General features: G+C 42.9%; 2 pseudogenes; both read right to left on the bottom strand.

Moving 5' to 3' along the window:
* Nucleotides 1–29,969: 29,969 nt before the first annotated feature.
* On the bottom strand, nucleotides 29,970–47,229 carry LOC119280306 (annotated as a pseudogene).
* A 3,443-nt stretch (nucleotides 47,230–50,672) lies between these two features.
* Nucleotides 50,673–57,529, bottom strand: LOC119278911 (annotated as a pseudogene).
* Between the last annotated feature and the right edge of the window lie 3,228 nt (nucleotides 57,530–60,757).

The raw sequence follows: 60,757 nt of genomic DNA on the forward strand, positions 1-60,757 counted from the left end.
CGTCGCCTCCTCTAAGGCGACTCAGGGGCAACCCTAGCGCCGCCACCGCGGTTCCCCCTCCTTCTTCCTCCTCTCCACCGCTGCCAGAGGGGCGCCCGGCGCTCGGCGCGCGTCCCCGATGATGGTGGCGGCGGGGATCTGGCGCCTCCTCCTCAGATGGAGGGCTGCGGGCCCCAGGGCAGCGGCCCTGGTCGGCGGCGTGCGGCGCGGCCTGGGCGGTGGGCAGCGCCGGTGGGTGCTGGTGGGTGGCCTCCCACGGCTGCGTGGGCAGCGTGGAGGTCACGGTCGTTGGCGCAGTGGCGGCCCCTCGCTGTCCACCAGGATTCCATGGTGAAGCTTCGGTGCCAGCCCGATCTGCTCCGATCCGTGCCGGCGCTGGTCTCTGGCGGCGGTGTCCATCGTCCCGTGGTGCCGGATGGCTGGATCTGGCGTGTGGGGGTGGTTCCGGGGGAAACCCTTGGCCGGCGCGGCGCCCCACCCCCCTCACCAAAGTCGACGTCTTTGACGCCGAGCCCCTCCTTGGAGGCTTTGGGGTGGACCCTCCCCCTCCCGCCTCCGCCCTGAGCTCCGGCGAAAGCCGTTTCTCCCCTGGTCTGGGCGTCGATGGCACCTCGGTGCCGTGTTCCTTCTTGAAGGCGGCGGTTGGGAGTTGCTCTCGGTGGTGGAGCGGTTGGTGTCTCGGCTCCAAAGCATGGCGGCCTGGTTGTCCTGCTCTTCTTCTTCGGTCTTCGTCATGGATGCGTGCCTTCGTCCGACAGCTCGCGTCCCTTGCTCCGTGCTGCCGCTGCCGGTTTGGTTCTCGTCGGGTTGGTCAACCGTTGCTCGTGGGTCAGCGTTGGCGGCTTCTCGTTTGGCAGCTCGGTCACCTTGAGCTGAGCTATGTGTAGCCACTCTGCTGGTCGCCGGTGCGGCACCCATCGAGCCTGGGTGAAAGGGTAGCGGCCCTTTGCGACGGTGGAGACAGCTCAAGTGTTGCCCAAGTCTGGCCATGGATGTAGCCGGCGCTCAATGCTTGCATGGCATGTCCCTCCTTCCAAGTACCTAGTTGGCTAGTTGGTGTAGGCGTAGTGATGGTCGTCGGCATCGATGCTCCATTGTTGCCATTGTGTTGTTCTGCCTAGCTCTATGTATCTTCTTTCCGCTTTGCATTGCTTTCTTCTTTTTGTAATGTGGTGCCCCTGTTATCCTGGCCGGTTGATGGCTTTGTTAATTCAAACTTCAAAGTCGGGCAAGGTTCGAGCTCTTCTCGGGCTCGGCCGGCGTCTTTTCTCTAAAAATAAAAAAATAAAAAAAATAAAAAATGCTTGCTCTGACTGGAACAATACTCACGGAGATATATAAAGGTCACAGCCAAAGACTTCTATCGGAGTCTGTTTTTGTGTCAAACAGACTATGATCAGCCGCCGCCACCACCCTGTCTAGTCTTGATGGTTGTGCAGTTGAAGATTGGTCAATGAAACACACAGGAACATCTGCTTCTCACCACCATCAGTCAGTGTCTCACTCACAGCCTATGAGTGACATACAACTCCTGAAGCTGAGTAATTAATAAATAGTGCTGGAAATGCCTAGCAGACACATGATTCACTCCAATTCCTTGAGCCCATATATACTGGGAGGGACTGCTCCTCCCACCCATATACTTGTATGCATGGATGTCCTGATGAGTGATGAACAAAAGAAAATTCAGAGGATACATACCATCGGCCTGTAGTTGACAACTGCAGATAAGTTTGTGCTGCTCACTTTGGTCGCAGCGAACAACATTATATATACTTATTTTTTTTCGCAGAACAATGCTCAGCCATATATGCTTTTGCCTTCCAGACACTGATTACAGCATTAGCCGAACACACCATCGCAGGGCTAGCTGGAGGTAAATATATACTGGGGCCAGCAAGTTCAAGATAACCATGAGTGTTTCAACAGGTTCTGTAAATGCTTGCTCCGAGTTTCGGACTGAAACCGTACCCAAGGAGAGATGTACTTGGTACACTATTTGGAACAGGAAATCAAGTGTCACAGAATTCCTGGCATATGAATGTTGTTTGTAAATGAAAGCACGACAACACATACTATATACTTTGTCCAAACATGGTTTCTGCTCTGTTCACAAATGATGTTGTTGAGTAAATAGGCAGTTTTTTGATTAAATTAATCCATGAATAAATCATGAGCATGACATGGACAGCTTTGATAACACACTGATTACGATTTAACAGAGCATATACTACGCACATAGTAAAACATCTACGCATATCGCTAGTACTGCTACAACAGAAAGAAACACGAGAGGGATAAGCGATGTATACCCTCCAATCGGCCACGCGGCGGTGGTGACGGTGGCGGCAGCCGCGGCATCCTCGGCGGCCTCTTGTCGGGCTCGGCCTTCTCAGCGGCGGCACGGTCGGCGTCGGTCGACATGGTGATGACGAAGGTGATGCGGACGTACATGAACAGAAGCGAGCAGTCGCGTAGTCGCTACCCAAAAACCTAATCGCCCCTCTCCCGTACAGGATCCGAAGAGGCGGGGTTTCGGAGGCCTGCTCTCCCGTCAACTGTGTACGCAGTGAACGGGATGGAGTCGTCGGCGGCAGCAGCAACAGAGGAACGACGTGGGCGTGGAGGCGTAGATGCGTTCTGTTTCGCGGCGGCTAGGGTTGGCAGCGCCCCACATATATATGTGCGGCCGCGGGTGGAGAGACGTGGGCTGAACCCACGTCCAAGTCGGTAGCCCATGATCCGACGTCTCAGATCGTGGCCCTACCTGTCAAAGACTCTCCGTTCCTGACCAGCAAAAAGAAGCGCATAGGAGTGAGCTCGGCTCGGCTCAATCCGGCGCGGCGCGTCGTGACGAGGCGTGGCGAGCGGAGGAGGAGGAGTGCACGAGGGCTTCTTTTCTTCTCAAGCTCCAATAGCATGAGGGAGAGAATCCCTTATAAACCACTCCAACTCTCCTTCCACTAGCATGGTGGGACTAAACTTCCCACCACCTTGTCATGCCACCTACATGGGCCCTTAGAGATAAATTCTGAAATTGTCATATGGGCTCTAGGCCCATCTCATATTTCAACAATCCCCCACCAGATCTCAGGGGCCCACTTTGTCCTTTGTTCCAAACGCTGTTTTGATATACCAGCATCTCAGTGGAGATCGATTAAGGTTGAGCTCCACCTAGACTAAGTAGTTACACTCCTTCACAACTGAACAATGGACTATGCCTTGAATTGTCAGTTTGGCATCAAGAAGTTTCACCACAAGTCTCACTGATACGAGGCTGCCGAAGGCCGACCCCTTGGGTGGAGCATATTAGTCACACTCCTGGCCTGTTCCTGAGCTTGCTAGAGATCACCCCAATCTCATAGACTGTGACCAGCAGTCGGGCTCATATAGGTGTGTTCCTCCAAAGATCGCTCTGTAGGATAGCATCTTGCTTATACATATAAGCCTTGGAACACATTAAGACAGTAGTCATCCTTCCATACAGTTTCCGAGAGTATTGCATCTCCAACGGAGTGGGTTAGTAAGGTTACTCTCCTTAGTTCACCACTGGCTTGTTTCCCCAGGTCCTACTTCACGGGATCTCCGATCACATAGGTTGGGTTACTACCATGGCAACTCATGTGGGTCTCATACCCATCTCCCTTGATGTGCTATCTATCACAACACGTGATAGCCCTTTAGTAAAGGGATCTGCTAGATTCTTAGCCGTTTGGATATAAACCAACGCTATCACTCCAGAGTTTCTCAATTTTCTGACAGCTTTCAATCTCATTCTTATGTGTTTGTTGGACTTCATGTTGTCCTTTGAACTCTTCACTTTGACAATAACTGTTTGATTGTCGCAGTTCATAAGGATGGCCGGAATCGGCTTCTCAACCACTGGCAAGTCCATCAACAGATCTCGAAGCCATTCTGCTTCGCCACCCGATGTGTCTAATGCTATTAGTTCTGCTTCCATTGTCGATCTTGGTAAGATCGTTTGCTTGCAAGACTTCCAGGAAACAGAACCACCTCCAAGAGTAAACATATACCCTGTTGTGGCCTTCATCTCATCAGCATCAGAGATCCAATTCGCATCGCTATACCCTTCAAGTACCGACGGGTATCCGGTATAGTGAAGTGCATAGTTCATAGTACCTTTCACATAGCGCATAACTCTCTCAATAGCATGCCAATGTACATCACCCGGATTGGAAACAAACCGGCTCAGTTTGCTCCCAGCCAATGCGATGTCAGGCCTCGTTGCACTTGCTAGGTACATGAGTGAACCAATAATTGGAGATTATCTCAGTTGATCCTTAGTTGTGCCTTCGAACTTTCGCACCAACACACTAGGATCATATGGTGTTTGAGATGGTTTGCAGTCTGAATATCCAAAGCGACTCAACACCTTCTCAACATAATGTGATTGCAGAAGTGTAATCCCACCCTCATCATCTCTCAATAGCTTGATGTTCAAGATAACATCAGCCACACCAAGGTCCTTCATCTCAAAGTTCTGAGATAGGAAAGACTTAACCTCCTCGATCAACTTGAGATTAGTTCCAAATATCAGTATGTCATCAACATACAAACACATTATAACTCCTTCGCCCCCACCATAGCGATAGTATACACATTTGTCGGTCTCATTAACAACAAAGCCAACAGATGTCAACATTTCGTTAAACTTTTCATGCCATTGCTTAGGCTCTTGTCTCAGGCCATATAAAGATTTCACCAACTTACACACCTTTCCTTCCTGACCATCTATCACAAAGCCATCAGGCTGTTGCATATATATTTCCTCCTTTAGCTCTCCGTTCAGGAAAGCCGTCTTAACATCCATCTGATGAATGAGAAGACCATGCGAGGCCACCAACGAGAGTAATACTCGAATGGTGGTCAGTCTGGCCACAGGTGAATAAGTGTCGAAGAAATCTTCTTCTTCTTTCTGGGCGTAGCCCTTGGCAACAAGCCTAGCTTTGTACTTTTCTATCGTACCATCGGGCCTAAGCTTCTTCTTGAACACCCACTTGCATCCCAATGATTTGCAACCATAAGGACGCTCAGTAAGCTCCCAAGTCATGTTATCCATGATGGTATCCATCTCGCTACGGACCGCATCTTCCAGTAGTCAGCTTCTGGAGATGCATACGCTTCTGAAATAGAAGTGGGACTATCCTCCACGAGGTATATGACGAAATCATCACCAATGGTCTTTAGAGTCCTTTTTCTCTTGCCCCTACCAAGGGTTTCCTAATTATCCTCCTCGGGATTTTCATCATGTATTTCTTTATAATATTCCATCGGAATGGCAGGTTCAGGAGTCTCCGCAAATTCCTATCTAGAAGTGCTTTGTACATCTCTCATGGGGAAAATGTCCTCAAAGAATGTAGCATCCTTAGACTCCATAATTGTACCGACCTTCATGTCATGTACCTCAGATTTCATAGCGTAGCCCAAATTAACACAGTCCACAGTCTTTGGTCCAAGCTTACGCTTTTTGGGGATCGGCACATTTACTTTCGCCAAGCAGCCCCAAGTTCGTAAGTACGAGAGTGTTGTCCTTCTCTTGGTCCACTTCTCATAAGGAGTGATCTCGTTATCCTTTGTTGGAACTTTATTCAGGACATGACATGATGTCATTATAGCCTCCCCCACCATGCCTTGGATAAACCGGACGTATCTAACATGGCGTTAACCAAATCAGTTAGAGTACGATTTTTCCGCTCGGCAAACCCGTTTGACTGGGGTGAGTAGGAAGGCGTCCTCTCGTGGATAATATCGTGTTCCGCACAGAAGGCATCAAAGTCTTTCGAGAAGTACTATCCACCACGATCTGACCGGACTCGTTTAATTTTCTTTTCGAGTTGATTCTCAACTTCTGCCTTATAGATTTTAAAGTAGTGTAGAGCCTCATCTTTGGTATTTAACAGATACACATAGCAATATCTAGTGGAATCATCTATAAAAGTCATGAAATATTTCTTACCACCTTCAGTCAACACACCATTCATCTCACAAAGATCAAAATGTATGAGTTCAAGTGGCGCTGAGTGTCTCTCCTCTGTTGCCTTGTGAGGCTTGTGAGGTTGCTTAGATTGCACACACACGAATGACACTTAGAACCTTTGGCTAAAGTGAAACTCGAGATTAAATTCGATTTTGCTAGCCGCGTCATAACACCGAAACTAATGTGACAAAGATGTGGATGCCAAACTTCAGATTCATTAACACTCAAATGAATATTGTTCACGACTTTATTACATAGATCTGCAAGAGAAAGGCGGAACATGCCTCCGCATTCATAACCCTTTCCAACAAATAGTCCATATTTCGTAATAACTAATTTATTAGACTCGAATACCAACTTAAACCCTTCTCTACATAGAAGGGAGCCACTAACGAGGTTCTTATTGATGGCGGGGACATGCTGCATGTTCTTCAGCTGCACGATCCTTCCCGAAGTAAACTTCAAATCGACAGTGCCGACACCAAAAACAGAAGTACTTGCGCCATTACCCATCAGTACAGACCCGTGACCTGTGGCCTGGTAAGAAGAAAACAATGAAATGTCAGCACACACATGAACACCTACACATGTGCTGACCCACCAATCGGTGGACGACCAAACTGAAAATACAACAAATAAATTACCGTACCCAGATGCACCACTCTCATTGTTGCTCACAATCATATTGACAGACTTGGAGTCCTGTCCTTGCTTCTTATACTTGTTTGGGCACTTGTTGGCCCAATGTTCAACCGAACCACAAGTAAAGCAGCCCTCATCCTTCTTGTTCTTCTTGAAGGTCTTCTTACCCTTCTTCTTAAAGTCGGCATTCTGTTGGACACCGTTCTTTCCCTTGGGCTTGTGGGAATTAGAGTTCTTCTGATGTACCATATTGGCCACAGAAGTTCCTTCGACCCCTTTTCCGTGCGAGTCCTTTGCCCTTGAATTCTGCTCAACACTCAGATGGCCAATGACATCCTCCACAGAGAATTCACGCCTCTGATGTTTCAGAGTGGTAGCAAAGTTCCTCCAGGAATTGGGGAGCTTAGCGATTATGCAGCCCGCTACAAACTTGCCCGGTAACTCGCACTTAAGAAGCTCAAGCTCCTTAACAATGCATATTATCTCATGAGCCTGCTCCAATACAGGATGGTTTTCAACCATCTTGTAATCGTGGAACTGCTCTATAATATACATCTCGCTCCCTGCATCGGCAGCCCCGAACTTAGATTCGAGTGCCTCCCACAAGTCCTTGGTAGACCGCATATGCAAATATGCGTCAACCAGCTTATCTTCAATCACGCTCAGAACATCCCCGAGGAACACGACAGTGGCCTCCTTGAACGCCTTCTCCTGTTCAAGAGCTATCGTTCCTGTGGGAGTCACACCGGCGACCCAGAACATGTTCATGGCCGTGAGCCATAAGGTGGTTTTAGTCTGCCAATGCTTAAAGTACGTCCCCGTAAACGGGGACGGTTTCAGTGCAGCAACAAAACCAGAATTCGAAAAACTCCTACACACATTAGGTTTTTGTATTGTTGAGTAAATAGGCAGTTTTTTGATTAAATTAATCCATGAATAAATCATGAGCATGACATGGACAGCATTGATTGAAAGATCTACGATTTAACAGAGCATGTACTACGCACATAGTAGAAAGATCTACGCATATCGCTAGTACTGCTACAACAGAAAGAAACACGAGAGGGATAAGCGATGTATACCCTCTAATCGGCCACGCGGCAGCGATGACGGTGGCAGCAGCCGCGGCATCCTCGGTGGCCTTCTTGTCGGCCTCGGCCTTCTCAGCGGCGGCACGGTCGGTGTCGGTCGACAGGTGATGACGAAGGTGATGCAGACATAGATGAACAGAAGCGAGCAGTCGCGTAGTCGCTACCAAAAAACCTAATCGCCCTTTGCTACGTCTTGAGCTAGCGTTGGTTTTCCCCGAAGAGGAGAGGGTGATGCAGCAAGTGTAGCGTAAGTATTTCCCTCAGTTTTTGAGAACCAAGGTATCAATCCAGTAGGAGGCTCCTCAAAAGTCCCACGCACCTACACAAACAAACTGAGAACTCGCAACCAACGTAATAAAGGGGTTGTCAATCCCTTCACGGCCACTTGCGAAAGTGAGATCTAATAAAGATAGTATGATAAGATAGATATATTTTTGGTATTTTATGATATAGATGCAAGAAAGTAAAGATGCAAATAAAAGTAGATTGAAAGCAAATATGATAAGAGATAGACCCGGGAGCCATAGGTTTCACTAGAGGCTTCTCTCGAGAGCATAAGTATTACGGTGGGTGAACAAATTACTGTCAAGCAATTGATAGAAAAGCGAATAATTATGACATTATCTAGGCATGATCGTGTATATAGGCATCACATCCAAAACAAGTAGACCGACTCCTTCCTGCATCTACTACTATTAATCCACACATCGACCGCTATCCAGCATGCATTTAGAGTATTAAGTTCATAAGAACGGAGTAACACATTAAGCAAGATGATATGATGTAGAGGGATAAACTCATGCAATATGATATAAACCCCATCTTGTTATCCTCGATGGCAACAATACAATATGTGTCTTGCAACCCTTTCTGTCACTGGGTAAGAACACCGCAAGATTGAACCCAAAGCTAAGCACTTCTCCCATGGCAAGAAAGATCAATCTAGTAGGCCAAACCAAACCGATAATTTGACGAGACTTGCAAAGATAACTCAATCTTACAAAAAAGAATTCAGAGAAGATTCAATTAATAAGCATAGATAAATCTGATCATAAACTCACAATTCATCAGATCTTGACAAACACACCGCAAAAAGAGATTACATCGAATAGATCTCCACAAAGAGAGAAGAAGCCATCTAGCTAATAACTATGGACCCGTAGGTCTGTGGTAAACTACTCACAACTCATAGGAGGGGCAAGGATGTTGATGTAGAGGCCCTCCATGGTCGATTCCCCCTCCGGCAGAGTGCCGGCGAAGGCTCCAAGATGGGACCTCATGGATAAAGAAGGTTACGGTGGTGGAAATTGTGTTTCGTGGTGCCCCTGGATGTTTTCGGGGTCTGTAGGTATATATAGGAGGAAGAAGTACGTCAGTGGACGCCCGAGGGGCCCACGAGACAGGGGGCGCGCCCTACAGGGGGGGGGCTCCTATCCTGTGGGTCCCTCGGAGCTTTCTTGACTTGCACCCCAAGCTCTCCAGATCAGATTTGTTCCAAAAATAACGCTCCCAAAGGTTTCATTCCGTTTGGACTCCGTTTGATATTCATTTTCTTCGAAATACTGAAATAGGCAAAAAAACAGCAATATGGGCTGGGCCTCCGATTAGTAGGTTAGTCCCAAAAAATGATATAAATATGTAGAATAAAGCCCATAAGCATCCAAAACAGGTAATATAATAGCATGGAACAATAAAAAATTATAGATACGTTGGAGACTTATCAAGCATCCCCAAGCTTAATTCCTGCTCGTCCTCGAGTAGGTAAATGATAAAAAGAGAATTTTTGATGTGGAATGCTACCTAGCATAATTCATAATGTAATTTTCTTTCATTGTGGCATGAATGTTCAGATCCAAGTAATACAAAATAAAAGTTCATATTGACATAAGAAATAGGAATACTTCAAGCATACTAAGCAAGTAATCATGTCTTCTCAAAATAGCATGGCCAAAAGAAAGTTATCCCTACAAAATCATATAGTCTGGCTAAGCTCTATCTTCATCACACAAAGTATTTAATCATGCACAACCCCGATGATGAGCCAAGTAATTGTTTCATACTTTAATAATCTCAAACTTTTTCAACTTTCACGCAATACATGAGCGTGAGCCATGGACATAGCACTATATGTGGAATAGAACGGTGGTCGTGGAGAAGACAAAAAGGAGAAGATAGTCTCACATCAACTAGGCGTATCAACGGGCTATGGAGATGCCCATTAATGGATATCAATGAGAGTGAGTAGGGATTGCCATGCAACGGATGCACTAGAGCTATAAATATATGAAAGCTCAACAAAAGAAAACTAGTGGGGTGCATCCAACTTGCTTGCTCACGAAGACCTAGGGTGTTTTGAGGAAGCCCATCATTGGAATATACAAGCCAAATTCTATAATGAAAAATTCCCACTAGGAAATGGAAGTGACAACATATGAGACTCTTTATCATGAAGATCATGGTTCTACTTTGAAGCACAAGTGTGGTAAAAGGATAGTAGCATTGTCCCTTCTCTCTTTTTCTCTCATTTTTTTATTTGGGCCTTTTTTTATGGCCTCTTTTTTTTCGTCCGGAGTCTCATCCCGACTTATGGGGGAATCATAGTCTCCATCATCCTTTCCTCACTCGGACAATGCTCTAATAATGATGATCATCACACTTTTATTTTTTTTACAGCTCAACAATTACAACTTGAAACTTAGAACAAAATATGACTCTATATGAATGCCTCCGGCGGTATACCGGGATATGCAATGAATCAAGAGTGACATGTATGAAAGAATTATGAATGGTGGCTTTGGCACAAATACAATGTCAACTACATGTTCATGCAAAAAGCAATATGACATAAGTAATGTGTGTCATATGAACGGAACGGTGGAAAGTTGCATGGCAATATATCTCGGAATGGCTATGGACATGCCATAATAGGTAGGCATGGTGGCTGTTTTGAGGAAGGAGTATGGTGGGTGTATGGTACGGGCGAAAGTTGCACGATACAAGAAAGGCTAGCAATAATGGATGGGGTGAAAGGAGTGCGTATAATCCATGGACTCAACATTAATCAAAAGAACTCATATACTTGTTGTAAAAATTTAGAAGTCATCAAAAACCAAAGAACTACACGCATGCTCCTAGGGGGATAGATTGGTAGGAAATGACCATCGCTCGTCCCCGACTGCCACTCATAAGGAAGACAATCAATAAATAAAATTGTGCTCCAACTTCATCACAAAGCGGTTCGCCATACGTGCATGCTACGAGAATCACAAAATTCAACACAAGCATTCTTTAAATCCATAATCACCCAACTAGCATGCCTTTAATATTACTACCTCCATATCTCAAAACAATTATCAAGCATCAAATTGATCATAGCATCCAATTCACTTTCTATGATAGTTTTTATTATACCCAACTAGGATGCTCATCATTCTAGGACCAACTTTGTGACAATAGCAAATACCATGATGTTCTAAGAGACTCTCAAAATAATATAAGTGAAGCATGAGAGACTAGCAATTTCTATAAAATTAATCCACCACCATGCTCTAAAAGATATAAGTGAAGCACTAGAACAAAAACTATCAAGCTCAAATATATAAGTGAAGCACATAGAGTATTCTAGCAAATTCTAATCAAATAGGCTTCTCCAAAAAGGTGTGTTACAGCAAGGATTATTGTGGTAAACTAACAAGCAAAGACCAATATAATACACGACGCTCCAAGCAAAACACATATCATGTAGCGAATAAAAATATAGCTCCAAGTAAAGTTACCAATGAACGAAGACGAAAGAGGGGATGCCTTCCCGGGGCATCCCCAAGCTTAGGCTTTTCGCTATTCTTGAATATCTTGGGGTGCCATAAGCATCCCCAAGCTTAGGCTCTTGCCACTCTTTATTCCATAGTCCATAAAAGCTTTACCCAAAACTTGAAAACTTCACAACACAAAACTCAACAGGAAATCTTATAAGCTCCGTTAGTGAAAGAAAACAAAACCACCACATAAGGTACTGCAATGAACTCATTATTTATTTATTTTGGTGTTAAACCTACTGTACTACAACTTCCTTATGGTTTATAAACTAATTTATTAGCCATAGATGCATTGAAATAAGCAAACAACACACGAAAAATAGAATCTGTCAAAAACAGAACAGTCTGTAGAAGTCTGTAACTAACGCAAACTTCCGGACCTCTAAACATCCTACCAAAATAGGACGGACTGGACAATTTGTTTATTGATCAGTATCAAAAAGAATCAACGCAAAAGCCCTTTCCTCTGATTTATTGATTTTTTTCTCGTGAGCGCAAAGTTTATGTTTTTCAGCAGAATCAAATCAACCATCATCATAGTTTATCCTATAGGTTCTACTTGGCACAAACACTAAACAAAAGATAAAAACACATCTAAACAGAAAGTATAAACAAAATTTAACACTAAACAGTAACAAAAACAAAGAACATAAAGAAGATTGGGTTGCCTCCCAACTAGCGCTATCATTTAACGCCCCTAGCTAGGCATAAAAACAAGGATAGATCTAACGAGTGCCATCTTTGGCACTTGATGAGGAGGATCTTGTTTCTATGGCATTCATTCTTCTATTCAAAGTAAGCACATGGCCATTAATGGAAGAAGTAAGATTAAGCACGTTACGGAAGTTTGCCTCCAAACTAGACTTCATCTCTTTAATAATTTCATTTTGATAAAAGCACAAGAGAGTAGTTGATTCAACCTTATCATTCAAAGGGTGCCCAAATATGGTTTTCATCTTTTCATAAGTATCTATAGCATCCCTTTCAAGAAAACTTCCTTCAAAAATAGAATCTAAAACTTGTTTAAAAGAAGCAGGCAAGCCCACATAAAAACTCTTTAAGTAATCTTCAATTTGATAATGTGGCACATAGCTAGCCCGAATTCTTAATAACCTATCCCAAGCATCTTTTAAAGACTCATCAAGTAAATAACGAAAAATTCCAGAGTCATCCTCATCAAAATTATTCAAGCTCTCATTGTAGACCCCGGTGGGTCTTATAGTGTCATTGTTTATGAGTTTAGAGAGGATAGATGGGTTGTCCAAGGCACTAGAGCTCGGGAGAAAATCCTTAGTTCTTTTTGACTCGGCCATGGCAATGGGAAGGCAAACAAAAAGGCGGAGAGGAGAACGGGAAAGAGAGGGCGAATAAAACGGCAAGGGTGAAGTGGGGGAGAGGAAAACGAGAGGCAAATGGCAAATAATGTAAATGCGAGGGAGATGGGTTTGTGATGATTATTTGGTATGTCTTGACTTGAGTGAAGGCCTCCCCGGCAACGGCGCCAGAAATCCTTCTTGCTACGTCTTGAGCTAGCGTTGGTTTTCCCCAAAGAGGAGAGGGTGATGCAGCAAGTGTAGCGTAAGTATTTCCCTCAGTTTTTGAGAACCAAGGTATCAATCCAGTAGGAGGCTCCTCAAAAGTCCCACGCACCTACACAAACAAACTGAGACCTCGCAACCAACGCAATAAAGGGGTTGTCAATCCATTCACGACCACTTGCGAAAGTGAGATCTAATAAATATAGTATGATAAGATAGATATATTTTTGGTATTTTATGATATAGATGCAAGAAAGTAAAGATGCAAATAAAAGTAGATTGAAAGCAAATATGATAAGAGATAGACCCAGGGGCCATAGGTTTCACTAGAGGCTTCTCTCGAGAGCATAAGTATTACGGTGGGTGAACAAATTACTGTCAAGCAATTGATAGAAAAGCAAATAATTATGACGTTATCTAGGCATGATCATGTATATAGGCATCACATCCAAAACAAGTAGACCGACTCCTTCCTGCATCTACTACTATTACTCCATACATCGACCGCTATCGAGCATGCATCTAGAGTATTAAGTTCATAAGAACGGAGTAACGCATTAAGCAAGATGATATGATGTAGAGGGATAAACTCATGCAATATGATATAAACCCCATCTTGTTATCCTCGATGGCAACAATACAATACGTGTCTTGCAACCCTTTCTGTCACTGGGTAAGAACACCGCAAGATTGAACCCAAAGCTAAGCACTTCTCCCATGGCAAGAAAGATCAATCTAGTAGGCTAAACCAAACCGATAATTCGAAGAGACTTGCAAAGATAACTCAATCATACATAAAAGAATTCAGAGAAGATTCAATGAATAACCATAGATAAATCTGATCATAAACTCACAATTCATCTGATCTTGACAAACACACCGCAAAAAGAGATTACATCGAATAGATCTCCACAAGAGAGGGGGAGAACATTGTATTGAGATCAAAAAAGATAGAAGAAGTCGTCTAGCTAATAACTATGGACCCGTAGGTCTGTGGTAAACTATTCACAACTCATAGGAGGGGCAAGGATGTTGATGTAGAGGCCCTCCGTGGTCGATTCCCCCTCCGGCAGTGTGTCGACGAAGGCTCGAAGATGGGATCTCGCGGATACAGAAGGTTACGGTGGTGGAAATTGTGTTTCGTGGTGCCCCTCGATGTTTTCGGGGTCCGTAGGTATATATAGGAGGAACAAGTACTTCGGTGGACGCCCGAGGGGCCCACGAGACAGGGGGCGCGCCCTACAGGGCGGGACGCCCTCCTATCTCGTGGGGCCCTCGGGGCTTTCTTGACTTGCACCCCAAGCTCTCCGGATCAAATTTGTTCCAAAAATAACGCTCCCGAAGGTTTCATTCCGTTTGGACTCCGTTTGATATTCCTTTTCTTCGAAATACTGAAATAGGCAAAAAAACGGCAATATGGGTTGGGCCTCCAGTTAGTAGGTTAGTCCCAAAAAATGATATAAATATGTAGAATAAAGCCCATAAGCATCCAAAACAGGTAATATAATAGCATGGAACAATCAAAAATTATAGATACGTTGGAGACGTATCAAGCATCCCCAAGCTTAATTCATGCTCTTCCTCGAGTAGGTAAATGATAAAAAGAGAATTTTTGATGTGGAATGCTACCTAGCATAATTCATAATGTAATTTCCTTTCATTGTGGTATGAATGTTCAGATCCAAGTAATACAAAATAAAAGTTCATATTGACATAAGAAATAGGAATACTTCAAGCATACTAAGCAAGTAATCATGTCTTCTCAAAATAGCATGGCCAAAAGAAAGTTATCCCTACAAAATCATATAGTCTGGCTAAGCTCTATCTTCATCACACAAAGTATTTAATCATGCACAACCCCGATGACAAGCCAAGCAATTGTTTCATACTTTAATAATCTCAAACTTTTTGAACTTTCACGCAATACAAGAGCGTGAGCCATGGACATAGCACTATATGTGGAATAGAACGGTGGTTGTGGAGAAGACAAAAAGGAGAAGATAGTCTCACATCAACTAGGCGTATCAACGGGCTATGGAGATGCCCATTAATAGATATCAATGTGAGTGAGTAGGGATTGCCATGCAACGAATGCACTAGAGCTATAAATATATGAAAGCTCAACAAAAGAAAACTAGTGGGGTGCATCCAACTTGCTTGCTCACGAAGACCTAGGGTGTTTTGAGGAAGCTCATCATTGGAATATACAAGCCAAGTTCTATAATGAAAAATTCCCACTAGTAAATGGAAGTGATAACATATGAGACTCTCTATCATGAAGATCATGGTGCTACTTTCAAGCACAAGTGTGGTAAAAGGATAGTAGCATTGTCCCTTCTCTCTTTTTCTCTCATTTGTTTTATTTGGGCCTTTTTTTATGGCTTCTTCTTTTTTCGTCCGGAGTCTCATCCCGACTTACGGGGGAATCATAGTCTCCATCATCCTTTCCTCACTGGGACAATGCTCTAATAATGATGATCATCACACTTTTATTATTTTTACAGCTCAACAATTACAACTCGAAACTTAGAACAAAATATGACTCTATATGAATGCCTCCGGCGGTATACCGGGATATGCAATGAATGAAGAGTGACATGTATGAAATAATTATGAACGGTGGCTTTGCCACAAATACAATGTCAGCTACATGTTCATGCAAAAATCAATATGACAAAAGTAATGTGTGTCATATGAACGGAACGGTGGAAAGTTGCATGGCAATATATCTCGGAATGGCTATGGACATGCCATAATAGGTAGGTATGGTGGCTGTTTTGAGGAAGGAGTATGGTGGGTGTATGGTACCGACGAAAGTTGCACGAGACAAGAAAGGCTAGCAATAATGGAGGGGTGAAAGGAGTGCGTATAATCCATGGACTCAATATTAAACAAAAGAACTCATATACTTGTTGTAAAAATTTAGAAGTTATCAAAAATTAAAGCACTACACACATGCTCCTAGGGGGATAGATTTTAGGAAAAGACCATCGCTTGTCCCCGACCGCCACTCATAAGGAAGACAATCAATAAATAAAATTGTGCTCCAACTTCATCACAGAGCGCTTCACCATACGTGCATGCTACGAGAATCACAAACTTCAACACAAGCATTCTTTAAATCCATAATCACCCAACTAGCATGCCTTTAATATTACTACCTCCATATCTCAAAACAATTATCAAGCATCAAATTGATCATAGCATCCAATTCACTTTCTATGATAGTTTTTATTATACCCAACTTGGATGCTCATCATTCTAGGACCAACTTTGTGACAATAGAAAATACCATGCTGTTCTAAGGGACTCTCAAAATAATATAAGTGAAGCATGAGAGACTAGCAATTTCTATAAAATTAATCCACCACCATGCTCTAAAAGATATAAGTGAAGCACTAGAGCAAAAACTATCAAGCTCAAAAGATATAAGTGAAGCACATAGAGTATTCTAGCAAATTCTAATCAAATAGGCTTCTCCAAAAAGGTGTGTTACAGCAAGGATTATTGTGGTAAACTAACAAGCAAAGACCAATATAATACACGACGCTCCAAGCAAAACACATATGATGTAGCGAATAAAAATATAGCTCCAAGTAAAGTTACCAATGAACGAAGACGAAAGAGGGGATGCCTTCCCGGGGAATCCCCAAGCTTAGGCTTTTGGCTATTATTGAATATCTTGGGGTTCCATAAGCATCCCCAACCTTAGGCTCTTGCCACTCTTTATTCCATAGTCCATAAAAGCTTTACCCAAAATTTGTAAACTTCACAACACAAAACTCAATAGGAAATCTTATAAGCTCCGTTAGTGAAAGAAAACAAAACCACCACATAAGGTACTGCAATGACCTCATTATTTATTTATTTTGGTGTTAAACCTAATGTATTCCAACTTCCTTATGGTTTATAAACTAATTTATTAGCCATAGATGCATTGAAATAAGCAAACAACACACGAAAAACAGAATCTGTCAAAAACAGAACAGTATGTAGAAATCTGTAACTAACGCAAACTTCTGGAACTCTAAAACTCGTACCAAAATAGGAAGTACTTTACAATTTGTTTATTCATCAGCAGCTAAAAGAATCTACGCAAAATCTCTTTTCTGTGATTTATTAAATTTTTTCTCATGAGCGCAAAGTTTCTGTTTTTCACCAGAATCAAATCAACCATCATCATAGTTTATCCTATAGGTTCTACTTGGCGCAAACACTAAACAAAATATAAAAACACATCTAAACAGAAAGTAGAAACAAAATTTAACACTAAACAGGAACAAAAACAAAGAACATAAGGAAGATTGGCTTGCCTCCCAACTAGCGCTATCGTTTAACGCCCCTAGCTAGGCTTAAAAACAAGGATAGATCTAACGAGTGCCATCTTTGGCACTTGATGAGGAGGATCTTCTTTCTATGGCATTCATTCTTCTATTCAAAGTAAGCACATGGCCATTAATGGCAGAAGTAAGATTAAGCACGTTACGGAAGTGTGCCTCCAAACTAGACTTCATCTCTTTAATAATTTCATTTTGATAAAAGCACAAGAGAGTAGTTGATTCAACCTTATCATTCAAAGGGTGCCCAAGTATGGTTTTCATCTTTTCATAAGTATCTATAACATCCCTTTCAAGAAAACTTCCTTCAAAAATAGATTCTAAAACTTGTTTAAAAGAAGCAGGCAAGCCCACATAAAAACTCTTTAAGTAATCTTCAATTTGATAATGTGGCACATAGCTAGCCCGAATTCTTAATAACCTATCCCAAGCATCTTTTAAAGACTCATCAAGTAAATAACGAAAAATTCCAGAGTCATCCTCATCAAAATTATTCAAGCTCTCATTGTAGACCCCGGTGGGTCTTATAGTGTCATTGTTTATGAGTTTAGAGAGGATAGATGGGTTGTCCAAGGCACTAGAGCTCGGGAGAAAACCCTTAGTTCTTTTTGACTCGGCCATGGCAATGGGAAGGCAAACAAAAAGGCGGAGAGGAGAACGGGAAAGAGAGGGCGAATAAAACGGCAAGGGTGAAGTGGGGGAGAGGAAAACGAGAGGCAAATGGCAAATAATGTAAATGCGAGGGAGATGGGTTTGTGATGATTATTTGGTATGTCTTGACTTGAGTGAAGGCCTCCCCGGCAACGGCGCCAGAAATCCTTCTTGCTACGTCTTGAGCTAGCGTTGGTTTTCCCCAAAGAGGAGAGGGTGATGCAGCAAGTGTAGCGTAAGTATTTCCCTCAGTTTTTGAGAACCAAGGTATCAATCCAGTAGAAGGCTCCTCAAAAGTCCCACGCACCTACACAAACAAACTGAGAACTCGCAACCAACGCAATAAAGGGGTTGTCAATCCCTTCACGGCCACTTGCGAAAGTGAGATCTAATAAATATAGTATGATAAGATAGATATATTTTTGGTATTTTATGATATAGATGCAAGAAAGTAAAGATGCAAATAAAAGTAGATTGAAAGCAAATATGATAAGAGATAGACCCAGGGGCCATAGGTTTCACTAGAGGCTTCTCTCGAGAGCATAAGTATTACGATGGGTGAACAAATTACTGTCAAGCAATTGATAGAAAAGCGAATAATTATGACGTTATCTAGGCATGATCATGTATATAGGCATCACATCCAAAACAAGTAGACCGACTCCTTCCTGCATGTACTAATATTAATCCACAATTCGACCGCTATCCAGCATGCATCTAGAGTATTAAGTTCATAAGAACGGAGTAATGCATTAAGCAAGATGATATGATGTAGAGGGATAAACTCATGCAATATGATATAAACCCCATCTTCTTATCCTCGATGGCAACAATACAATACGTGTCTTGCAACCCTTTCTGTCACTGGGTAAGAACACCGCAAGATTGAACCCAAAGCTAAGCACTTCTCCCATGGCAAGAAAGATCAATATAGTAGGCCAAACCAAACCGATAATTCGAAGAGACTTGCAAAGATAACTCGATCATACATAAAAGAATTCAGAGAAGATTCAATTAATAACCATAGATAAATCTGATCTTAAACTCACAATTCATCGGATCTTGACAAACACACCGCAAAAAGAGATAACATCGAATGGATCTCCACAAGAGAGGGGAGAACATTGTATTGAGATCCAAAAAGAGAGAAGAAGCCATCTAGCTAATAACTATGGACCCGTAGGTCTGTGGTAAACTACTCACAACTCATAGGAGGGGCAAGGATGTTGATGTAGAGGCCCTCCATGGTCGATTCCCCCTGCGGCAGAGTGCCGACGAAGGCTCCAAGATGGGACCTCATGGATACATAAGGTTACGGTGGTGGAAATTGTGTTTCGTGGTGCCCCTGGATGTTTTCGGGGTCCGTAGGTATATATAGGAGGAAGAAGTACATCGGTGGACGCCCGAGGGGCCCACGAGACAGGGGGCGCGCCCTACAGGGGGGGCGCGCCCTCCTATCTCGTGGGGCCCTCTGAGCATTCTTTACTTGCACCCCAAGCTCTCCGAATCAGATTTGTTCCAAAAATAATGCTCCCGAAGGTTTCATTCCGTTTGGACTCCGTTTGATATTCCTTTTCTTCGAAATACTGAAATAGGCAAAAAAAAATAGCAATATGGGCTGGGCCTCCGGTTAGTAGGTTAGTCCCAAAAAATGATATAAATGTGTAGAATAAAGCCCATAAGCATCCAAAACAGGTAATATAATAGCATGGAACAATCAAAAATTATAGATACGTTGGAGACGTATCAAGCATCCCCAAGCTTAATTCCTGCTCGTCCTCGAGTAGATAAATGATAAAAAGAGAATTTTTGATGTGGAATGCTATCTAGCATAATTCATAATATAATTTTCTTTCATTGTGGCATGAATGTTCAGATCCAAGTAATACAAAATAAAAGTTCATATTGACATAAGAAATAGGAACACTTCATGCATACTAAGCAAGTAATCATGTCTTCTCAAAATAGCATGGCCAAAAGAAAGTTATCCCTACAAAATCATATAGTCTGGCTAAGCTCTTTCTTCATCACACAAAGTATTTAATCATGCATAACCCCGATGATGAGCCAAGCAATTATTCCATACTTTTAATAATCTCAAACCTTTTCAACTTTCACGCAATACATGAGCGTGACCCATGGACATAGCACTATATGTGGAATAGAATGGTGGTTGTGGAGAAGACAAAAAGGAGAAGATAGTCTCACATCAACTAGGCGTATCAACGAGCTATGGAGATGCCCATTAATAGATATCAATGTGAGTGAGTAGGGATTGCCATGCAACGGATGCACTAGAGCTATAAATATATGAAAGCTCAACAAAAGAAAACTAGTGGGGTGCATCCAACTTGCTTGCTCATGAAGACCTAGGGCGTTTTGAGGAAGCCCATCATTGTAATATACAAGCCAAGTTCAATAATGAAAAATTCCCACTAGTAAATGGAAGTGACAACATATGAGACTCTCTATCATGAAGATCATGGTGCTACTTTGAAGCACAAGTGTGGTAAAAGGATAGTAGCATTGTCCCTTCTCTCTTTTTCTCTCATTTTTTTTTATTTGGGCCTTTTTTATGGCCTCTTTTTTTCGTCCGGAGTCTCATCCCGACTTATGGGGGAATCATAGTCTCCATCATCCTTTCCTCACTCGGACAATGCTCTAATAATGATGATCATCACACTTTTATTTTTTTACAACTCAACAATTACAACTCGAAACTTAGAACAAAATATGACTCTATATGAATGCCTCCGGTGGTATACCGGGATATGCAATGAATCAAGAGTGACATGTATGAAAGAATTATGAATGGTGGCTTTGCCACAAATACAATGTCAACTACATGTTCATGCAAAAATCAATATGACAAAAGTAATGTGTGTCATATGAACGGAACGGTGGAAAGTTGCATGGCAATATATCTCGGAATGGCTATGGAAATGCCATAATAGGTACGTATGGTGGCTGTTTTGAGGAAGGAGTATGTTGGGTGTATGATACCGGCGAAAGTTGCACGATACAAGAAAGGCTAACAATAATGGAGGGGTGAAAGGAGTGAGTATAATCCATGGACTATACATTAATCAAAAGAACTCATATACTTGTTGTAAAAATTTAGAAGTCATCGAAAACCAAAGCACTACACACGTGCACCTAGGGGGATAGATTAGTAGGAAAAGACCATCGCTCGTCCCCGACTGCCACTCATAAGGAAGACAATCAATAAATAAAATTGTGTTCCAACTTCATCACAAAGCGGTTCACCATACGTGCATGCTACGGGAATCACAAAGTTCAACACAAGCATTCTTTAATCCATAATCACCCAACTAGCATGCCTTTAATATTACTACCTCCATATCTCAAAACAATTATCAAGCATCAAATTGATCATAGCATCCAATTCACTTTCTATGATAGTTTTTATTATACCAAACTTGGATGCTCATCATTCTAGGACCAACTTTGGGACAATAGCAAATACCATGCTGTTCTAAGAGACTCTCAAAATAATATAAGTGAAGCATGAGAGACTAGTAATTTCTATAAAATTATTCCACCACCATGCTCTAAAAGATATAAGTGAAGCACCAGAGCAAAAACTATCAAGCTTAAAAGATATAAGTGAAGCACATAGAGTATTCTAGCAAATTCTAATCAAATAGGCTTCTCCAAAAAGGTGTGTTACAGCAAGGATGATTGTGGTAAACTAACAATCAAAGACCAATATAATACACGATGCTCCAAGCAAAACACATATCATGTAGCGAATAAAAATATAGCTCCAAGTAAAGTTACAAATGAACGAAGACGAAAGAGGGGATGTCTTCCCGGGGCATCCCCAAGCTTAGGCTTTTGGCTATTCTTGAATATCTTGGGGTGCCATAAGCATCCCCAAGCTTAGGCTCTCGCCACTCTTTATTCCGTAGTCCATAAAAGCTTTACCCAAAACTTGTAAACTTCACAACACAAAACTCAACAGAAAATCTTATAAGCTCCGTTAGTGAAAGAAAACAAAACCACCACATAACGTACTGCAATGAACTCATTATTTATTTATTTTGGTGTTAAACCTAATGTATTCCAACTTCCTTATGGTTTATAAACTAATTTATTAGCCATAGATGCATTGAAATAAGCAAACAACACACGAAAAACAGAATCTGTCAAAAACAGAACAGTATGTAGAAATCTGTAACTAACGCAAACTTCTGGAACTCTAAAACTCGTACCAAAATAGGAAGTACTTTAAAATTTGTTTATTCATCATCAGCTAAAAGAATCTACGCAAAATCTCTTTTCTGTGATTTATTGAATTCTTTCTCGTGAGTGCAAAGTTTCTGTTTTTCAGCAGAATCAAATCAACCATCATCATAGTTTATCCTATAGGTTCTACTTGGCACAAACACTAAACTAAAGATAAAAACACATCTAAACATAAAGTAGAAACAAAACCTAACACTAAACAGGAACGAAAACAAAGAACATAAAGAAGATTGGGTTGCCTCCCAACTAGCGCTATCGTTTAACGCCCCTAGCTAGGCATAAAAAAAAGGATAGATCTAACGAGTGCCATCTTTAGCACTTGATGAGGAGGATCTTGTTTCTATGGCATTCATCCTTATATTCAAAGTAAGCACATGGCCATTAATGGAAGAAGTAAGATTAAGCACGTTACAGAAGTTTGCCTCCAAACTAGACTTCATCTCTTTAATAATTTCATTTTGATAAAAGCACAAGAGAGTAGTTGATTCAACCTTATCATTCAAAGGGTGCCCAAATATGGTTTTCATATTTTCATAAGTATTTATAGCATCCCTTTCAAGAAAACTTCCTTCAAAAATAGAATGTAAAACTTGTTTAAAAGAAGCAGGCAAGCCCACATAAAAACTCTTTAAGTAATCTTCAATTTGATAATGTGGCACATAGCTAGCCCGAATTCTTAATAATCTATCCCAAGCATCTTTTGAAGACTCATCAAGTAAATAACGAAAAATTCCAGAGTCATCCTCATCAAAAATTATTCAAGCTCTCATTGGAGACCCCGGTGGGTCTTATAGTGTCATTGTTCATGAGCTTAGAGAGGATAGATGGGTTGTCCAAGGCACTAGACCTCCGGAGAAAACCCTTAGTACTTTTTGACTCGGCCATGGCAATGGGAAGGCAAAAAAAAAGGCGGAGAGGAGAACGGGAAAGAGAGGGCGAATAAAACGGCAAGGGTGAAGTGGGGGAGAGGAAAACGAGAGGCAAATGGCAAATTATGTAAATGCGAGGGAGATGGGTTTGTGATGGGTACTTGGTATGTCTTGACTTGAGCAAAGACCTCCCCGGCAACGGCGCCAGAAATCCTTCTTGCTACATCTTGAGCTAGCTTTGGTTTTCCCCAAAGAGGAGAGGGTGATGCAGCAAGTGTAGCGTAAGTATTTCCCTCAGTTTTTGAGAACCAAGGTATCAATCCAGTAGGAGGCTCCTCAAAAGTCCCACGCACCTACACAAACAAACTGAGAACTCACAACCAACGCAATAAAGGGGTTGTCAATCCCTTCAGGCCAGTTGCGAAAGTGAGATCTAATAAAGATAGTATGATAAGATAGATATATTTTTGGTATTTTATGATATAGATGCAAGAAAGTAAAGATGCAAATAAAAGTAGATTGAAAGCAAATATGATAAGAGATAGACCCAGGGGCCATAGGTTTCACTAGAGGCTTCTCTCGAGAGCATAAGTATTACGGTGGGTGAACAAATTACTGTCAAGCAATTGATAGAAAAGCAAATAATTATGACGTTATCTAGGCATGATCATGTATATAGGCATCACATCCAAAACAAGTAGACCGACTCCTTCCTGCATCTACTACTATTACTCCAGACATCGACCGCTATCGAGCATGCATCTAGAGTATTAAGTTCATAAGAACGGAGTAACGCATTAAGCAAGATGATATGATGTAGAGGGATAAACTCATGCAATATGATATAAACCCCATCTTGTTATCCTCGATGGCAACAATACAATACGTGTCTTGCAACCCTTTCTGTCACTGGGTAAGAACACCGCAAGATTGAACCCAAAGCTAAGCACTTCTCCCATGGCAAGAAAGATCAATCTAGTAGGCTAAACCAAACCGATAATTCGAAGAGACTTGCAAAGATAACTCAATCATACATAAAAGAATTCAGAGAAGATTCAATGAATAACCATAGATAAATCTGATCATAAACTCACAATTCATCTGATCTTGACAAACACACCGCAAAAAGAGATTACATCGAATAGATCTCCACAAGAGAGGGGGAGAACATTGTATTGAGATCAAAAAAGAGAGAAGAAGCCATCTAGCTAATAACTATGGACCCGTAGGTCTGTGGTAAACTACTCACAACTCATAGGAGGGGCAAGGATGTTGATGTAGAGGCCCTCCATGGTCGATTCCCCCTCCGGCAAAGTGCCGGCGAAGGCTCCAAGATGGGATCTCGCGGATACAGAAGGTTACGGTGGTGGAAATTGTGTTTCGTGTTGCCCCTGGATGTTTTCGGAGTCCATAGGTATATATAGGAGGAAGAAGTATGTCGGTGGACGCCCGAGGGGCCCACGAGACAGGGGGCGTGCCCTACAGGGGGGGCGCCCTCCTATCTTGTGGGGCCCTCGGAGCTTTCTTGACTTGCACCCCAAGCTCTCTGGATCAGATTTGTTCCAAAAATAACGCCCCCGAAGGTTTCATTCCGTTTGGACTCCGTTTGATATTCCTTTTCTTCGAAATACTGAAATAGGCAAAAAAAACAGCAATATGGGTTGGGCCTCCGGTTAGTAGGTTAGTCCCAAAAAATGATATAAATATGTAGAATAAAGCCCATAAGCATCCAAAACAGGTAATATAATAGCATGGAACAATCAAAAATTATAGATACGTTGGAGACGTATCACCCCTCTCCTGTACAGGATCCGGAGAGGCGGGGTTTCGGAGGCTTGCTCTCCCGTCAACTGTGTACACGGTGAACGGAATGGAGTCGTCGGCAGCAGCAGCAACAGAGGAACGACGTGGGCGTGGAGGCGTAGATGCGTTCTGTTTCGCGACGGCTAGGGCTGGCATCGCCCCACATATATATGTGCGGCTGCGCGTGGAGAGACGTGGGCTGAACCCACGTCCAAGTCGGTAGCCCATGATCCGACGTCTCAGATCGTGGCCCTACCTGTTAAAGACTCTCCGTTCTTGACCGGCAAAAAGAAGCGCATAGGAGTGAGCTCGGCTCGGCTCAATCCCGCAACCCGCGGCGCGTCGTGACGAGGCATGGCGTGGCGAGGCGAGCGGAGGAGGAGGAGTGCGCGAGGGCTTCTTTTCTTCTCAAGCTTCAATAGCATGAGGGAGAGAATCCCTTATAAACCACTCCAACTCTCCTTCCACTAGCATGGTGGGACTAAACTTCCCACCACCTTGTCATGCCACCTACATGGGCCCTTAGAGATTAAATCTGAAATTGTCATATGGGCTCTAGGCCCATCTCATATTTCAACAATCCCCCACCAGATCTTAGGGGCCCACTTTGTCCTTTGTTCCAAACGCTGTTTTGATATACCAGCATCTAAGTGGAGACCGATTAAGGTTGAGCTCCACCTAGACTAAGTAGTTACACTCCTTCACAAATGAACAATGGACCATGCCTTGAATTGCCAGTTTGGCGTCAAGAAGTTTCACCACAAGTCTCACTGATACGAGGCTGCCGAAGGCCGACCCCTCGGGTGGAGCATATTAGTCACACTCCTGGCCTGTTCATGAGCTTGCTAGAGATCACCCCAATCTCATAGACTGTGACCAGCAGTCGGGCTCATATAGGTGTGTTCCTCCAAAGATCGCTCTGTAGGATAGCATCTTGCTTATACATATAAGCCTTGGAACACATTAATACAGTAGTCATCCTTCCATACAGTTTCCGATAGTACTGCATCTCCAATGGAGTGGGTTAGTAAGGTTACTCTCCTCAGTTCACCATTGGCTCGTTTCCCCAGGTCCTACTTCACGGGATCTCTGATCACATAGGTTGGGTTACTACCATGGCAACTCATGTGGGTCTCATACCCATCTCCCTTGATGTGCTATATATCACAACACGTGATAGCCCTTTAGTAAAGGGATTTGCCAGATTCTTAGCCGTTTGGATATAAACCAACGCTATCACTCCGGAGTTTCTCAATTTTCTGACAGCTTTCAATCTCATTCTTATGTGTTTGTTGGACTTCATGTTGTCCTTTGAACTCTTCACTTTGACAATAACTGTTTGATTGTCGCAGTTCATAAGGATGGCCGGAACCGGCTTCTCAACCACTGGCAAGTCCATCAACAGATCTCGAAGCCATTCTGCTTCGCCACCCGATGTGTCTAATGTTGTTAGTTCTGCTTCCATTGTCGATCTTTTTAAGATCGTTTGCTTGCAAGACTTCCAGGAAACAGCACCACCTCCAAGAGTAAACATATACCCTGTTGTGGCCTTCCTCTCATCAGCATCAGAGATCCAATTCGCATCGCTATACCCTTCAAGTACCGACGGGTATCCGATATAGTGAAGTCCATAGTTCATAGTGCCTTTCAGATAGCGCATAACTCTCTCAATAGCATGCCAATGTACATCACCCCGATTGGAAACAAACCGGCTCAGTTTGCTCACAGAAAACGCGATGTCAGGCCTCGTTGCACTTGCTAGGTACATGAGTGAACCAATGATTTGAGAGTATCTCAGTTGATCCTTTGTTGTGCCTTCGAACTTTCGGACCAACACACTAGGATCATATGGTGTTTGAGATGGTTTGCAGTCCGAATATCCAAAGCGACTCAACACCTTCTCAACATAATGTGATTGCAGAAGTGTAATCCCACCCTCATCATCTCTCAATAGCTTTATGTTCAAGATAACATCAGCCACTCCAAGGTCCTTCATCTCAAAGTTCTGAGATAGGAAAGACTTAACCTCCTCGATCAACTTGAGATTAGTTCCAAATATCAGTATGTCATCAACATACAAACACAGTATAACTCCTTCGCCCCCCCATAGCGATAGTATACACATTTGACGGCCTCATTAACAACAAAGCCAACAGATGTCAATGTTTCATTAAACTTGTTATGCCATTGCTTAGGCGCTTGTCTCAGGCCATATAAAGATTTCACCAACTTACACACCTTTCCTTCCTGACCATCTATCACAAAGCCATCAGGCTATTGCATATAGATTTCCTCCTTTAGCTCTCCATTCAGGAAAGCCGTCTTAACATCCATCTCATGAATGAGAATACCATGCGAGGCCACCAACGAGAGTAATACTCAAATGGTGGTCAGTCTGGCCACAGGTGAATAAGTGTCGAAGAAATCTTCTTCTTCTTTCTGGGTGTAGCCCTTGGCCACAAGCCTAGCCTTGTACTTTTCTATCGTACCATCGGGCCTAAGCTTCTTCTTGAACACCCACTTGCATCCCAATGGTTTGCAACCATAAGGACGTTCAGTAAGCTCCCAAGTCCCGTTAACCATGGTGGAATCCATCTCGCTACGGACCGCATCCTTCCAGTAGTCAGCTTCTGGAGATGCATACGCTTCTGAAATAGAAGTGGGACTATCCTCCACGAGGTATATGACGAAATCATCACCAAAGGTCTTTACAGTCCTTTGTCTCTGGCCCCTACCAAGGGTTACCTCATTATCCTCCTCAGGATTTTCATGATGTGTTTCTTTATAATATTCCATCGGAATGGCAGGTTCAGGAGTCTCCTCAGATTCCTGTCTAGAAGTGCTTTGTACATCTCTCATGGGGAAAATGTCCTCAAAGAATGTAGCATCCTTAGACTCCATAATTGTACCGACCTTCATGTCATGTACCTCAGATTTCACTACTAGAAATCTATAGCCAACACTATTCATAGCGTAGCCCAAATTAACATAGTCCACAGTCTTTGGTCCAAGCTTACACTTTTTGGGGATCGGCACATTTACTTTCGCCAAGCAGCCCCAAGTTCGTAAGTACGAGAGTGTTGTCCTTCTCTTGGTCCACTTCTCATAAGGAGTGATCTCGTTATCCTTTGTCGGAACTTTATTCAGGACATGACATGATGTCATTATAGCCTCCCCCCCCACCACTCCTTGGATAAACTCGACGTATCTAACATGGCGTTAACCAAATCAGTTAGAGTATGGTTTTTCCGTTCGGCAAACGCGTTTGACTGGGGTGAGTAGGGAGGCGTCCTCTCGTGAATAATACCGTGTTCCGCACAGAAGACATCAAACTCTTTCGAGAAGTACTCTCCACCACGATCTGACTGGACTCGTTTAATTTTCTTTTCGAGTTGATTCTCAACTTCTGCCTTATAGATTTTAAAGTAGTGTAGAGCCTCATCTTTGGTATTTAACAGATACACATAGCAATATCTAGTGGAATCATCTATCGAAGTCATGAAATATTTCTTTCCACCTTTAGTCAACACACCATTCGTCTCACAAAGATCAGAATGTATGAGTTCAAGTGGCGCCGAGTGTCTCTCCTCTGTTGCCTTGTGAGGCTTGCGAGGTTGCTTAGATTGGACACACGAATGACACTTAGAACCTTTGGCTAAAGTGAAACTCGGGATTAAATTTAATTTTGCTAGCCGCGTCATAACACCAAAACTAATGTGACAAAGACGTGAATGCCAAACTTTAGATTCATTAACACTCAAATGAATATTGTTCACGACTTTGTTACATAGATCTGCAAGAGAAAGGCGGAACATGCCTCCGCATTCATAACCCTTTCCAACAAATAGTCCATATTTCGTAACAACTAATTTATTAGACTCGAATACCAACTTAAACCCTTCTCTACATAGAAGGGAGCCACTAACGAGGTTCTTCTTGATGGCGAGGACGTGCTGCATGTTCTTCAGCTCCACGATCTTTCCCGAAGTAAACTTCAGATCGACCGTGCCAACACCAAGAACAGAAGCACTCGCGCCATTCCCCATCAGTACAGACCCGTGACCTGTGGCCTGGTAAGAAGAAAATAATGAAATGTGAGCACACACATGAACACCTGCACCTGTGTCGACCCACCAATAGCTGGACGACCAAACTGAAAATACAGCAAATAAATTACCGTACCCAGATGCACCACTCTCATTGTTGCTCACAATCATATTGACAGACTTGGAGTCCTGTCCTTGCTTCTTGTACTTGTTTGGGAACTTGTTGGCCCAATGTTCAACCGAACCACAAGTAAAGCAGCCCTCATCCTTCTTGTTCTTCTTGAAGGTCTTCTTACCCTTCTTCTTAAAGTCGGCATTCTGTTGGACACCATTCTTTCCCTTGGGCTTGTGGGAATTGGAGTTCTTTTGATGTACCATATTGGCCACAGAAGTTCCTTCGACCCTTTTTCCGTGCGAGTCCTTTGCCCTTGAATTCTGCTCAACACTCAGATGGCCAATGACATCCTCCACAGAGAATTCACGCCTCTGATGTTTCAGAGTGGTGGCAAAGTTCCTCCAGGAATTGGGGAGCTTAGCGATTATGCATCCCGCAACAAACTTGCCCGGTAACTCTTAAGAAGCTCAAGCTCCTTAACAATGCATATTATCTCATGAGCCTGCTCCAATACAGGACGGTTTTCAACCATCTTGTAATCGTGGAACTGCTCTATAATATACATCTCGCTCCCTGCATCGGCAGCCCCGAACTTAGATTCGAGTGCCTCCCACAAGTCCTTGGCGGACCGCATATGCAAATATGCGTCAACCAGCTTATCTCCAATCACGCTCAGATTAGCCCCGAGGAACACGACAGTGGCCTCCTTGAGAGCCTTCAAAGGTTTGTAATGCAGAGCAAAGGTTTGTAATATAAAATCACCCTTTGTAGGTGGTATATAATAAGATACTAGTGTACTAGGAATATAATGGAGGGACGTAATAATACTTGAACATTAAGATACAAGAAACAAGGGGAGTTGGGTACAGCTAGCTACAAGCTCTTCAAAACGGGCCCGTTTTGATTCTCTGCCAGCTGGCCTCGCAAGTGTTCCATGCGCTCAGTCTTCTCCCAGTGCCTCCTAGACAGCATAAATTCCTTGAGATTTGGGAGATATGCTAACCCACTAAACAACCCAGCAACATTGGTACCGATCCAACCAGTATACTGTAGCAACTCAAGCTTAGGGGCTGCTCCTTCTTCAAATCCCACCGACTTGAGGTTTTTTATCCGATCCAGCTACAGCACCTTCAGGCTCAGGAATGCCTCCCGACGGAAACTGAAACGGACCTCTTCACCAGCAAACGAGTCAACCAATAGATGTAGGGTGGCCAGTTTTGGTAGGTTCCCAAGGACTTGTATGGCCGCATCATGCTCCGATATCCTCGACTGCTTTAGCTTCAGCTTCACGAGATTTTTGAGGCCCTGGATCCACTCCGGCAGTTTAACCAGGTTGCCTAACAACTTGAGGCTCTGCAGGTTTTCTGGAGGTGAGGACAGCCCATCCAAGCAGCCGGATAAACCTGTCGCTTCGTATGACTGCAGTGACAAGGACTCCAGGCTGCTGAGACATGCAATTGCTGGACACAACTCCTGACTGTTTCTCTTGTTGATGCCTATCATTCCTAACTTGCGCAACCGGGTGAGCTTTTTTATATCTTGTGTAACATCTTTCCTCATTGAGACGTCCACAGTATGCAGTGTGTGCAGGGCCTTCAGTTTCCAGATTCCCCTTGGCACTTCAACACCACCTGGATTTCGTCCTGCCACATAATAAGGTAATATGTTGCAGCAGAACACAGTGCATATATCACGCCTGTTAAGTTGTGCACCATCATCAAGATAGAGATCTTTTTTTACAATCCTAGGTGCACAACATGCCACACAACATGACACTGAATCTAAAGTGAAATCCAGCAGCGACTGATTATTTGCATTTGTATGGCTCATTGCATTTGTTGTGCCACTAGCAAGAATGTGTTCCATCTTCTCAAGATTGATGATGGAACTTGGTAGTTTTATTATGCTTGTACCTGAAATATCTAATGTGTGGAGCTGCCTCAGGTTCCCCAGCGAATTTGGCAGGTGAAATATGGAAGCTTGTCCCCTTAGCGAAACATATCTAAGATGTACAAGCTTGCCAATGTGCTGAAGGTGATGATCAACTAGATCCCACTTGCCTTCCAAATCCAGCACTCGTAGCAACCTCATCTTATCAGAAATGTAAAATGGCCTCCAATTTCCAAACACTGTCAGTGAGCGTACACGGGACAAGTCTACTATATTCTCTAACTCACACTGATCCCCATTCCAATTACTGCTTATAGCAAGATGACGCACTGTGCCTCGGTTATTTAAACTGCACCCTTCCTCCAATGTGAAAACCAGATTTTCCTCCATAGACTTTGAGATGGCAATTTCACGAATGAGATCATGGACATGGCAGGAGTCAATTCCTTTCCTACTATGAATTGACTGTTGAGATGGCAGGATCATGCTCCTGCTTATGAGTTCCATGAAGTAAGACTCCAATACTTCCGCTACAGACCTGCCACGCATCTCACTTGAGTAACCCTCTGCAATCCAACGACGCACTAAGCGTCTCCGTGCAATCTGCTGGTCTTCGGGAAAGATGGCCAGATACAAGAAACAAGCCTTGAGGTAATAGGGTAAACCATCATAGCTTTTCATGAGTATTGCTTTTATGGTCTCAAGTTCTGGATTCATCTCCAACTCAGCACTGATATGCTCATTCATTTTTTTCCATTCAAAAGCAGTTTTTGGTTGGTTTGCTAAGAAGCCACCTATGATGACTAGTGCAAGGGGAAGCCCTCTGCACTTCTTCAATATCAGTCTTGCTGGTTCAACCAACTCTGGATGTCGCTCATCCAAACTTACAGCCTCCTTAAATACCTGAAATCCATATCAATCAAGTCATTTAGTACAACAAGAAATAAAGCAAATATGCACCATTGTCTAACACATTTTTTATATGGGAATATGTACTACAAAGATGTTAAAGTGAGACAATGCTACTTTTTGTTGGATAATTAGTTTCTACATCATTTTTTTATCTTCATTTCTGTTCATAAAAAGATTTTTCTCCCACCTAGCAACATGCCCATAGTATAATAACCTAACGTCTCGCTCATTCTTACCTGCATTCCACGCAAAAATGCAAATCAAAACAATTTCATTTCCCATCATGCTTCTAACTTCTACAGCTACACCTTGCCTCGGTGCTAATTGTATTCTTGCTGCTGATTTCATTGGATATCAATTACCTCACATTGCTACAAAAGTAGGAACTTGATATGATTGGGCCTCTTAGTTAATGGTGCATATTTGTCATAATAATAACACCTGAATGTGGTTACTACATGAGCAGCTCTTTTACGGTGCTCCTATTAGAAAATAATATGGTTCCTCAGTCTTAACACCTTAATGACTCATCCAACGAAGTTTTTTTATGCATGTGAACAGAATAATTGTGGAGGAATTCAAGGAGAGCACCATAACAACAAAAACACCCAATGAAGTGTGAACTATTAGATTTCTTAGAAAACAATTTGGTCTCTGCGTTGCCCCCATTTTAATGTGGGTGACTCGGGTCGGACTCGCTCCACTAGGTTTAGGGTTCCATTCTACACCTCTCGCCCACCTGCTGTCGCATTGTGTTCTTCACGATGGACACCGAGTCTCCCTCGTCCTCCCTTTGCCGGTGGACACAGCAGCCGACTTGATTTTGGTGGACACAGTGGAAGAAACAATACAACAAGCAGGTTTCAGGCACTGGACGGCTAAGAACAGAGCACGCAAGCACCGGCTATTTCCAACCCCCTTTCAATTGGGTTGCCTTCCTTTGCTATTTTTCTCATAGTAGCAACTCCTCCAGCAGCAAGTTGTGGAGGTATACATCTCACCCATGCCTCTCCCTCACCTGCTATTCAATGAAGGAGAAAGATAACTAGGCTACAGAGGAGAAGCATGGCCTACACATTTGACTGATGCTCCACCTTACAAAGAAATGGAAATAAAACTAAGTACAAGATTAAGACGCTAACACTCCTGTGCTGGATCTGGATCTTTTAGGATATGGTAAACCAGGTAGGGGTGTGGCAGGGCATTGGGCACCGAGGCAATGGCCCTTGGTTGTGAGCTTGTGGCGCATTCAGCAGGGCGTGCTGCAGTGGTGATGCCGGTCGCTCTAGCCTTGAGGGAGGAGGGGCGAGTGTGAGGCTTTGGCTCAAAACGGCGGTCCGACTGTGAGTTCTTTGCGTTGTTTTTTGCTGTTCTGAGTTCTGTGTGTTGGGACAAACCCTCTGGCGACACATGCTGAGCAGCCCTCCGGTGACACGAACACCGGACGGAAGAGACGAACTCGAGACAAGAGTATTTGCGGCAACATACGCCTCGGCGACGAACACCTCGCCGTGCACATGGCATTTTTTTTCTTTCAGCTCAAATTGGAAAACATACACGGACACCGCCATGTATGATGAGCGCACATACGCTCCCAGAGACTACATCTCTCTCCCTGGCACTCATGCTGCACTCGACTCACTGAAACAAAGCAGCTTACAATGGCTTAAATAGCCAGACCCAACACACACCCGCGCACCCGGTCATGTAGCTAACAACCTTATCCACATTGACTTATCATACACAAATCTGGAAGAACCAAAGACAAAGCCAGTGAATGGCTAAAGATTCTTATGAGCAAATTGAATATTCTGCCATGAATACTGAAGCATGTGTTTAGTTGCAGTACATCTGGGTGGATAAAAATGCTAAAAAAATAAATCCACAAGAAAAAGGTGGCCATGCAATAACTTTAATAACGAGGGAAAAAAGCCTATACACACCCCTTTGTATCTTGTAAGAATAGGCTGAATCTTTGTTTTCTAGTGGATATCCTACTTCACTTTGACAGCTACAAAATCCACAAATTATTTGGTTGGACCTAACTATAACTACATAGATTATCATGTCTCCACCTCATTCTAGCTATTGCGCGAGATTTCTACCAAATAGCAATTCAAATTTTCTAGTGGACAAAGGACTAGCAAGTTGAATTTATAATTCTGTTATATCTACTCACAAAGATATTGTTTGTGAAGTTTAAAGCAGTAACAGAAATAAGAAGGAGAGGATTAACAGAACAACTAATTGAGCATGACACTACTTCATTTTTACCTTTCTGGTGAAGAGGGTGCATGCGTCATCGGGGCCCAGATGGTTCAGCTTGTATATGTTTATACCATCCTTTGAGCAGTGCTTGGCAATATTCTCTTCCCTTGTGGTGACTATTATGCAGCTTGCTGCCGTTTCTGGCAAATATTATTTTATAGCATCCCACTCTCCTATAGACCATAAATCATCAAGAACAAGCAAATATCTCTTTCCTTCTAAACAGCTCCTTAAATCTATCTCTTTTATATCTTCATTCTTATCTTTTGTATCTTCATTCTTATCTCTGAATTGCAGAATTAAGCTCTCAAGGAGTGCTGCTGAGTTGAAAGGGCGCATGACTGTGACACAAGCACGCTTATCAAACATGCTACTAATCTCTTGGCTTTGATAGATGTCACTCTCTAGTGTTGTTTTTCCAATACCACCCATTCCCCACAAGGAGAACACATGAAATTGCTGGGGATCTTTTTTTGAGATTAGTTTGATGATTTCCTCTTTTTCATTCCCTCTCCCGATGAGGCGAGATTCCTCTAGAGTAGCCATTGTCTCCATACGTGTGAGGATATTCTTGTGTGCAGAGCTGTTAACAACGCTAGGGGTTACATATGAGGTGGACCCTTTTTCCTCCGAATTGCTTCCCTCCTGAGAAACCTAAACACAAGCACACGATTAATGATTAGGTGTTGCCTTCCTTTTCACATGATAATATTTTGTCCTCTTTTAAGTTTTTTGTAATTTTTCATATAATACTTCTGTTCTAAAAAGATATGAAAATCTCTAATAAATCATGTAGTTTCCTATGTAGGACAAAAAAGAAAAGAAAGTATATTGGGAGTATATATACATGTAGGGAAATTGTTGGATATGATGTTGGGCACAATACTTCAACATGTAAATATATCAAACAAAATATTATGATATGAAAGAGTTTACAAGTAAAATAGGTACTTGGATTTTCCATCATTGATTACTTGCACTACTGGAATTGTCACGTACGCCGAGTGCCAGGAACACTCGACAAAGGGCCGGAAACCCTCGAAAGTCTTTGCCGAGAGTTGCACTCGGCAAAGCTCACCCGGCATACACCTTTTCAGCAAACAGATATTTGCCGAGAGCAAATCCTTTACCGAGTGTCAAACAGGGGTATATACTCGGCATTATAAAGTGACTTGACAGGCAACGAACGGAGACGGCGCAACAGGCACTCGGCAAACGGACAAAGCATTACCGAGTGCATGCACTCGGCAAAACTTTTGAGCTGAATTAGAAGAAATGATGCAACGCAGCTGCCGCCGCTGCCCAGACCACACCACCGCGTTCAAGCCGCCGGACTGCGCCTCACTATGACGCCCTGCCGATGCTTCTACGTGCGGATGTTGCCAGCCGCCGCTACTGCTTTGCCTCTTTGCTGCCGGCTGGGAGGCTCAGTTGCCACTATCTCGCTCCCAAAAACTTCGGGAGGCTCGGTGCCGTCGCCATGGCCTCCACCTCGCGTCCGAGTCGCCATAGGGGAGAAGCAGGCCGGAGGCTCACGGCCGTCGCCATGGCCGCCATCTCGCCGGCCAGCAGCAGGTGCTGCCTGAGCGCAACGGCAGTTGCCATGGCCACCTTCTCCTTGGGTGCCTGAGCGCCTCGCCATGGTCGCCACAAAGCTCCTCCTCAACGCATTTCGTCGGAGATCTCGACCATGTCGACTCCTTCGGTTCTTCCCAACCAACAGAAGAGAGAAATGAACGAGAGATAAGGAGAGTGGAATTTCTACCATCCCGTGCATGCATGCACATTTTTTTATTTTCTTTTCTATGGGCCCACTGACATCATTTATAGTGTTCTCTCTACCCCTAACATGTGTTATTCTCTAATCATTAAGTTTCATTCAAACAAATAGATGCCTAGTATATTTTCAAATAAAAATTTGTTTTACTTTCTGTTTACACAAATGTGTTTTTTCGGCAAGATCATTAAAACAAGACCAATATTGAATATGTTTTCTGAAATTAAATTTTTTTTGACAACTAAATAACTGGGCTTCAAACTTGTTTCATCGAAATTTGCTAATTCCATGGGAAAAATTCAATAATGTTCCTGGTGACGTGGCCTTTGAGACAAAAACATTCTTGAATATATTTTGACAAGATTTGAAATTTAAGTCTTCAAACATGATAAACATTATGAAACTATTAACCCCAAAAAAGATTATGAAACATTATGCAACCATCAACAACTTGTTTTATTGTGAGTGACTAGTTGGTATGACCACATTGATGGGATACGACAGATGAATTGAGTAATAATAATAAAGTATGCATGCATGAAGGTGAATCTCCAACAAAATCAACGGCCAGCATGGCAGATAGCGAGAGAGGGAGAGAAACAAGGGAGATAAGTGGATGTGGGTGTGCTTGGCCACCAGCCTGCCACCTCACCGATCCATGTGCTTGGGTGTTCAGCCAATAGGAAGGAAGCAAAGCATGTGTGCTTCTTTGTGTGCTTTCTTCTTCATCTTACTTTTATATATTGTAAATTATTTTGTCCCTAAAATTCAAGTTTGGTATTTTCCCTTGAATATAGTACACATAAAAGAACTCCATGTGAAAGGATTGCATTTTTTGAACTTGTATTCATTTTCTTTCATTTTTCCAAAACAATGTCAAAATGATCGGCATGATTATTCAAGGCAAAGGATTGAATTTCTCAAAACTCCAAGTGGTTCTCCCATATAATGACTACTTGTGTACCTAAAGATATTTTTTGCTAAATTTTAGGACAAAGCTATGACACACTTGCTGTACAAATTTGAATTACTTTCGGGAAATCAACATAAAGTCATTTAAATGTGCAAAAGTAGCTAGAAATCGAGAAATCCTTGAAACTTGGGCATTGTGCATAAAATAAGGTCTACTTACTGTGAAAATTGAAATGGTGCCATTTTGCACCCTATTTTATTTACTTGCTTAACAAAAAATACTGGTTTTCTACGCTTAGAAAATGAAAAATAGTTTTTTTGTACAACAAACTTGAAAACTTTATTTGGCAACATTGTTCGTAATGTTAAACTGCAACCATGTTTCTCATTTTGGAACATTATAAAAAATTATGTAATGAATATGACCATGAACTTGCTCGTTTGACTTGAAAACCAATAATGTTCATACACGATAGCCCGTTTTGTGAAGGATTTTTTTTTTCACATTTATCATAATGAAAGTTTTTTATTTTTCCTTGCAACTAGTACACATAGAAGGACTCCATGCGAAAGGATTGCATTTTTTGAACTTGTATTCTTTTCCTTTCCTTTTTCTCAAAATGGGGTCAAAATGGTCGACATGGCTATTCATGGCAAGCGATTGAATCTCTCAAACCTCTAAGTGGTTCTCCCATATAATGATCACTTGTGTACCTAAAAATATTGTTTCCTAGATTTTGGGACAGAACTATCACACACTCGCGGTTCAAATTTGAATTACTTCCGAGAAATCAACATAAAGTCATTTAAATGTGCGAAAGTAGCTAGAAATATAGAAAATCATTGGTACTTGGGCATTGTGCATGAAATAAGGTCTGCTTACTGTGAAAATTGAAGTTGTGCTATTTCGCCGCCTATTTATTTTACTTACTTCACGAAAATACCCATTTTTTACACTTAGAAAGTGAAAAATGGTTTTTTTGTACAAAAAAGTGGGAAACTCTATTTGGTAACATTGTTTGTAATGGCAAGATGCACGTATGTGTCTCATTTTGGAACATTATAATAAATTATGTAATGAATATGGCCATCAACTTGCTCATTCCACTTGAAAGCCAAGAATGTTCATACACGATAGCCCGTTTTGTGAAGATTTTTTTTCACATTTGTCATATTCAAAGTTTTTTATTTTTCCTTGCAACTAGTACACATAGAAGGACTCCATGCGAAAGGATTGCATTTTTTGAACTTGTATTCTTTTTCTTTCATTTTCTCCAAAACGGGGTCAAAATGTTCGGCATGGCTATTCATGGCAAGGGATTGAATCTCTCAAAACTCTAAGAGGTTCTCCCATATAATGACTACTTGTGTACCTAAAAATATATTTTTCCAAATTTTAGGACGGAGGTATCATACACTTGCAGTTCAAATTTGAATTACTTTTGAGAAATCAACATAAAGCCATTTAAATATGCGAAAGTAGCTAGAAATCTAGAAAATCCTTAATACTTGGGCATTGTGCATAAAATATGGTCTACTTACTGTGAAAATTGAAGTGGTGCCATTTTGCACCCTATTTATTTTACTTGCTTCACAAAAAATACCCATTTTTTACACTTAGAAAATGAAAAATGATTTTTTCGTACAAAAATGTGGGAAACTCTATTTGGTAACATTGTTTTAATGGCAAGATGCACGTATGTGTCTAATTTGGGCACATTATAATCTATGCAATGAATATGATACTCACCTTAGTCATTTGAGGCCAAATTATTTACATGGCAAAAAGTGTAATTAATATGGCCTCAAATGAAAAAGTTGTCAACATGAAAATTATCCGTCTCATCAAAATGAACAACTTTTATTTTTGGACCATCGTCATCGGAGGTCGTATGCAACCTCCACAGCAAAAACCATGCAACATAGCGAAGACCACCTTTTGCCGAGTGTGACACTCGGTAAAGACCCCCTTTTACCGAGTGTAGCACTCGACAAAGCCCTATTCGCCGAGTGTTGTTGTTTTACCGAGCGTTTTGTCCATGACACTCGGCAAAGTATCTGTTTGCCGAATTTCATTTTTTTGCTGAGTGTAGCGCTCGGCAAAGATACTATTGTCGAGTGTCCGTCATAATGCACTCGGCAAAGAGCCTAACACTCGGCAAAGAGGGAAATTCCAGTAGTGTGAAACACTGTTACGGGTTCAAGTGGTTGGAACCTTTCCAAAATTCAAGTGGTTGGAACCTTTCATTGGTGTAAAAAATGGAGAGGATATAATTCATTGCTGGTTACTGACCAGTGGCCCCTAGATAAGTATAGGAAGCCAAATAACTCCACACGAGAGTTGAGGACCTGAGCTAGAAAACCAATGGAGTACGAGATTGGATCTAAGGCTAAGGCAGACGACATGCAATGAAAACAGATGATGGGGGGTGGAGGGGGAGATGTATAAATACCACATGGAGTCATTTATGCACATTGACCTTGATAAATCAAGGTTACTATATATCTCAGTAGTAGCGTAAGTAAAATGTACATAAATCCTACAAATTCTTTCCCATGAAAAAGAGATTTTTTTTTAATTGAACTAAGTAGAATGGCTATTAACCTAAAACTTTCAGGAAAACACAAGTCCAAGCTAGTTGATTATGTCAACCACTAGTTGCGGCACTAAACAAACTTAACAAGAGGAACATTAATTTGACAAATTTCAAGACATCAAAATTACCTTACTGTAGAAAGCATAAAGAAATCGATCAACAAATAACTTCTTATGCACCAGAGCTTCATCCTCTGCTCCTATGCATAAGCTTGCAACTTCAACTTTCTCAATGGATACTATGATTCGACTTCCTTTCTTGTTGTTTGGGAAACATGTTTTAATGCAATCCCACTCTTCAATGGTGTGTATGCCATTGAGTACAATTAGGTAACTCTTGAAATTCAAATATCTCTTGAACTCATGAGCCAAACTATCTTCTTTCATCGTTGCCATCATCCTCAAAACTTGGGCCCCAATAGCTGATTTTCCTTCTTCTCCTGTTTCTTGAAGAGAATTAACATAAATTTGCCTAATGATGCTTCGAATGAAATCTGTCTGATTGAAAGGGTACATCAATGTGATCCAAGCACAACAATCAAAATTCGTGTGTACCATATGATCTTCATAGGCACTTTTGATGATGGACGTCTCCCCCAGATCACTACTACTTGTGCCCCAGAACGCTATCACTTGAAGTGTGTCACCCTTGCAATTGATCAACTTGACCAGATCCAATTTTGCTTTCTGCCGCCGCAGCCTTGCATCCTCAGCAGCAGACATTGTCGCACTGGAGTTGATAGGTTGCCCAATAGCAGAGGTGGGTTTGGAGCTAGAGCCCTTGATGAGGTGATACCGTTGGTTCCTCTGGCTGACCTCCTCCACCTTGGCTCTGAGCTCCTTCATCTGCATCGCCACATAACGGCGGGCCAGCACCTTGCGAGAGAGACACCACCAGGATTGCTTCTCGAGACGGACAGCAAAATCCAGGAGGCAGTCCTCGACGGAGTAGGAGATGTCACGGACTTGTTTCACCCAAGTCCTGACCACCCTATTGTCGTCTCTCTCGTCGTGAACAGCCATCAGGAATGACTGCATCATCTCGAGCTCGTCCGAGATGAAGGAGTGGTCACGCTGGACACCGAGCTGCAGAGCCACCTCCTCAGCCACAGCTGACTGGGCATAGTTGAGCGCCCCGCTCAACACGGACTTGCCAATGCTGATGGCCGTCACCTCCATTTAGTGAATGTTTGTGTGGGTCAATAGGTCGTGTACTGCAAAACGATGATGCTGGGTGTAAACGTCTGTGCTTGAGCTAAATCTGAAGAGGTAAATAACAGAGGAGGAAACAGAGCAGCATACCTGGTGTGTCGACGGCACGGCCGCCACCAAGATGAAGGGTGTGGCTGTGAAATCCAAGATGGTGAAGACAGCCTCGGAGCCCTCAGCCTAAACACCTGCCTCAACACCGAATCAGAGAGATGATTTACAAGTCACAAACTATGAAAGATCTGCCAATGCCTGATCGCAGTCGCCTCCATTTACTGGATGTTTGTGTGGATGGATCAATTGGTTGTGAGTTGTGACTGATGGTGGCTGCACTGCAAGCAAGATCAATTCGGTCAATCGACCCTAATGGCTGCGCCTGAGCTGAATCTAAAGAGGTAAATAACAAGAGAGGGAAACAGAGCAGCATACCTGTCTGTGGCGGTGAAATCCAAGACGGTGAACGCAGCCTCGTGAGGCCTCAGCCTCAACACCGGTCAGTGTTGGCCCTCCAAAACGACCAGGCTGCCGAAGCAGAGAGATAATTTGCAAGTCACAAACTAGGAAAGATCCACCAGCAAGCAGAGAGCAGACTAAGAAAGGATTGGAGATAAGGCCGGGCGATGGAGTGAGATTCTTTTCTTCTTGCCGCAGCATCCGTCCGTCCTCCAGGGAAGAAGAGGAGGGGGGAAGAAGAAAGAAGCTTGTTGGCGCAGCAGCAGCATACGCATCTTCATGGTGGCTTTGCCTCCCTCCCTTGGCGATTGGGTAAAGAGGGATTGGATTCGACTGCAGGGGGCGTGGGGCAGCAGCAAGAATCGAATCGCCGGCGGCGGAGGGGATGGGGATGGGGAAGGTTCTTTTTTTTTCTTTTCTTGTGAGGGGTGAGGGTCGGGGAAGGTATAGGATGGAAAAACTACTTAGTACTCCGGATAAAGAAAAAGAAACTAGGTATAGGATGGAAGCTTAGACCATCTCCCCGCAGAGAAATGCATGTTTGCTTCTTGAACAACGCTCGGGTATATATCTATCTAGTCAGATTCTTCCGTGATGGTATTGCTAGCAGCATTAACAAGGTTGTGCGGTACAGTCAGACTCAAGGATCACCGGCAACCCCGTCTGCCGAAGCAGTAACGCCGCTCCTTCCATGCATGCATGCGGAGACGTGCGTTTTCCCGGGTCTAATGCATGTTTCTCTATATATGTTCAAGAATACTCCTGTATAGTAACAAAAAGTTCTGCCGCTGCTTCCCACGGCGATACTGTTACAAGTTGGCACCTCGCTAATCTCTGAAAGGACGATTGATTTTTTCTTTTTACTGAAATGTTATGTGACACTAACGGAGAAGGAAACTGACGTATGGTATGGCACGTGGAGTATTCCACGTACAAATGTAATCTTGGAGTACTTGGAGCAAGGGCAAAAAACAGGCTTGGTGTTGCCTTTGATGTCCACCACTTGTGTGAGTTAAACAGACTATGATCAGCCACGTCCGCTCTGTCTTCATGCATCGTTCTGCAGTTGAAGATTGGCCAGTCAAGTCATAGGTTTAGCTACCCACACGAACCACATCAGTGTCTCACTCGCACCCTAAAATATCAGAGTGACATGCACAGCTCCTCAAGCTGAGTAGTAAACAGTAAATAATGCTCACCTGAAAGCATCCAGTTTGATACGTAGCACTTTTTACTCTGTTTCCTGAAATATCACATGAAAAATTACTCCTGACTAAACCGTGCTAATTAAAGAGTCACCACGGACGAACAAAACGACAAATGCCATTTGCTCACACATAATGCTGACCTGAAAGCAGAGTGGACACTACGGTTAGGTAGCACTTGCTCTGTTTCGTACAATAAAACATGAAAATTCAGTCCTGACTAAACTGTGCCAACATGATGAACTGCGGAGAACAAAATGATGAACGCCATTTGCTCTTACAAAGAGAGTTGGTGATACAGTGACTACCGAAACCACACTGAAGGAGATATATAAAAGGTCATCATCTATGATATGAGTTACAGCTAGATAGTGTGTTCCGAATCAAAGCCAGAGATCGCACATAGCATAACTTGGTGCATTCCTCGGAACAGGAAAATACAGTGACGTACGTGCTTAAATTAAGTGTCACAGGATTCTTGGCTCACAAAAGAAAGCACGGCAATACATACTCTATCCAAATAAATATGCATGGTTTCTTCTCTAGCCAGGCTGTATGCGCGGAAACAGTTCTGCAGAGGGGGAGCCGTGCACAATCAACAACGGAAAAAAAATAACACTCTGAATATAAATCCCGATTGGTCGTAGCTTGCCATAGTGATGATGTGACATCATGACTTCCCATGGTGATGGTGTTGCACTTGCACCTTGACAGCTCGCTAATCTCTGCGGAAGGCATTTCTCCATGTCTTGGGCTTCAATAGAGTAGGCTCTGTTCACAAATGATGGCACAGTGAATTTACAAGTATACTAATTATGAAGTATCAAAGTAGTTTACACTGGAAAAGCACGAGGAACGAAGAATTAACTTGTTGGGTAGTGTTACTACTGTACTAGTCATGTTGTTACCATTATCTTCGGTGTGCGCTATTGCCACTATCTGTGACTTACTTGATCAAATATACTCTCTAGTGCAGTATAGTAATTACTAAGTGTAAACATGGTTGCTCTTATTACACCGAAAAAAAGACAAGGCCCTCTTTGTTTAAATTACGTATCTAGCTAGCTGGCTAGAGTCTTTCCATCCAGCTCGAGTAGTTGTATATCCGGAAGGATTCTGAATTTGTTGCTGAAATTTGACAGGCTAATAGAAAAGGAAACTGATGTGTGCGTACATACCTACATGGCGGGCATCTAGACCTTTCCCGTCAAGGCTGCTTAGACGTTGTTGCAGGCCTGCAGGGAGCCTCTTTATACCAGGACAGTTTCTAATCGAAAGCATTCGGAGAGAAGAGTATGCTTGTGGCCCATCAGGTAGGAATGACAAGGCTTTGCAATTTATGTAGTAGAGGCTCTCCAATGATGGGAACTCTCCTGAGTGAGATTCCACTGATCTCAACTCACAGCACCCATAAACTGAAATTTTCTTGAGGGATGGGGGAAGATCCAGGACCCCTGTTAAGCTATCACACCCTCCTATGCATATATCTTCTAAACATGGAAAGGGAAAATGTTCCACCCTGGCTAGGGCTGATAACGATAACACCTCTGAATGAACAGGTGGCCCTTGAAGAATCGATGATGCTGACTTTCCCTGTTGCAGACTCCTGCTGAATATGGACTTGAGCTTACTGCAATGTTCAATAGTAATTCTCCTCATGAATGCAGGGAGTTTCAACACCTCTACCATGCTTTCAGAACCACAAATATTAACAAGCTCAAGACGTGGCAGGAGCTGACTCGAGGTTTCTGATGCTGTTGATGGCTCAGCCTCGAGAGCCACTTCTGTGCATCCAACCAGTTGTTTTCAGTAAAGTATCTCTAGACTCCTCAAGGATACCAAGCTTTGGAACTCTTTATCTGGCCAGTAGACAAGCGCGGCACAATCCTTGATGCACAAGTGTTGAAGCTGTTTAAAACATGCACATAGGTCAGTTACACGTGACTTAAAGCCAATTAACTTCATATTTGCTAGAGGGAAATCATGATGATTCCATTTTTCCATGGCATCCACCACTTGGGTCAAACTACAATCAGCCGCCAAGGTTGATTCTGTGTCTTCACAGTTCTCCGGTTTCAGATTGGTCAACAAAGTCAAACTATGATCAGCCACCGCCGCCCATACCGCCGAGGTTGTTTTCGTGTCTTTACGGTTATGCAGATTCAGATTGGTCAATGAAGTCAGATATCTTGCTATCTACAGGAATATCTCTTCCTCACCTCCCTCGAAGCCTAAGCCAGTCACCTTTGGTGCTTTAGCTTTCATTGTCAGCTTTGGACAATCTATAACACACAACATGTCAAGCTGAGGAAATAATATCTCTGCATCTTGTTCCTCATTTGTTGGTTCCCACAAACGTTCCAAGCATTCCAGACCTCGTAGTGTAAAAACCTTCAGATTTGGAAAAGTGAAGGATGTACGACAACTGAATAACCATTGAAGTTTTTTACAGTCGGAAAGATGGATCTCAACCATGTTTACCAACATAGCCATCCATGTTGGAAAGGTAGTGCCTCCGTAGGATTCTATCCTTATAGCCTGCAGCCCATTATGAGGTTTGAGACCCTCAAGCACTCTTGCATCATCCCTACCACTAACGGTCCATTTTAATGACAATTCTTGAAGTTCCTTCTTGTTTTCGAGATTTGCAGATTTCGCATCATCTTCTGTCACGTTCTCTAGTTGAAGTAGCTGTAGCTCACCACCAAGGTTTAGCTGTTGCAACTCTCCAACACTACTGCACCCAGAGCCAGTAGGACCTGCTACAAAACATGTAAGCGTTTGTAGGGACATGAGTTTTCGAAGGTTACTGGGCATGCTCCTCATCTCTGGACAACCATGAGTGTAGAGGTGACGAAGGGCTGTCATATACTTCATTTGCCTCGGAAGCCAACGAAGTTTGTAGCAGCCAGAGACGTTCAATGTTTGCAGGTTGTATAAAATACTTATATCTTCAGGAAGTGCTTCGATCTTGTAACTCCATGAGAGATCAATGTACCTTAGGTGATGCAGATGCTTTGATTTCAAGGGGAATGAGCTAGTCAATGTACAGAGCTGTAATGCCTTCAAAGAGCTGTATTTTGATAAATGCTGGAGTGGACGTTTCATTACCCTATGGCATAGAAGTGTCTGCACAGCTAGAGATCTTTTTGCCAGAGAAGCATTCAAAATAGTGTCTGGTTCTTCACAAGGCAAAAGTAAATGACGAGCTGTATCTGGAAGCCACTCACTCTGACTTAGTTCTGTAGGTGCTAGAGCACATTCATTTTGCATTGTAGATAGTGCAACATCGTGCATTAGATCATGGATTTTACATGTATGTTTGAAGTAACTATCCCCTGTATAGCGCTTGTTGAATGAGACTCGGACTTGTTTCACATCCACAAAGAATGACCTTGAGGATAATTCCTTGAAAATATGATTGGCAATGGTTTCAGGCCTAACTTCTTTTTGGTCATGGATAAAGCCATGTGCGATCCATAGTTGGATCAGCTTGCCCACATCAATCTCATAATCCTTGGGAAACACAGCACAGAAAGCAAAGCACTGCTTCATCTGTGATGTCAAATCATTGTAGCTGAGCTTGAGTATTGGTAAGATTCCAGACTCCTCGGTGCAAATGCTGCTACTGCTTGATATAGCCTCCCATTCTTCTTTGCTGGTCTTTGTACGCAACACCGAGCCCAGTGCAGTTGCGGCCAAAGGAGAGCCACGACACCTCTTCACAATCTCACCAACCATTTCCACTAGTTCGGCAGGCCTTACTCCTTCCTTCTGCAAACTGAATGCTCTTGTCTCGATAATTTCCTTTATGAAGTCATTTTCCAAAGCTGCAAGATTATAGGCTTTAGTTGTACCCATTATTTTTGCGACTCCTTCATCACGAGTAGTTATCAAAACCACACTACCCTTGGCACCATGGGTAAGGCGGTTCTTGAGCTTTTCCCACTTATCGCTCTCTCGGTTCCAGATATCATCCAATACAAGGAGGTACTTACGCCCACTTAGTTCATCTTGAAGGTTATCCAGTGGGCTTTTCTTAGAAGCTGCTTCACATGTGCTTTTGCTGGGAGTTGCTGCTTCAGCTATTCTTTTAGCCAGGGAATCGACATGAAAGTTGTCAGAGACACAAACCCAGATCAGCAACTCGAAATGCTTCTGAATTTCAGGTTCATTGTAAATGAGTTGCGCTAAGGTGGTCTTGCCTAGCCCCCCTACTCCAAAGATGGGAATAACCAAGAGATTCTCATCGCTATCGTGACCAATTATCATATCAACAATATTCTTAGTGTCTTGGCCTCTCGATCTGCTGATGATTTCCTTTGGATCGAAGATAACATGATTTGTCTGCCTCCAGTCCTTGGATGCCGGTGCTTGCTCCTGATATTTGAACCCGACGACATTCATCTCAGCCACAAGGACTTCAATGTCCTGCACAACCCTGCATAGCGTATTTCCCATCTTGTTGCGGAACGTGTAACGGTTGTGGGTGGGAAAGAGCTTCACCGCATCGAATCCAAGCTTTCTGTAGTGCCCATTCTTCTTGGCCTCGCGACGGAGTGCCTCATAGTTGAACTCGTCGAAAACCTCATTCGCCTCGTAGGCCACCCTCTTGACCTCCTCGAGCCAAGCCTTGACCCCGGCTCTCTTGGACGCCACCTGCTCAGCATCGTCGATGACGTCCAGGATGGCCGGCAGCTTGCGCTTGAGCACCCTATGCTGCTCCTCCATGCCATCCATCACCTTGTACTTGTCCAGGATGTAGTTGCACGCCTTCTGCTTGACGATGGACAGCAGTGGCCCGACCACCACGGTGGCCACCACCTCTGCCATCGCAATGCTCGGAGCTGGCAGCTGCACGCGCAGATCCACAACTGCAGAACCACACACAGGGCGGAGAAGAAAATGGAGGTGTGAACAAGCTACGTCTGCAGATGCATACGCTTCTGAGGAAAAATGGAAGCAAATGTGAGTAACTTAGCACACCCGCGGTGAGATCCTTGGAGCTGGACCTGGAGAGGAGGCCGGAGAATACGGGAATCAGAGCTGCAGTTCAGCCATTTACTGGATCTTTGGTTGTGGCGGATAGAGGCTGTACAGCAAACGAATGCTCACGTTAATTGTTGCGCTTGAGCTAAATCTCAAGCGCTTGATAAGAATGGAAGAAATAGAGCATACTTGGTGTTGTCGACGGCAAGCAGGACAAAAATGGCGGTGAAATCCAAGAGAGTCTTGCAATAGCTCATCACTGGGCAGTTTTTTTTCTCTCTAGACGATTAGGCGGCCAAATTAGTAAATAACTACCCTTCCAGCCGTCTGTAGCTCAGCACCGGGACGGCATTGTTACTTGGTTGACATAATGTAATAGGGACAGCTGACTGAACCTTCTTGGCATAGCACGTTGCCGGCTGGGGCATCTTCATTTCTTAAATAGATGATGCTTCGAAGGATGCTACAAAAGGTTTGTCGTACATTGCAACAGTTCAGTACATATGTGCAGCCAATGAAACGGCTCCAAATTGCAGGCAAAATTACTATTCTTAAAAGCACTAAGCCTCAACCACCAATAGGTTACAAAAATCCTATTTCATATGAAGATTGCAGTGAAATATTATTTAAGAGAAACTTTTACGGGGAACTCAAAATTAATTTTGTAGAGAAAAAAACTCTGTCACAGTCACAGTCGCAGCCACAAAGAAAAACTGCAAACACCCCAAAGAGGTGAAATCAAATAGCCTTTTGGAAAACAAAAGGCATAACTGGATTATCACCTTCATAGTAAAAAGGAGGTCCTCCTATTTAGGTTCCACACATAGGAGCACATCAATGAGAGAATCAGAGAAATAGAAGATGTAGGGACCGAAAGACGAGCTCGAAACAACACACCACTTTCCTTTACTCCATTGGTTAGTATAAGAAAAAAAGCAATGTGTTTAGACTTCTGTTATAATAGTGTCACTTTGTTTTATTAGTTGTCTACATTTTGCATCAGCACATCTTTGTTAGTAGTTATGTACAGTAAGTACTTGTGCTTGAAGATTATAAACACAATTGCAGTGCAGAGTGGAGAAGAGAATGGTGGTATGAGCTAGCTAGACGTGCAGATACTTGCTTAGCTAGGAAAATGGGAGCCCATATGAGTATTGAATTGTTGGGGTGCAAGTGGATGCTTTTGGTACTTTACCTACTTGTTCAACCAATCACGTCCAGTCTCTCAGCATCGGGCTAATATTCATTTGAGATAATTAGGTGGACCAATACAGCTGAAGTCTTCAGTATGTGCCAGTGCCACGTAGAGCAAGAACATGGAAATAACCAAAAAGGAGAAGGTTCAGAGGTGAGAAGCTTACTTTTTTTGCCAGTTTAAAAGGAAGCATATGCATATACGTACAGACAGAAAATCAGCAAATGCGCTTGCTATATGAACACCGTTGAATAAGTGACGGTAATACTCGAGACCAGCAAAGCCATGTCTCGCAGAAATTAGGGTGTGACATTCCATCAAACAACATGTGCACAAAGGAGTTGGAGTCTACCGGTTTGCCTTGAGTCACCTTTACTGTCAGTCAAACCAGAAATTCCATGGATCTGGTTCTAGAACCACCACTACATGATTCCCGGGCCGCGTCATTACCGAGCTCCGATTCCGCCACACCGTCTCCTCTAAGAAACGTGGTGCAAAGCCTGTACGCCTGTAATCTGTTCTCCATTGACCTATCCGTCAGGGATGTGCACCTCATGAAGGAGGGGCCGGTCGTGGGCCGCGTCGTTGCCGACACTGGTTCCATTGAGAATCTGTACGTCATGAAGTTAAAGGCGCGTCTCGGGCTGCGTCGTCAATGTGATCTTGGACGACTTGGGGGTAAAGATAAATGTTGGAGATCCAACTGTTGCCGTTGATGTCCACGACTTGTGTCGAACCATGATCAAATCAGCCGCGGCTTGATGGTTCCGCAGTTGAAGATCTGTCAATGAAACCCACAGGCCGAGTAATCAATAAATAATACTGCAAATGCTGACCTGAAAGCAGCACTTGCTCTGTTTCCTAAAATACCACATGAAAAACTACTCCTGAGTAAACTGTGCTCAAAGAGTAGTCATGACGGATGAACATTATTCAGACATATATTTTTTCTTTCCTTCGGAAATTAATTACGAAATTTGCCGAACACAGCATCGAAAGGCTATCTGGAGGTAAAAACATCCTGGACCAGCAAGTCCAAGATGCAGCTGCATGATATATACTGTCTGAGAATACATGTATGGCACACAACCGTGAGTACGAGTTTCAGCTGGTTCCGTAAATGCTTGCTCTGACTGAAACCATACTCAAGGAGATACATGAAGGTCATCGTCTCTCTGAACTACAGGCTACTAGTGTGTTCCAAGTCGGAGGAAGAGATCACACACATTCATGCCATAACTTGGTACACTATTTGGAACAGGAAAATAAAGTGACATACCTAAATCCTTGGCATATGAATGTTGTTGGTAAATGAAAGCACGACAATACATACTTTATCCAAACATGCATGATCTCTGCTCTAGCCAGGCTGCATCCGCGGAAACAGTTCCGCAAAGGAGGAGCCGTGCACAAATCAACACTAGCAGAAGACAGCTCAAAATACAGTGATTGCCTATGCATGGCATATAATCAAATCTCTTGCCTGACTGCTGCTGCTTCATACGTAGTTTCCATGTCTTGGGCTTCAGTAGTCTAGGCCCTTGTCAGTGATCACAATTCACAAGTGGTATCCCTCATCTTCATCGGCAGAGCAGAGCAGAGGTCTTGAGCACTTTGGGTCAGTCAAGTCATACTCATACTCATACATGTAGCTAGGCTAGCTACCAACAGGAACATGTCTTCCTTCCTTCCACACCTCCTGGTGATGCCGCTGTCATCTTCTCGCAGCCTGCCTGCCTATGACATGCAGTACAACTCGTCAAGCTGAGGAACATTTATCTCAATGTTGAAAATGCTGACCGTGCCAACCTGAAATTAGGGTGGACAGACAAAAACATGATCATCTCCAATTCTCACACTCACTATTAGTTGCTCCCAAATCCCAAACACCAGTACTGCAATCGATTGAAACCTGTTGTTAATCAATATAGCTAGCGATGGGAGACAGTTTGTCAGCACCTGCCCCGTTTCCTAAAACATCACCTACACGAAAATTTATTGTTGGCTGAACTGCGCTCACGCAAACAGACATAGAAATCAAATGAGTCGTGATGGATAAACAAAACGACGAATGCCATTTGCTAGCGTACCACCGTGCATCTTACATCAACTCAATCGTACTACGTGAATATAAAGATGGATGAAAGGGGAGTTGAATACAACTATATAGCTACTTTCCGTCCCAACTCTTCAAAACTGGCCCATTTATGTTCTCCGCCAGCTGACCTCCCAAGTGCTCCACGAACTCAGTCTTCTCCCAGTTCCCCCAATACAGCATAAATTCCTTGAGGCTTGGGAGGTATAGTAACCCAGAGAACAGCCCAACCCTGATGTCACTGCTCCAACCACAATACTGCAGCAACTCAAGCTTAGGGGCTGCTCCTTCTTCAAATCCCACCGACTTGATGTTTTCTATCATATGCAGCTGCAGCACCTTCAGCCTCGGGAATGCCTCCCGCCGGAAACTGAAATGAACCTCTTCACCAACGAATGAGCCATCCAATAGATGTAGGGTGGCCAGGTTTTCTAGGTTCCCAAGAACTTGTATGGCCGCATCATGCTCCGTTATGCTCGACCACTCTAGCTCCAGCTTAACGAGATTTTTGAGTCTCTGGATCCACTCCGGCAGTTTAACGAGCTTGCCTATCAACTTGAGGCTCTGCAGGTTTTCTGGAGGTGAGGACAGGCCATCCAAGCAGCCTGATAAACCTGCCTCTCCGTGTGAGCGCAGTGACAAGGACTCCAGGCTGCTGAGACGCACAATTGCTGAACACAACTCTTGACCGTTTCTCTTGTTGATGCCTCTCAACCCTAACTTGTGTAACCGGGTCAACCTTTTTATATCTTTTAGAACAGCCTTTCCCACTGAGATGTCCACGGTACGCAGTGTGTGCAGGGACTTCAGTTTCCAAATTCCTCTTGGCATTTCAACACCATCTGAAGTCCATTGTCTGCCACTAGCAAGAATGCGTTGCATCTTCACAAGTTTGATGATGGCCCTTGGTAGCTTCACTATGCTCGTGCCAGAAATATCTAGTGTCTGGAGTTGTCTCAGGTTCCCCAACGAATTTGGCAGGTGATGTATATCAGCATGTCCCCTTAGAGAAAGATATCTCACATGTACAAGCTTCCCAATGTGCTGAAGGTGATGATCAACAAGATCCCACTCGCCTTCCAAATCCAGCACTCGTAGTAACCTCATCTTATCAGAAATGTAAAACGATCTCCAATTTCCGAACACTGTCAATGATAGTACATGGGACAGGTCTACTATATTCCCAAACTCACACTGATCTCCCTTCCAGTTGCTGCTTACAGCAAGATGACGCACTGTGCCTTGGTTATTTAAGTTGCACCCTTCCTCCAATGTGAAAACAAGGTTTTCCTCCATAGACTTTGAGATGGCAATTTCACGAATGAGATCATGGACGTGGCAGGAGTCAATTCCTTTCCTACTATGAACTGGCTATTGAGATGGCAGGATCATGCTCCTGCTTATAAGTTCCATGAAGTAAGAGTCCAATACTTCCTCCACAGACTTGCCATGTACCTCACTTGGGTAACTCTCCGCAATCCAACGACGCACTAAGCGTCTCCGTGCAATCTGCTGGTCTTCAGGAAAGATGGCCAGATACAAGAAACAAGCCTTGAGGTAATAGGGTAAACCATCATAGCTTTTCATAAGGATTGCTTTTATGGTCTCAAGCTCTGGATTCAACTCCAACTCAGCACTGATATGCTCATTCATTTTTCTCCATTCAAAAGCAGTTTTTGGTTGGTTTGCTAAGAAGCCACCTATGATGACTAGTGCAAGGGGAAGCCCTCTGCACTTCTTCAATATCAGTTTTGCTGGTTCAACCAACTCTGGATATAGCTCATCCAAACTTACGGTCTCCTTAAATACCTGAAATCCATATCAATCAAGTCATTTAGTACAGCAAGAAAGAAAGCATATATGCACCATTGTCTAGAACATTTTTCATATAGGAATATGTACTACAAAGATGTAAAAGTGAGACAATGCTGCTTCTTGTTGGATAATAAGTTTCTCCATCATCCATTTTGTTATTAAGTATATCTTCATTTCTGTTCCTAGAAAGATTTTCCTCCCACCTAGCAACATGCCCATAGTATAATAACCCAACGTCTCGCTCATTCCTACCTGCATTGCACGCAAAAATGCAAATCAAAACAATGCCATTTCCCATCATGCTTCGAACTTCTACAGCTACACCTCGCCTCAGTGCTAATAGTATTCTTGCTACTGATTTCATTGGACATCAATTACCTCACATAGCTACAGAAGTAGGCATTAACTTGATATGATTGGGCCTCTTAGTTAATGGTGCATATTTGTCATAATCAGAACACCTGAATGTGGTTACTACATGAGCAGCTCTTTTACGGTTCTCCTATTAGAAAATAATATGGTTCCTCAATCTTAACACCTTAATGACTCATCCAGCGGAGTTTTTTTATGCATGTGCACAGAATAATTGTGGAGGCATTCAAGGAGAGCACCATAACAACAAAAATACCCAATAAAGAGTGAACTATTGGATTTCTTAGAAAACAATTCGGTCCATGCGTTGCTCCTAGTTTAATGTGGGCGACTCAGGTCGGACTCGCTTCACTAGGTTTAGGGCTCCATTCTACACCTCTCGCCCACCTGCTGTCGCATTGTGTTCTCCATGATGGACACCAAGTCTCCTTCGTCCTCCCTTTGCCGCTGGACACAGCAGCGGACTTGATGTTGGTGGACACAGCGGAAGAAATAATAGAACAAGCAGGTTGTAGGCACCGGATGGCTAAGAACAGAGCACGCAAGCACCAGCTATTTCCAACCACCTTTCAATTGGGTTGCCTTCCTTTGCTATTTTTCTCATAGTAGCAACTCCTCCAGCAACAAGTTGTGGAGGCATACACATGGAGTCTGGCACATCTGGCGCCTCCTATTTCACACGTCTCAGCATGCCTCTCCCTCACCTGCTATTCAATAAAGGAGAAAGATAACTAGGCTATAGAGGGAGAAGCATGGCCAACACAGTTGACCGATGCTAACACTCCTGCCCCTGGATCTGGATCCTTTTGGATCTGGTAAACCAGGGAGGGGTGTGGCAAGCATTGGGCAACGAGGCAACATCCCTTCATGGTGAGCTTGTAGCGCATTCAGCAGGGCGTGCTGCAGTGGTGATGTCCGTTTGCTCTAGCCTTGAGGGCGGAGGGATGGTTGTGAGGCTTTGGCTCAAGACGGCGGTTGGCTGTGAGTTTTTTGTGTTGGGACAAACCCTCCGGCAACACACGCCGAGCAGCCCTCCGGTGACACGAACACCGGATGGAAGAGACAAGCTCGAGACAAGAGTATTTGCGGCGACATACACCTCGGCGACAAACACCTCGCCGCATACACGGCATTTTTTTCTTTCAGCTCAAATTGGAAAACATACACGGAGGCCGCCATATGGTGAGTGCACATACACTCCCAGAGGCTACATCTCTCTCCCTGGCTCTCACGCTGCACTCGACTCGCTGAAACAAAGCAGCTTACAATGGCTTAAATAGCCAGACCCAACACACACCCACGCACCCGGTCATGTAGCTAACAACCTTATCCACATTAACATATCATGTTATTTAAATTGAGTTTGCTACATTAACTTATCATAACTTTCAGCTCAAAGAAGTTAAATGTTTTTTTGTGGCTGCATGCATCGTCCTAATGCAGAGGCCGGGGGTCTTCCCCCTTTTTAAAAAAAAATTAACCTATCATATAGAAATCTGGAAGAACTGAGTGACTTGATTTAAAGAGGACTGAACCAAAGACAAAGCTGGTGAGTGGCTAAAGATTCTTATGAGCAAATTGAATATTCTGCCATGAATATTGAAGCATGTGTTTAATTGCAGTACATCTGGGTGGATAAAAATGCTAAAAAAATAAATCCACAAGAAAAAGGTGGCCATGCAATAACTTTAATAGCGAGGAAAAAATCCTATACACACCCCTTTGTATCTTATAAAAATAGGGTGAACCTTTATTTGTGCCTAAACAGGGATATCCTACTTCACTTTGACAGTTACAAAATCCACAAATTATTTGGTTGGACCTAACTATAACTACACAGATTATCATGTCTCCACCTTATTGTAATCATAGTTTGTGTATTCTGTAGTCCTTTGTATTTATATGTATCATTCAAGCTATTGAGCGAGATTTCTACCGAATGGCAATTCGAATTTTCTAGTGCACAAAGGCCAAGCAAGTTGATTTTATAATTCTGTTATATGTATTCACAAAGATATTGCTTGTGAAGTTTGAAGCAGTAACAGAAATAAGAGGGAGAGGATTAACAGAACAACTAATTGAGCACACTACTCCATTTTTACCTTTTTGGTGAAGAGGGTACATGCGTCATCAGGCCCAGATGGTGAAGAGGGTATATATTTCTTTCATCCTTGGAGCAGTGCTTCGCTATATTCTCTTCCCTTGTGGTGACTATTATGCAGCTTGCTACCGTTTCTGGCAAATATTGTTTTATAGCATCCCACTCTCCTATGGACCATAGATCATCAAGAACAAGCAAATATATCTTTCCTTCTAAACATCTCCTTAAATCTATCTCTTCTGTATCTTCATTCTTATCTCTGAATTGCATAATTAAGCTCTCAAGGAGTGCTGCTGAGTTGAAAGGGCGCATGACTGTGACACAAGCACGCTTATCAAACATGCTACTAATCTCTTGGCTTTGATAGATGTCACTCACTAGTGTTGTTTTTCCAATACCACCCATTCCCCACAAGGAGAACACATGAAATTGCTGGGGATCTTTATTTGAGATTAGTCTGATGATTTCCTCCTTTTCATTCCCTCTCCCGATGAGGCGAGATTCCTCTAGAGTAGCCATTGTCTCCATACGTGTGAGGATATTCTTGTGCGCAGAGTTGTTAACAACGCTAGGGGTTACATATGAGGTGGACCTTTTTTCCTCCGAATTGCTTCCCTCCTGAGAAACCTAAACACAAGCACACAATTAATGATTAGGTGTTGCCTTCGTTTTCACATGATAATATTTTATCCTCTTTTAAGTTTTTTGTAATTTTTCATATAATAATTATGTTCCAAAAAGATATGAAAATCTCTAATAAATCATGTAGTATGTTAGGTAGGACAAAAAATAAAATAAAGTATATCGGGAGTATATATATACATGTAGGGAAGTTGTTGGATATGATGTTGGGCACAATACTTCAACATGTAAAATATCAAACAAAATATTATGATACGAAACAGTTTACAAGTTAGATAGGTACTTGGATTTTCCATCATTGATTACTTGAAACAATGTTAAGAGTTCAAGTGGTTGGGAACCTTTCATTGGTGTCAAAAATGGAGAGGATATAATTCATTGCTGGTTGCTGACAAATGACCCCTAGATAATTATAGGAAGCCAAATAACTCCACATGAGAGTCAAGGACCTGAGCTAGAAAACTAACGAGTACGTGTCAAGGACCTGAGCTAGAGTAACCACTAGAATTATTTGCATCATCAAGATTGGATCTAAGGCTAAGGCAGACAACATGCAATGCAAACAGATGATGGAGGGTGGAGGGGGAGATGTATAAATACCACAAGGAGTCGTTTATGCACATTGACCTTGATAAATCAAGGTTACTATATATCTCAGTAGTAGCGTAAGTAAAATGTACATAAATCCTACAAATTCTTTCCCATGAAAAAGAAAAAATATTTTTTTAATTAAACTAAGTAGAATGGCTATTAACCTAAAACTTTCAGGAAAACACAATCCAAGCTAGTTGATTATGTCAACCATTAGTTGCGGCACTAAACAAACTTAACAGGAGGAGCATTAATTTGACAATTTTTAGGACATCGAAATTACCTTACTGTAGAAAGCATAAAGAGATCGATCAACAAATAACTTCTTATGCACGAGAGCTTCATCCTCTGCTCCTATGCATAAGCTTGCAACTTCAACTTTCTCAGTGGATACTATGATTCGACTTCCTTTCTTGTTGCTTGGGAAACATGTTTTAATGCAATCCCACTCTTCAATGGTGTGTATGCCATTGAGTACAATTAGGTAACTCTTGAAATTCAAATATCTCTTGAACTCATGAGCCAAACCATATTATTTCATCATCGCCATCATCCTCAAAACATGGGCCCCAATAGCGGATTTTCCTTCTTCTCCTGTTTCTTGAAGAGAATTAACATAAATTTGCCTAATGATGCTTCGAATGAAATCTGTCTCATTGAAAGGGCACATCAATGTGATCCAAGCACAGCAATCAAAATTCTTGTGTATCATGGGATCTTCATAGGCACTTCGAATGATGGATATTTCCCCCAGATCACTACTACTTGTGCCCCACAACGCTATCACTTGAAGTGCATCATCCTTGCAATTGATCAACTTGACAAGATCCATTTTTGCTTTCTGCCGCAGTAGCCTTGCATCATCAGCAGCCGACATCGTTGTACTGGAGACGGTAGGCTGCCCGACAATGGAGGTAGGCTTGGAGGTAGAACCCTTGATGAGGTGGTACCGTTGGTTCCTCTGGCTGACATCCTCCACCTTGATTCTGAGCTCCTTCATCTGCTTCGCCACACAACGCCGGTCTAGAAGCGTGCGAGGGATGCGCCACCAAGACTGCTTCTGAAGCCGAACACCGAAATCATGGAGATAGTCCTCAACGGCGTAGGACACATCGCGGACTTGTTTCACCCAAGTCCTGACCACCTTATTGTCGTCTCGCTCCTCGTGCGCAGCCATCAGGAACGACTGCATCATCTCGAGCTCGTCCGAAATGAAGCAGTGGTCGCGCTGCATACCAAGCTGCAGAGCCACCTCCTCGGCCATAGCCGACTGGGTGTATCTGAGCACCCCGCTCAGTACGGACTTACCAATGCTGATAGACGTCGCCTCCATTTTGTGTGACGGATATAGGTTGCACTGCAAACTAGTGGGTGGTGTTAATGGCTGTGCTTGAGCTAAACCAAAGATGTAAATAACAAGAGAGGAAACAGGACACACCTGGTGTTGTCGAATGAAGACTGTGGCTCGGTGACAGTAATGGAAGCAAGACCAATAATTTCATCCTTACTAGGTGGTTCCCTTTCACGAGGTTGTCTACTAAACTTAGAGAAATTAAACTCATGAGACATACCATCTATGCCAACTGTGACAATATTCTTTTCACAATTAATCTTAGCACTAATAGTATTCAAGAAGGGTCTGCCAAAAATAATGGGACAAAAATCATCTTGTGGGGTCAACAAGAAAATCAGCAGGGTATTTAATCTTCCCACACAAGACTTCAACATCTCTAACAATCCCAATAGGTTTAATGGTGTCCCTATTAGCAAGCTTAATAGTAACATCAATGACTTCTAATTCAACAGGTGCAATATCGTGCATAATTTCTTTATAAAGATCATAAGGTATCGCATTAGCACTAGCACCCATATCACATAAGCCATGATAACAATGATCTCCTATTTTAACAGAAATAACAGGCGTGCCTACAACATGTCTACGTGTCTTAATATCGGGTCTAGCAATATTAGCAGTTTCACCCAAGAAAGAGATAACATGCCCATCTAAGTCCTCATCCAAGAGTTCTTTAATCATAGCAATATCAGGTTCAACATTAATTTGCTCAGGAGGTGTATAAGTCCTAGTATTACTCTTACAAACAACAGTCGAAGTTTAACATGATCTTTTATCCTAACAGGAAAAGGAGGCTTTTCGACATAAGCAGTAGGAATAATACGATCACTATATGTAATAGTCTTTTCTTCGACTGTAATAGGTGCAACTACTTTCACTTCAACAGGAGGATTATATTTAAACCACTTCTCTTTAGGGAAATCAACGTGAGTAGCAAAAGTTTCACAAAAAGTAGCTACTATCTCAGAGTCAAGTCCATACTGAGAGCAAATCCACGGAAAGCATCGGTATCCATAAAAGATTTAACACAATCGAACTTAGGTGTCATACCTGACTCCTTACCATCGTCGGAACCCCAATCTTTAGAGTTGCGTTTAATTCTTTTCAATAAGTCCCATTTGAAATCAATAGTCTTCAGCATATAGGAACCAGCACAGGAAGTATCGAGCAGGTTGCGATTATCAAGAGAAAGCCGAGCATAAAAATTCTGAATAATCATTTCCCAAGAGAGCTCATGATTGGGGCATGAATATAACATTGACTTAAGACTCCCCCAAGCTTGAGCGATGCTTTCTCCTTTGCAAGGCCAGAAATTATATATTTAATTACGATCACGATGAACAAGATGCATAGGATAGAACTTCTGGTGAAATTCCAACTTCAGTTGCTTATAATTCCAAAATCTCGTATCATCACATAGCCTATACCATGTCATTGCATCTCCCTTCGAAGATAAAGGGAAGACCTTCCTTTTGACAACATCATCGGGGATACCTGCAAGCTTAAATAATCACAAACTTCATACACAAAGATAAGGTGTAAATCGGGATGCAACGTTCCGTCTCCTGCAAAGGGATTAGCTAGCAGTTTTTCTATCATACCCGATGGAATCTCAAAGTGAATATTTTCATAAGGTTCAGTAGGTTGAGGAGCATCTCTTTGCTCTTCTGGTTGGGGTGAAGATACCCCAAACAAGCCCCTCAAAGGATTAGTTTTCATAGTGACAAGTAACAGAAAATTTCAGCACACTATATAAATGTTTCCTTACCAAGTTCCACTCACCAAAAGCGCTACACTCCCCGGCAACGGCGCCAGAAAAGAGTCTTGATGACCCACAAGTGTAGGGGATCTATCGTAGTCCTTTCGATAAGTAAGAGTGTCGAACCCAACGAGGAGCAGAAGGAAATGATAAGCGGTTTTCAGTAAGGTTTTCTCTGCAAGCACTGAAATAGTAGGTGATAGATAGTTTTGTGATAAGATAAATAGTAACGAGCAAAAAGTAAATAAAGTAAATAAAGTGCAGCAAGGTGGCCCAATCCTTTATGTAGCAAAGGATAAGCCTGGACAAATTCTAATAATGAGGAAGGAGCTCCCGAGGACACATTGGGAATTATCATCAAGCTAGTTTTCATCACGATCGTAAGATTCGCGTTCGGTACTTTGATAATTTGATATGTGGGTGGACCAGCACTTGGGTACTGCCCTAACTTGGACAAGCATCCCACTTATGATTAACCCCTATTGCAAGCATCCGCAACTACAAAAAGGAGTATTAAGGTAAACCTAACCACAACATTAAACATATGGGTCCATATCAACCCCTAACAAAGCAACACATAAACTAGGGTTTAAGTTTCTGTCACTCTAGCAACCCATCATCTACTTATTACTTCCCTATGCCTTCCTCTAGGCCCAAATAATGGTGAAGTGTCATGTAGTCGACGTTCACATAACACCACTAGAGGAAAGACAACATACATCTCATCAAAATATCGAATGAATACCAAATTCACATGACTACTAATAGCAAGACTTCACCCATGTCCTCAGGAACAAACGTAACTACTCACAAAGCATATTCATGTTCATAATCAGAGGAGTAATAATATGCATAAAGGATCTGAACATATGATCTTCCACCAAGTAAACCAATTAGCATCAACTACAAGGAGTAATCAACACTAATAGCAACCCACACGTACCAATTTGTGGTTTTGATACAAGATTGGATACAAGAGATGAACTATGGTTTTGAGAGGAGATGGTGCTGGTGAAGATGTTGATGAAGATTGACCCCCTCCCGATGAGAGGATTGTTGGTGATGACATTGGTGATGATTTCCCCCTCCCAGAGGGAAGTGTCCCCAGCAGAACAGCTCCGCCAGAGCCCTAGATTGATTCCACCAAGGTTCCGCCTCGTGGCTGCGGAGTTTCGTCCTGTAAGCTTGCCCATGATTTTTTCCAGGGTAAAAGTGATGATATAGCAGAAGATAGACGCCGGAGGCCCACCAGGGGCCCCAGGAGATAGGAGGCCGCGCCCTAGAGGAGGGGGGGGCGCCCCCTATCTCCTGGACAGGGTGTGGGCCCCCTGGCATATTTCTTTCGCTCATAAATTCTCACTAGTAGAAAATGGAGCTTTAATATCGGTTTATAAGGGCCTTTAATACCGGTTCTACAACCGGTACTAAAGAGTGGAGACTAAAGCCCC

The sequence above is a fragment of the Triticum dicoccoides genome, chromosome 3B (genome assembly GCF_002162155.2).
Source record: "Triticum dicoccoides isolate Atlit2015 ecotype Zavitan chromosome 3B, WEW_v2.0, whole genome shotgun sequence".
Taxonomy (NCBI): domain Eukaryota; kingdom Viridiplantae; phylum Streptophyta; class Magnoliopsida; order Poales; family Poaceae; genus Triticum; species Triticum dicoccoides.